General features: G+C 41.7%; 5 protein-coding genes and 1 non-coding gene across 16 annotated transcripts in view; 2 read left to right on the forward strand and 4 right to left on the reverse strand.

Annotated features, from left to right (window-relative positions):
- Nucleotides 1-1,295: 1,295 nt before the first annotated feature.
- Nucleotides 1,296-12,539, reverse strand: oga (O-GlcNAcase). Of its 5 annotated transcripts, none has more exons than XM_026189805.1 (19): nucleotides 12,014-12,539; nucleotides 11,532-11,583; nucleotides 11,342-11,439; nucleotides 11,086-11,216; nucleotides 10,817-10,988; nucleotides 10,621-10,719; nucleotides 10,235-10,519; nucleotides 9,425-9,583; nucleotides 9,137-9,319; nucleotides 8,621-8,898; nucleotides 8,329-8,532; nucleotides 7,683-7,857; nucleotides 6,187-6,240; nucleotides 4,697-4,782; nucleotides 3,480-3,584; nucleotides 2,589-2,680; nucleotides 2,316-2,508; nucleotides 2,060-2,219; nucleotides 1,296-1,773 (listed from the first exon to the last, which is right to left on the reverse strand). In XM_026189805.1, exons 1-19 carry the CDS (start codon nucleotides 12,177-12,179, stop codon nucleotides 1,637-1,639), a joined length of 2,829 nt encoding a protein of 942 aa, XP_026045590.1. In that variant the 5' UTR covers nucleotides 12,180-12,539; the 3' UTR covers nucleotides 1,296-1,636. The 5 variants fall into 5 exon arrangements, with proteins under 5 accessions (XP_026045590.1, XP_026045591.1, XP_026045589.1 ...); XM_026189806.1 differs by having other exon boundaries at nucleotides 8,636-8,896; nucleotides 9,129-9,319; XM_026189804.1 differs by having other exon boundaries at nucleotides 8,621-8,896; nucleotides 9,129-9,319.
- Nucleotides 12,540-15,030: 2,491 nt separating this feature from the next.
- pprc1 (PPARG related coactivator 1) lies at nucleotides 15,031-24,636 on the reverse strand. Of its 2 annotated transcripts, none has more exons than XM_026189545.1 (14): nucleotides 24,476-24,636; nucleotides 22,466-22,552; nucleotides 22,180-22,329; nucleotides 21,927-22,001; nucleotides 19,766-21,839; nucleotides 18,764-18,817; nucleotides 17,915-17,975; nucleotides 17,592-17,659; nucleotides 16,760-17,477; nucleotides 16,481-16,669; nucleotides 16,299-16,377; nucleotides 16,099-16,220; nucleotides 15,630-15,781; nucleotides 15,031-15,521 (listed from the first exon to the last, which is right to left on the reverse strand). In XM_026189545.1, exons 1-14 carry the CDS (start codon nucleotides 24,554-24,556, stop codon nucleotides 15,421-15,423), a joined length of 4,011 nt encoding a protein of 1,336 aa, XP_026045330.1. In that variant the 5' UTR covers nucleotides 24,557-24,636; the 3' UTR covers nucleotides 15,031-15,420. The 2 variants fall into 2 exon arrangements, with proteins under 2 accessions (XP_026045330.1, XP_026045329.1); XM_026189544.1 differs by having other exon boundaries at nucleotides 17,592-17,662.
- Nucleotides 15,866-16,005, reverse strand: LOC113035580 (small nucleolar RNA SNORA50). Its single transcript, XR_003274365.1, has one exon. It is a non-coding gene; the product is annotated as a small nucleolar RNA SNORA50 (small nucleolar RNA).
- A 4,885-nt stretch (nucleotides 24,637-29,521) lies between the features above and the next one.
- Nucleotides 29,522-46,772, forward strand: ldb1a (LIM domain binding 1a). Of its 6 annotated transcripts, none has more exons than XM_026189546.1 (12): nucleotides 29,522-29,768; nucleotides 32,530-32,630; nucleotides 41,361-41,463; nucleotides 41,765-41,809; nucleotides 42,018-42,093; nucleotides 42,876-42,978; nucleotides 43,598-43,770; nucleotides 43,857-43,979; nucleotides 44,080-44,157; nucleotides 44,293-44,416; nucleotides 44,591-44,739; nucleotides 45,768-46,646. In XM_026189546.1, exons 2-12 carry the CDS (start codon nucleotides 32,603-32,605, stop codon nucleotides 45,990-45,992), a joined length of 1,227 nt encoding a protein of 408 aa, XP_026045331.1. In that variant the 5' UTR covers nucleotides 29,522-29,768; nucleotides 32,530-32,602; the 3' UTR covers nucleotides 45,993-46,646. The 6 variants fall into 6 exon arrangements, with proteins under 6 accessions (XP_026045331.1, XP_026045332.1, XP_026045335.1 ...); XM_026189547.1 differs by having other exon boundaries at nucleotides 44,591-44,733; XM_026189550.1 differs by lacking the exon at nucleotides 45,768-46,646 and adding an exon at nucleotides 46,653-46,772 and having other exon boundaries at nucleotides 29,525-29,768.
- Nucleotides 46,773-51,996: 5,224 nt separating this feature from the next.
- prom2 (prominin 2) lies at nucleotides 51,997-63,709 on the forward strand. The gene is made up of 24 exons (XM_026190781.1): nucleotides 51,997-52,165; nucleotides 53,010-53,321; nucleotides 54,400-54,464; nucleotides 54,830-55,035; nucleotides 55,207-55,327; nucleotides 55,756-55,819; nucleotides 55,943-56,032; nucleotides 57,755-57,951; nucleotides 58,397-58,471; nucleotides 58,997-59,060; nucleotides 59,170-59,326; nucleotides 59,413-59,565; nucleotides 59,645-59,768; nucleotides 59,853-59,941; nucleotides 60,522-60,606; nucleotides 60,741-60,884; nucleotides 60,973-61,041; nucleotides 61,127-61,219; nucleotides 61,333-61,386; nucleotides 61,517-61,597; nucleotides 62,211-62,279; nucleotides 62,394-62,483; nucleotides 62,622-62,734; nucleotides 62,840-63,709. Exons 2-24 carry the CDS (start codon nucleotides 53,087-53,089, stop codon nucleotides 62,886-62,888), a joined length of 2,487 nt encoding a protein of 828 aa, XP_026046566.1. The 5' UTR covers nucleotides 51,997-52,165; nucleotides 53,010-53,086; the 3' UTR covers nucleotides 62,889-63,709.
- Nucleotides 63,710-67,630: 3,921 nt separating this feature from the next.
- hps6 (HPS6 biogenesis of lysosomal organelles complex 2 subunit 3) overlaps nucleotides 67,631-69,616 on the reverse strand; it is a 5,694-nt gene continuing 3,708 nt past the window's right edge. The window contains exon 1 of the mRNA XM_026190708.1: nucleotides 67,631-69,616. This exon is cut by the window's right edge and continues 3,708 nt beyond it. The gene's annotated coding sequence lies outside the window, so the exon portion shown is untranslated.

Consider the following 69,616-nt stretch of genomic DNA (forward strand, 5'->3'; position numbering starts at 1 on the left):
AATTCATAAAAGCAAATTATAGCTTTGACTTAAAAACACATTCAATGAAGAGCTTGTGAGGGAGGAAGGGTATGAATTTCGGCTCCAAACCACGTCAACTGAACTAAACAGTGTTGAAACCATTGCCATTTTCACATTTGGTGACAGGATTCAACAACCTCAGTGATCCCAAGAGCGCCTCGCTGAAACGCAGCTGAAAATACATGTACTGGTATGCAACGCTGAAACAAAGCATTAAGGGATGACATGAGTGAATTTGCCCGTCAGGTCTGGTGAAATGAGCAGTTTCATATTAGTGGAGGAACAGAAGATTTCGGATTCTTCATCATTTCAACCAAAAAGAAAAAAAACAAAACAAAAAAAACAAAGCAACGCAAAAAGCCTAACACATTTTGGTCCCGTGGTGTACTACTCTCAGGAAGTGTCGATTTAAACATTCGTGCTTTCAAACAGGAACGAAACAAACTGTGGTAAATTTGACATTTTAACTACGCAAAGTTAGAAAGACAAATATTTCAACAATATTAGATAAACATAGAATTTAACTTAACTAAAAATGGTACAATATCAGCTTAGTTTATTGAAGGGTTTCTGTGCTTGCGTTATGGATCTGGTAGAGCAAAAACCAAGACGCTTTACTGTGAGTGTGAGGCTACATCTCTGGAATTTGAAAAACAACAAGGTCAACGTGCCATCTCTAGCTGTGTTTGAAATTATAAGCTAAAATGATAAGGCAAGGAACAAAAAGGCAATGGCTGAAAAACATGTTAATGAACACATGAAAGCTTTTATTGCTTTCCAAATGTCTACTACTAGAACAGAAATTCAAAAGGACCTCTTTGACATTTGCTTTGTTGGCCTGTGGCAACAATTTAATTCAGGGCTTGGCAAAACCTTAAAAAGCTACAACTGTTCACCCTTCATGTGTACACACACACACGGTGCTTCAGATCAATTTTGTCAGAAACACACTACCTAAAAAGGCATCCATCTCCAAGTATGTGGTGGAGCGACCGAAAATACCACGATGTGAAAACGAAAGGCAAACTCTCAAACAGCACTTCACATCCTGCATAAAGATGTTTCACCTAAGCCAACGACTATACCATTTCTCCATGTCACATCTGGGAAAGCAGGATGTAGCGGTAGTTACGACACTAGATGCGGGCTACCCTCATTTCACAGCTCAGCCTTCAGATACAGACGCCGATTTCAGGCATGCGGGTAAAATTCATGTAATGGCCACTGGATTTATTTAAAAAAAAAAAAAAAAAAAAAAAAAAAAAAAAGGGAGGGGGGGGGGGGGGGGGGGGTTAAGAAGGTCTCAAGGAGTCATCTCTTCCTTCCTCCTAGGAAGGAATAGTGGGATCAGAGAAGGGGTTCCACTTATGTGTTACTGAGTGAAAGAGATTACAGATCACTCCTTGGCCTTCGACGTGCTGAATCCAGTAGAGCCAAAACATCTAAGGGGGGGGGGGGGGGGCACAGGCATCCGCTGTGCTTCCACACAAATCCTAAAAAGAGCCCAGATTGGTAACGTGATATAAAAATCACCATGAAAGTTTTCTCATGAAGGTAGCAAACACGTTTAAACTATGTCAACTCGCTCTGTCCGTCATTGTTGCAGGATGTTTCTTCAAAGGCTACGGCCCATAATGATGACGTCTTTAGGAAAGCCCTCCATTTTGGCCACTTCAAAGCATCCCAGCTTACTATAGAAGTCCAACATTCGCTTATCAGTCTGTCGAACCTTACAGAACGAGCCGTGGGATCCTGAGAGAGAAAGGACACAGAAAAGAGAACCAAAGTTCACTACCCTTGGTTTATTTACAGTAAATCTAAAAGGGGTAAAGAAGCCTTTATGATAAAAAAAAAAAAACAGTCATCTAGGCTTCTAATCTTGTCGTTTTGGACTTTGGCCTCATGCACACATTACATGTAGATAAGTGAACCTTTGTTTTCCACTTTACTAAAACTTGAAAAATAAACTTAATGAATCAATACTTCTATGGAGTGGTTATGAGGCAGGGGGCTAAAGACACGATTGGCTGCTACCTACCGTTGGCCTTAAGAGAAGATAACAGACAGCCCATCATGCTTTTGGCCACACTGGGGTCAGTGACTTTGGCATGAACGTCAACCTTGATGAGAGAGGGAAAGTTGGAGAGGAAAGAGTCCGGCAGACCCTCCTCCTCTTCATGGAAACTCAGTATCATCTTCTACAATAATGAAAGAGTGCTTTAGTAATCTTAATAAAAGGACGCACAATCATAACGCTCAATATTACGATAGAAAGAAATGGATTATAAGCATACCTCAGCCTCTGTGAGGTCCTTATCACAGTCAGGTTTGTGGTATTTCTCTTGCATGAAGGGAATCCAGCTCAATTTGCATTTCTTGATAAAGGGTTTAACATCTACGGTGCCGAGAGCATAACCACAGATCCCTTCATCATCCTCCAACACAAACCCATAGTCCGAACTGAGTGTCAGGAGACCTCCTACTAACCTGTGAACACAGATTAAAGCCTTAATAAGGGGAATGGGGAAATGTGTGGACTGCAAACAAATGCATGTGCCTTTTCTTACCTGTCTCCTATGAGGTCAGGATCGTCATCAGAGAATGGTACATCCTCCGTGCCTTCACAGTACATCTCTTTACATATTTTATAGACTGCAGTCTGCATAATGAGACCGATAACAGCTGTTAATGAAACCGTTGCGTTCACACCAAGTTTAGCAACTTTAACTCTACTTGAATAAGTGACTCATAAGTTATATGGATTCTGCGAATTACTCAGCTTGCAGTTTACATTAATATTGGTCCAGACTTTTGTAGCTTTTCACTACAATCAATATAAAGACAAAAATCCATTATTTATAATAAATCCCACATTTTTTTATTTTATTTTTAAATTTAAACATCCCCTGTGAATGCAATGTTACAGTCTCATTTTTTGTTTCATTTGTTTTAATGTGTTCAACGCATGTCGGCAATACGCAGCTTCATGGTCATCAAAATTTGAAAAAGTGCTGAAGGCCTGGCAAAAACTGCTTATAGGGTGGGGGTTTTTTTTTGCTAGATAATGTAATAAAGACTCAGAGGAACTAAATAAGTGACGAAATACAAAATATGGTCACATATTAGTTAGAAGGGATTTTCCAGAAGTAAATCAGTTTCATACAAAACATGTGGATGTCCAAGACAGACATGTTGCAGCTTCATCATTTTGTCACTTATGTGAAATGAGGGGAAGACGACAGGATACTTATACAAATATCTGAGGTCTGGTGACAAACTGTTTTGTGACATTTAATGAGCAAACCTAATCAATTAACAAGTAAACGTGCCAAAGCTAAAGAAATTCCTTCAAGACAAGACAATTTTGCCGTGCTTGACAACTGTTATAAAAAGGACTACAGGAGTGTGGCTTAACTAAAAAAAAAAAAAAAAACAAACAAAAACAACAAGTATCTCACCTCATCTTTGGGAAAGTACGGCCTTATGGTATAGATTTTTGAGGATGGCAATGAAGGTGGAGGTTGGTAGAAAAGATCGTTTGCCCCATCTATTGGCAACAATCGCTGTGGATATCAAAATAAGGAGGGTCAGTTTCACAGGGAAAAGGTGTCGTGCTAGTCTGGCTGACTGCCTCACTGTGTGTTTGCCAAGTTGAACCACTATCAACCCAAAAGGAACTAAAGACAGAAAAGTGCTTTGGAGTCTGAAGACAACTTGAGTATATAAACTGTTGTTCCTTGTTGACCTGACAGTGGACAACAAGAGCAAACCTCACTTCTTTCTCATTTTCGCTAAAGAAACAGCACCAACTACAAACAGACATTTGCAAACATAACAAAAAGAAAAAAAGGCTCGCGTTTTGGTCTGACTAAGGTTTTACTGGCTGAAGGAGATGCTCCTTTCCCTTTTGTAAGGCATCGCAATACTTCGCTGCGCAGGACCCTCCTGTTGAGAAAAATAATGATGCTAGCGCAGAAAGACCGAGAGAACTCCAAGCAACAAAAAACCAAAACGGGGAATTAAATGATTGCCAACTGAGTCACTCAACAGCATTTTGGTTGCCATTGGGAGTCTGGGCTGGAAACACCACTTTAGACTGGACTGATGTGTTTAATCATGGAATTCTCTCATCGCGTACATGCTTGCGTTCTCGCTGGCGCTGCGATGCTTGCGCGTGCGCTCGCAAAGGGCTGGCTTTGAGCGCTGTGCTTTCCTGCAAAGAAATGATATGTCATGAAAATAAAACCTAACCATACTCGCTTGCGCTGCATGCGCCAGGGAAAAGCAGCATCTCCTTCAGCAGTTGCTGAAAGAAACCAAAATTGATCAGAAGCAGCAACACAATCAGAAGATGCCACGCCAAACACTGGCTTTAAGTTTGTTTGTCTTTTTCCCCTCCCAGCATGGAATTCAGGTCACCCACTCCCCTCACAGATATTGCCAATATCCCAAAGTAATGCCAGGGCACAAACATATTTGGAGATCAAGTGGAGGGGATGGAGCCTGGATGTCGTGAGCATAGCTCACTGCAATCAGCTCACCTTTGACAGACCAAACCCCTTCATACCTATGCACATAATACCATCGTCGCCTTTGCTCACAGCACTCTTTTTTTCTCTCTCTCTCTCTTTTTTTTTTTTCCATTTGATTGCTGTAAATTCGGTGCATTAGATACCTGGAACTCTCCTGCTAGACCTCCCCTAAAGGCCCATGGCTCTTGGTCTCCTCTAAGGAACTGTGCTGAGGACTGACTACGACACCCTGTTAGGAGCAGAGCCAAGCGGACATTGTTACCACAGGATGGGGCTCTCTGATACAGATGAAGGGAGTGGGGAGATGAGAATGAAGGGGGTCATATATCTAATAGCAAAATATTTATGAATTTTTATTTTTTTTTTAATCATTAAAACATAAAAAAAGGACCCAATTTGGAATTATATGTAGAGAATATATTTTACAATCAAATGGGGCTCAAGCATCTAAAGCTTATATATGCTAGAAGGAATCTGGTGCAAGATGCACATTACTTTTACAAAAAACTGCTCTGCACCTTTGTAAATGCAAAACGTTACCCAAAAGCTCCATGTGACATGGTGTCCACGTGGCAAGTTATTTGATGCAGGTCTTTCATTTTCAGTGTTTCAGGAGGGTAATTCTCATTTGAGAAGCTGACAGACTTCATGACCAATACAGAGGGCGGGGGGGGGGGGGGGGGGGGGGGGGGGGGGGATAAAAATAAAATAAAATCCGTCTATGGGCTACCAAAGTAAGCTTTAGCTGCCGTCACCCCACTGATATTAGCACCTTGTGTGAAGTCACATTCTCATTTTATCTGCCTTGTCACATGACGGGGGGGGGGGGGGGGGGGGTAGCACAAGTCATTAAAAACCAGGAAGACGAGAGGCAGCATGATCAGCATTTCCAGACTTAAAGGACCTCTCAGCTTATTATTAAAACCCAATCAATATAAAGACAAATGAGCAAGCTTCTGATTCAAGTTGCTAATAAAAACCAACCCCTGGTTGACAAGAAGCCCTGTCATGTGACCAGACAAATGCAGCACGCGTGCAGGACACCTAACAGTGCTTTACATGTAAATCTCTCCCTGATACCTAAAACATTTCCTTTGATGAACTGACAACACAGCATACAGATGCAGCCACAGGAAGGAACTGGGAACCTGGATATCCAGATTAAAAACCACAAAGGGTACCGCAAAAGACTAGCCGATTATGTAGTGCAACGGCACCGATCCAGCACTGTGACATTTATGCAGAATAACATGGAACATTTGTTCTTTTGTCTTTCTGCCACCCCCCCCCCCTTTTTTTTTTAGGGTGAGTCCACTCAAATATTACATATTAAATATAAATAAAACCAAGTGTAAGGTCCCTTGAGTGAGTGCATCTGGCTGGTCTGAGCCAATTCTACAGGCCTACTGACAGAAACAAAAAAACAAGTTAGAGAGATGCTGCCAAAGAGAAATTTGGGAGTTAACACTTAGTATTCAGACTTTAAAATCGCTGCGCAAAATGTGACTTCATCCAGAGGGCAGCTTGCTTTCCTCCAAATCTTTCCTTTACTTTTAAATTTTTAGCTTTAAAATAAAACTACAAAGATCAATTTGATACATGAACATAAGAGACAACGCCTGCATATGCATACATCGGCCACTGTCGATCCAATAGCAGTAGAAACTTGTACTGTGGATTCTTCCATCTGTACATAGTGAAGGGAGAAAACAGTAGAAAATAGTTATTAGTAAGTGTTCTCAGTGCAATAACCAGGGAGGTTGTGACTAAGTGCCGGCTGCACAGCTTCCACTAGGGGGGAAAATATGGGGACTGATGAAATGAATGCTGATAGCAAAAGCAGAAGTCAATATTTGGGAACTTCATGCAGGTAACTATATTTATGGGGCTTTAACTTCTTTGGTGAGGCTTGAGCGTTTAAGACCATTTACTGAAGCATCAAGCCGGCAGTGTGGACTTTTAATGTGGATTTGCCAGTGTGGGTATGCTGCCTGCTGTGTACTGTGGGCCAGAGACCTCAGCTTTACCATATAGCCAGACAGGACAGAAACCTGTGAATGAAACTGGGTTACAGGGAGTAACCTACAGGCCATGCTGGTGCTTCAGACTAACAAACAAACACTCCATGAAAAGATGGAGATGTCATGAGAAGACTCCATGTCACTCATGCTGTATCACAGGACATCACCTGAAAGACTAATTTAAGAGAGAGATGAAAGTGGGAGGGAAAGAAAGAATATCCTCTTTTACAATGTGATGCATTCTCCTCTGATACAGAGTGAGCACATGATTCAGTAGCTTAAAAATCCAACAACCTTCTTGTAATATATGCATGCGATTCATATTAAGGACAATTTAGATATTTCTGATTCCTTGTTTATGCACCAGAATGGCCTTCCACAGTGAGTCAGTCAACTTGCTCTCCAAGCTCGCGTGCGCGCTAGGGCATGGAGGAAGGGAGGGGGGTTGGGATTTCCCCTGTGCCCATCCCCACAGACGGAGAAATGGAAGCAAGTGTCTGTGTGGGAACGCAGCAGTGATGTTACTGGATACACAGCAAGCAGCAGTAACCCTGCTGGGACATTTTCTCCACAGATACTCAGTTTAGACAAACATGGAGCAAATTGTTGTGGAATAAAAAGGGAGCACAGCAGCAGTGCAAGCAGCATTCAGTCAGATTAGAAAAAAAGAAGAAAAAAATCAACAAATTAAAGCGCAATTAATAGATTTATATCCATTTAAATGTGATGCATTTGACCTAACCCATTTCTAAACTAATCAAATAACCTGCTACCAATTTCAGCTGGGGATATTTGCCAAAAACTAATCCTACATTAACTGATGCAGAAGATTAGAAATATTACTGTTATTCAGATTGTTGTCTCATATCATTCTTAAAAATAACATAGTCCAGGTCTAGAATGGAAACCATGCAGCTAAATGAGCCATCATTACACTGTTTGTTCTTTCATTTTTTTTTTTTTTTTTTTTTTTTTAAAATGATGTGCTTTAGTAATTTGTATGCAACTGTGTTCCTGAGAATGGTAAAGGATTACAACACTTGAATGGACTCTACGCTAAACTACTGCTCTCTAAGAATAAGGACCCTGTGGTTCCCTTTATACATACCGAGCCACTGGACAAAAGACTTGACCATAGAAATGATGCTCTTGATGTCCCAGAGGTAAGAGTAGAGGTCATACAGGATGGTGCGGTTAGCTGTATTAGATAGCCGTGTGAACATCTGGATGACTGAGCAGCACATCTCCTCAAACTTTTCTGCCCGTGACTGCCATTCGGTCACCTGTGTTCAACACAATGTTTGAAAAAGATAAATACTGGTGGAAAACGCAAGCATTAAACCACTTAAGAGTTGTGGTAGCAGGAAGAAACCCCCCCCCCCAAAAAACAAAAAAAACCCCCCACTCATGTCACTTATGACATATCATATACAAGTGTCCCAATAGGCCATGAGTGTTGAAATTATTTACAACTGTACTTTTCCACTGTGACGTGTGAATATGTAACTAAAAGCAAAACAAGCTGCATAGAAAGGGAAGCCATAGTTTACACAAAAAGCACAGCACTAAACTGTAGTCCAAGCACACCATTTGCCGTCATAACCACACCACCCAATGGGCAGTATGGGTACTACACAGCCACCATTTTGTTTTCTGCACCATGAACAGCGTGGTTAGTTGATAACAGACTAGCCATCTAATGGACCTCCTTCTCTGAACACACTCCATGTGCGTGTTTCAGTAAAATCACCCACCTTTTCAGATTCTCTCCTCTTGCAGTTGACACTAACGACGCTGCTGTTGGCTCTTAGCCAGTTGAACTCCTTTAACATTTGCATGGCCTTGGGTCCATGTTCGTAAGGCAGATAAAAGAGCTCTGCCAGCAAGCACAGGTCCTCCAGGGTAAGAGGCTCTGCTGTGAACAGTGCCTTTTCGTTGGGCCCTGGTACAAACACTTCCTGTGGACCCAAATCAGCAATGAGACTTTGCAAGCATTTTAATTTGGTTTTTGCCTTCAAATGCAGATATAAAGGAGAAATGACTCACTAATGTTTGCAGCACCTGTTTGAGCTGATCATCTGTCTGCATAGGGGCGATATCATTACCAGAGTCCTCTTGAATTGACTCCTCAGGAGATTTGGACTCTGCCAGACTCTCTTTGTCTGTATCCATAGGTTTGAGGTCCTCGGCCATCTTGTCAGCTAAAATAGGACCTGCATGCTTCTCTTCTGGGTCGACTTCGGCTTCTGGCTCTGCCTCATCTTGCTTCTCAACCACCATCTCCATGGGCTCCTCATCTGAATCCTTCTTTTCCACCTCCACCTGCACATGCCCAGTAAAAAGTTAAAGTACCTGTAGATAGTCTGGTACAATCCTCTGTCTGGATTGTACCAGACTATAAAGAGAGGACAATTACTTTCATTATTAGCCCTTTAATCAATGACCCAATGGTTATTTTACTGGGTGATGAGCTGCATGAACAGAAAACAAGTACTTTTAGCAACTGAGTTAAGGTCACACAAGTGCTACAACTGTGTCATAATGCAAACTCCACCTCCTCTTCCTCCTGAGGTCTTTTTGCCAAAGGAAGTGAGATTGGATCCAGGCACAGAGCAGGCATTGCTGGAGACATGATGGGCTGCTGGAACACAGTTGTGACCGTTGTTGAGGAGCAAAGAGAGGGAGCAGTCATGGATGACACATCTATGCCCGTGCCTTTGGCACCACTCTGAGGCACCTGCCGGCCTGTGAGAACAGAGTGTCAGTGCATACGGTATGGTTTTTAGGCATTTCAGGTGATGCTGCTAAAAACTCTATTAACAAAAAAAAATTAATGGAGATTAAACTTACTGTTGTATTGGTGAGGCACACCAAACTCCCCAAGCCATTCTGTGAGAGCCAGTTTTAGAGCAAGTTGTGGGCTATAGAGCATGTCTGTCTCAAGTTCTTCATCACTGCCTTCATTCTCCAACTTAATCTGGATAGAAACGGTGCTGTCCTCACCATCAGCTGGTAAAGGGGCAAGGTGGGGAGAGAAAAAACAGAGAAGTACATCCATTAATAATCTGGATTTCAGTGCAAGATGACAGTAACTTCATACTGAGAGTATACTGCATCAACACAAAATAAGCATTATACTGATAATGACACTTTTGGAAACTTTAAAATCCTTGTAACTAAAGATTGTGTACCTACCCATGACTTCAGACTTTGATATGAGGAGCTGAGGCCTAAACTTAATGAAAGGCGTTTAAGAAATCCAATGCTCAGGATTCTTTTCACTCCATGTGCGCTTGTATAAGCATTACTTAGCTTAAATAGATGTATAGTATATTAAAACCAGACTGCGGAAATGTTTTCCTAGTTTCGATAAACCTTACATCGGGTGTTACATTTCCCCAGCTAACTATAAGTACACCCCCACCCAAATTTTCAAAACCCTGTGTGTTTTATTTTTGTTAAATTACCCCTTTGCCTCAAAGGCATAAAGGGTTTTGATAAAATTATTTGATACTGATCTTCATTTTTCCCCTCCTTCCTTATTGCTTAATGAAGTACATTTTACCCACTCATTTCAAGCTGGATCTTTTCTGTCTGTGGTATGCTTTGAAATTTGCAGAATAACTAAACAAACAAAAGAAAGAAGTCTCTGTTGCTTACTCATGACCACATCCTTGCGCACACCGTTCATATTAGACTTGTACCAGGTGGCCAAAGTGTGGATTGCTACAAAGTTGGATTCAAACTCGCAGTTTGGATTGGTGAGGACTCCCTTCAGTCTGGGGATGAGCTCTGTGGAGCGGCCCTTGTAGGGACCCAAGAAAAGTCTCTTCTGGTCATAATCATTGGCATGAATATTGTCCCAGATTACTGGGGCTCTTCTCAGGATTTTTGACACCTCTTCAATAGACTCCACTGTGATGTCTTTGGAAACCACTTTGGGGCCTACAGAAAAGTCAACATATCCAAATAATTATTCTTTTTAAGTCTTCAACATAGACATGTATGAATAGGTTTGCAATTTCAAGGAAAACTGTTAGACTTGCCTGTCCATAGCACATCAATGTCAGGCAGGAGCTTCTCCCCTACTGTGTGGAGGTAAGGGGACTGAGGGACACTTGGGTAGCAAAATGTTCCACAGTACTCTGAATTTGACGGTGAGAAAAATAAGTGAGCAAGTAGCGCAAACACACACAAAATGAGCAAATAAGGCAGGTACAAAAAACAAGGAAAACAAGTTACCTGTGGGACAGAAGAGGAAGGTTTCAGGCTCGCCAAGATATTGGTAGATTTCATTGGTGATAGAAACCTGAGCGTGTGCAAAAGAACTGAACACTTCTTTATCAGCAGGGCACATGTTGTGGTCAATATCATCAAAAAGTAAGGCAAAGGACTTGCAGCCAAAGTGTGAAACCTGAAAGGGAAGAAATGACATAGTAAAATACAGAAAACTGCTGTAGATATCCATCAAGAAAGATTTCAATGTGTTCTTCATAAAAATGCTGCAATACCTGATCAAGTTTCCTCTTGAGTGCAGAAACCTCTTTTTGGTTGGAGAAGGTAATATCTAATCCAGGGGAAATGGCATAGATGAACTCTATCCCATGCTCATTAGCAGCACCGATTAAAGTCATGAGTTGCTCTAGGAGACAGGAGAAAGACAAAAGTGTAAATTATTGTGCATTTATAATTAATATGCAATTGGCTCACTTTAAAAGTATCATACAATCATTCCCCCGTCTCCCCAACGACATTCTTGGTAATCACCTGCTTCCTCCACTGAATACAGCTCCCTCCAGAACATTCTGTGTTTGCAGTCATCTTTGGGTGCGTAAAGGTATGTATTCAGTCCCCATTTCTGCTGCCTGTGAAAATCATTTTTTTCAGACTCATTAAAACAATCCGAGTTACCCTGCTATAATGCTGTCAACATGCAGTCTTAAATGATCCACAGTACCTCCTGAACAGCTCTTTCCTCTGTTCCATTGTCCATGGCCGCCCATAAAAGCCTGCGTTAGAAAACACGACATTCAGTTTCCACGCACCCTGCAGTCCTAATGTGCGTTTCCTGCATGCACAGCGAGCTGCTTAGTCGCTTCGACAGTTTGCCCCTTGGTGCCGACGTGCTTGAATCTGCTTAATACTGATCTTCTGAATTACTCAGGAATGTGCCCAAATAAAGACGTCCCTTTTAAATTCATGAAGTGTAGCACTGTGTTCATCATGTACAGACAGCGGAATTACTGCAGCATTTCGACGCCTAGCTTCTGATTGTATGCGATTAACTAGATCGTGTTGTATATACACGTAAGCCTATGAAATTTTAAAGGGTAATTTTTTTTTATTAACCAGCATATTTGCATTTTAAGATACAAATTTATTATTTATTTATATATGTGACGATACCAAACTACATACATAATCTTTCTCCAACATTACCTTCCACGACTCCGCTTATAAATTTTCTGAGGCCCGTCGTTTCGACTCCGATCACAGTCTCTTCCACCGGGCCAGGGACCTCTGCACAAGGCTCTCCGGAGACTGGGCTGGGGCTCGGCTCACCATCCACTTGAGGAGTCTCTAACGTATTTTCTTTTTGAACCATTTTTCGACGTTTCGCTCGATACAAAAGTCACGAAATTTGCGACGAACCCAGGGAATATTTTCAAATGTAGGTCAGCAGGCGAATGCTGCCAGGCAAACCTGGTGGAAATAAACCGCGTCACTCTGAGCCTAATGTTAGCTAACGCAAGGAATCTATCGAGTTTTCGAAACAAAGACCCTGACTGGTTTTACAAGCTGTGATATAAATTACTATCAGGTGATACAAATCATCATTTAGTTTGGCTAATATGTAAACAAAAACCAAACACTCGCTCGTGGCTGTCCGTGCATTTTCTCTTCTTTATGGGTGGATTTGACCTACTTTACGTCGTTTCTTCCTGTTTACACCAAGTGCGCATGCTCACGAAACCAGTTCAAACCAGTCACAACTAGATGTACGTGACAAAACACCGCAAAGATTTTACACAGTTAAAGATATAGCCTACACCTCAGTTCACGGCATGATAGGATTAGCCTCCTTTGTAACCAGTTGTGGGCAAAATGTACATCAAAATTATAACGACATCCGTTTTTTTTACTCAATACACTTAATAGTAGTCAGATATGTAGCAATAATGAAGCTAAATAACAGATTGGTTTATGCGTGATTACCCACAACATCATCAATCTCTCTCATTTATCAATGAGCGGGGATACAAAGTGTGCACGTATTTATCAAATACACAAGAGGGTGGCAATTATTCGCTCTGTTGGTCGACTGCGTTGAACATCTCGCCGGCTGTGTAATATCTTTAAATTCCAGCCCATATTAGGAATGCAGCTAAGCTCCAACACCACTTTCAAACAGGGGAGGTGCTGCTCATCTGTTTATGATCTGTGTCAGCAAAATGCGCATGCTTTGTTCCAAATCGTCAAGATAATCCAGTTATACTTTTCCACAGTACACAGCGCGCTTTACTACAATGACTACAAAACAGGGTTGCGAGTTTTCACAATATCCAGGGGGTGAGTCCAAAGATTAGGTCAACTAGTCAGGACAAAAAAATAAATTCAATGGCCCTGAATAGATTTGTACATGTTTTTTACACAGTCATTGATGCTAGCCAAGAAAAGTTAATGAAAGAATTGCATAAAGAGTAAAAAAAAAAAAAAAAAAAAAAAAAAAAAAAAAGAGTATCAAAAGGAATATAACAAATGATTAAAATAGTGGGTAGCTGTTATATCAAGATCCCTCTCCTATCAGCATTTATAATAAATAGCAATAAAACAAACAAGTAGCTAACAATAAACAAATCTAAAAATGCCAACTATACACATATTAAAGCTTTATACAGATGTGCAAGGTTGCTTTGAGGTATTGCACTTGTGTTGTGTGGTGGTGGTGTTTATGTGTGAGAGGTGCTGATGTGCGTGTTCAGTACAGCTGATGGCTTGTGGAAAAAAACTGGAACAGTGTGTTAGTGTGTGTTAGTCCTGGTTTGGCTGGACCTGTAGCATCTCCCTGAGGGCAGTGGTCAAACAGGTGGATGTAGGATGGGTGGAGTCTCTGCAGTAGTTAAATGCATATCTTGAAGACCTTAGTGCCATATTATCCTAATAAAGCACTTTGCTCTCAGGCTGCAGGCCTACATGTGGTTCCTGGAGTTTCTAAAAGTAGAACAGGAGGCACAGCTTTCAGCTATGGAAGCTCATTTCCACCACTGAAGAAAAATTTCCATCCGTAGTCAAGATTTCAGGTTATCGCAGTAGTTCGACTTACTCCGTTCTCTGAGAAAATAACTTGATATTTGAAGTAAGTTAGTTGAAATTTGGAATTATGGATGGGGTTCAAAGTATTACGTTTTGGTTCAGTGGTGGAAACAAACTTTCATATTTAGCTATCAGGCCCCTCTCCAGTGGAATCAGCTCCCAGTTCAGATTTAGGAGGCAGACACCCTCTGTACCCTTTAAATGTGGCTAAAACCTTTGTTTTTGATAAAGCTTACAGTTTGGGCTGGATCAGGTTAGGGTGCCATAGGCTTAGTATGCTGTAGCCCTTGCTATGATGCGCTGTCACAGCACTTCGTGACAGTGCAGACTCATTAAATTGTTTGGGTTCTCTCCCCAATACAGTAAGATCTTTAACTTATGGTATAAAGTGACCTAAAAATGTAACTGAATAGAAAACTTTGCAGCACACATTAAAAATATGACAAAATCCATGCAACAGGCTTGTGGCAGTGTGACACCTAATATTAAACATGGCTCTTTTTCATTGGGGTAGTGCAGAAAGCTATGACAGGGAGAGAATTTCACCTTTTTAGAAAACACAATGATTACCACAGCAGGAAATGCTGGTTAAATCTCAAGTTTAACCAATGACATTAATAAGCACATTTAGCTGAACAGTTCTGGGGTTCTTTCATTTAGATCGTAGCTCAAAGAGTTGGCAGTTCGTCTTGTAACCGGCTCGAACCGTCTCGGTCATTGTGTCCTTGGGCAAGACACTTCACGTACCGCCTACTGGTGATGGCCAGAGGGGCCGATGGCGCGATATGGCAGCCTCGCCCCAGGGCAGCTGTGGCTACAACCGTAGCTTGCCTCCACCAGTGTGTGAATGTGAGAGTGAATGAATAGTGGAATTGTACAGCGCTTTGAGGGCCCCAAAAAGCGCTATATTAATACAATCCATTATTATTTATACCAGCCCACTGGGACGCTTAGCAGAAATGAGCCACTGCTATTGTACTCAACTCTTTTCTTCTTCAGAATTACAAAACTTGAATTGATGAATTCACTCGGACCCTGAAACCAAAGCACCAAGTCTGAACCATCACATATTCCATGAAATTAACAATTACATCACAGAAAAATTATAAATTCAAATTTAATTAAAAACAGTGAGAGAAAAAAAAAGAAAACTATTTTTCTTTTTTATTGAGGTCTGTAATACATTACAATGTAATACATCCTCCTCCCAATAATTAGGGAGCGCCATTCTACTTATTCCACCCTTTTAAAAACATTTCCCTCTCCATTCAATTCAAGTTCAATTGTACATTTAAATAAACTTTAAAAATTATTGTTGTATTTATTCCATTATTCAATTTTTTTGCCTCCTTTTGCTTTTTTCATTATAAATCTTCACTTCAATAGAAGGTGTTAGCTTGCAGAAACAACATTACAAAAAGAACAAAAAACAAATCCCTAATGCAACAGCTAAACTGTAAACAGTGTTGCAGGTGAGGAGCCATCGTCAGCTCTGAGGTAAATATCTGCTGCGTCCTGCTGCAGGCCTCTCGTTACCTCTTCTGATTCTGCTGGGCCTGCCTCAGTAAAGTGTCGAAGTCTAGTGCATGATACTTGCCTTTTGCAGGCGTTGGCTCGTACTCTCTACTCGAATCTGAAATGATTATAGAGACGGAATTGCATTAAAAATAAGAAGAGGAAAAAAAAAAAATCAAAGAGTTATGCAGAAACTGTTTTTGCATCTGGAAATTTAAAAGCATACCTAAGTCAGCATAGTTGCTCTGGCAGAACTGTCTCCTTCCACCGAAACAGAGATCAAACGGCAACTCGTCAGGCTTGCGCAGTTTACTTCCATTCTCAATCGCTGTGAAAGCATCCCTGGTGTTGTAATAAGTCACAAAGCCGTAGTTGTCCCTGTGGCAGATGACCAAAAGTTTAATTCCTCCTCATTTTTAGTTTGAGCAGAGAGGGCAGCAACAGGACTCGCACATAGCTTCAAGGTGTAACTTGCTTTTAAAAGAGCCACCTGGTGGTGATGCCAGGAAGCTCCAGTTATGAACAAGCCTGAATTTGCTTTAGCACTGTAGCTTGGCCTAAGAGGTCATAGACAAGACCAAGAAGGTTCAAAGACAGTGCAACTTTCTCATTTACAAAACCTTCCCAAAAGCTCTATGCTAAGAAAAAGTGGTGATGTAAGATGTTTGCATGTATAATACGAGGAGCTTACTTACCCATGGTCTCTAAAGTGCAGGGTACATTCTTCGATCTCGCCAAAATAGGAGAAGCGCTCTTTTAGTTCTTTTTGGGTCATCGTTCCCCGGATTTTACCAACGTAAACAACGCGGCGCTCCTCCTGGAAGAGAGTCCATCAGTTTTACATCATAACTACTGGAATCATTTCACTTAATTATACCTAGAATAATTAACTTACAATGGCTTTCTCCTTGCGTCTCTTCACCTCTTCCGCATTTGGCTTTGGAGCATGACCATAGCTGGGCCGATATGAGGGACTGAAGAAGAAAAGATGAAGCCTTTACTCGTCATTTCAAGGTTTCTCAAAGTATATGTAGGGCACAAATGAAACAGCTACCAAGAGAAGTCACAGTACTGTACCTGTACAATTGTCTGCCTTTACTCCACTGATCCCGTCTTTGAGGGGACCGAGATCGTGACCTGGAGCGACTCCAAGAGCCAGAACGAGAAGAAGAATAGGAATACCTTCTCCTTCTGGGAGGAGAGCGGGACACAGAAGGCTGATAGGAGGAACGGGACGAGGAGCTGGAACTGCTCTGGTGACGATACCTAAAAATCAAAAAGAAGGAAAAGGGAAATCATTACACATCAGTGAAGAGGTTTAATGCATCTGAATCAAACACATGTTTTGGGACAAACCTTTTCTTTGTTGGAGAGTGTGATCTAGACCGAGATCTAGAAGAATCGGAGTCTGACTCTGAACAGCTGGACATTGGACTGGGAGAATGATGTGATCTTTTTCTAGACCGACCTCTGGGCCTCTCTTCAGAACAACATCTGGGGCTGGGTGTGCGAGAAGCAGCATGGCGACGGTATGACCTTCCCAACGGACCTCTCCTCGGGCTCCTTTCCTTCAATTCAGTCTCTGGCCGAGTAGGAGAAGCATCTGGAGTCTCCATAACAGAGCTTTCGTCCAACCTATTTGCCTTGGGCTCCAGGGGCTTCACTGGACAAACTTGTGTTTTGGTTAAAACCGCCTGATTTATGGTAGATTGGAGAGATGATGCCAGGGCAGCTGGGGTTGTTTGTGTAGTGGTTGGAGTATGTTGCCTGATGGGTTTAATGGTGATAAAGGACTGCTGTTTAATATTCCAACGCTTGCCTGGCTCTGCAGTGGGAGTGCCTTTGTTGGGAAGGCAATAGTCATGATCCATGCACGCCAAATCGGGGGCTACAGTGGCAGCAGCGAGCGTGGGTTTGCTACGTGGCCTGACTGAGGGCAGAGGCCGAGCTTCTATCTGGATAACTTTGGAGGGGCTCGACTTGGAGGCTTCGGAGGCTTTGCTCTTCCCAAGCAGTGCCACAGCTGCCAGGGGTTTCCACATTTGATGAGGAGGAGTGGCTGGAGGTGTCAGAGCTGAAGCAGAGGGAAATATCATGAGTACTTCAGACTTCTGTATACACTGACATAAATGAAGCATTTGAGCAGACAAAACATCTCTAAATTAATCAAGTCAAAATGCTCATTTACCTGCAGTGCTTGAGATGTCACTAGCTTTTACACGTTCCACAACAGACTTCTCTGGAACCAGTTCGACACTGCTGAGCAAGCACAGGCGTATGTTAGTATATCAGCGGTAAACAGCGTAGGTCAAACCTCGGTGGTCTTCAGCCCAACCCGAGATGGCCCTTAGTGCTGCCAGGCACTGGCAGGATTTGCGGTAGGTCTTGGCATGAGGTGGGCTTGGACCACCTCCTCACATACACAATCTGTCACACAAATCAAACGGTTTTCACTCTCACAGACAGTTACTCACTCACACAGAGCAGCGTCAGGGCTGTAGGGTAACTCACCTCGAGTTTCCTACAGCTGCTGCTCTACCAGAGACCTCCGACACACATTGCTCCTCTTTGGCTGAAGGGGGAAGGAATAGAAAAGTTAGTGCATCGGTGCACAAAGTGAGGTTAAAAACTCTCAGTGGAAATGTTTTTAGTACAGGGCTTATTTTCCATAGGACTGAAAATAGTCAGCAGCTACATAAAGCGCATTTAAAAAAAACAAAACAAAACAAAAACAAACCCAAACACTTGACATAAGTCAGGCCTTGTACATCCGCCCAAACAAAGACAGAAGGGCTCGAGTTAAATGGATTTGCAGACGGGGCAGAATTCCAGTAGCTGAGCAGACAAGTGCACAGAGCAGCTTCTCTGGCCCCTGCAGCATCCATCTCTCTTAAAGGGGAATGTTACAGTTAAAAACAGAGATGCCCCACTATCTTTGAATTTAAACAAACGGCTTGATTAGAAACACAAGCTTGGAATTCACCCATTTACCATAGTAACAGACCAACTACAAGGCGGTTCTTGTATGTGATTTGCAAACTAAAGGAAAGTTCATGCATGAACCCCTGTTAAGCACACATCTCCTGAAGTCAATCACAACTCCTACCCACTAATCCACTACTGCTAACCAAAGATGGGGCTGCAAGCTTGCATACTACATTGCACCATTACAAAACCAGGAAAACTGATCCTCTGACCACATTTAGCTTGGTACTTCACTATGTGACACACAGAGCTACTGGCCTAAACACCCATCTAATTATAATTCAAGGAAGTAAAATAAATCCGAGTGTGCAAAACGTTCAAACGAAACCTCTGAGATGGAGTGGATACAGAGAAAACTGAAGCATTATTAATTACCTTGGGTTTCCTCAAACTGCTCCAGTAAACTGGTCAGATCAGCAGCTTCAATACCTGTAAATAAAGGTCATTATGTGATTATAACAGAATGATGCTCATTTAAAGGCAAACTGCAGAGCTTTTTATTTTCTCTCATAGATATACTGCCAGCAATAGTGGATGCTCAAACAGTTTAATAACGTCAACATGTGTAAGTAAACCCAAATGATCAGGCTTCAGACACTTTGTTCTACTCGTGGCTCTGAATGAATTCACTGATAGTGGACATCATTAATATGGCCATCTCCACCTGGGGTGTGAGCACAGAAGCTCCACCCACCTGCTGTTCAAAGCTGTTGTTTACAAGAAGCAGCCAATCAGAAGAAAGCTGGCTTAAAGGGAGAGTGACCTTGACGATTCAGGAGTTAAAACTGCTCATTTTAAAAATCAGAGTGTGAAAGATTAAATAATGCTTAAAGTAGGCTTCAGTTCAGAGCTGTAGTTAAGCAGAGGCCAAAAACATGGCACTTTAAATGGGCAAAAAAGCCCCCCTTAAACTATTACATGTACTATAATGCAGTACACAAAAGCTCTTTTCACAGTAACACTCAAACTGAGCAGAACTACAGCGGTACAGAGAATAGACTGGACACAGGACAAAGGCTCAGCTGAAAACGTGACAGCCAGGAAACAGATTATTGTACGTAACAGTCCTGAAGAGCACAAATGGGTCGATTTTTAAAGTGACACTGTGCATTTTCCTGCTTTCTAACAGTAGACAATTTATAATTTCTAATATTGGATTCTTGCACATCAGCCTGCCACTGGAGCAGATTAAGCACAGTGAGTTCAAGTCAGCAAAGCTGTGGCACTGACAACAGTTTATAGCATATCAGTGAATTACTCTTGTCAAAGAAAGATAATACTTAAAAACAAAAAAGGAAAGAAGAGAAGGTATGAGAATGTTTCTACTCCTAAAAACAAACTAAAGCTTTTAAAACACAAGTTTAACTTTAAGCTCACCTATTTCACTTGTGAATGCTTCAATCAGCTCCTGTGTGGAACTCTTTGCTCTTTGGGCTTCCACTGGTGTTGTGGGTGTTTCTTTAGTTTCAGCAACAACTGGTTTTGTTTTTAGACTCTGGGAGTTCGAGAGACTAGCAGCTGGAGTGGAACACAGCTGGGTACCATCAGCTGTGGATTTGGAGGACTTGCTATCAGACGCAATGGTGATATTTAAGGAAGTGAGAGCAGTGACCTCAGGCACTTTCTGGGAAACCACAGTGGTCTTCTGGGGGACACTGGGAAGAGATCCAGTAGCAGCAGTGGGTTTTATTTCATCTGTAGTGGTTTTAAGAGTGGTCTTGGTGAGCTCTTCACACTTAGATACAGGCTGAGAGATGGGGACTCCATCTACTCCATCCATCCCTCCTGAAAGAGCAGGAGAACATTTCCCATCTACTGAAGATGCGAGCTGAGTGTTAGGAGCCCCAAAGTTTTTAGGCACATTAGGTGCTGCAAGCTGAGTAGTGATGTTTTGGGGCATGGCTGAATCTTTAACTACATTAGGGACCAGAACAGGATTTTTCTGAGGCAGACTGGGCGGTTCGGGTGTTTGTTGGGGTTTAGGAATTGAAGTAGCAGGTGAAACCTTGCTGGAAGGGGCAACCATGTAGGCAGGTGGAGCCAGCAGTGCCTCGGGGGTCGGTGGTGCACATGGTCCTCTTGGTTGCCACGCAGGTTTGACCTCCTCCACCTCCTTTTTTGCCGGCTGGGTGATGGGACGTCGAGGATCCTTGGGGCTTGGGTCAGGCAGGCAGGGAATAGGGGGAAGCTCTTTGGGAAGCTCTGGGAGGCTAGGCCACTTGGTGCTATTGTTGCGTTGCTTTTCCACTGGAGCAGGCCTTTTCTGTTGTCTAAGCCGTCTATACTCCTCTAAACTAAGTGCTTTGGGTTTGGGCTCTGGGACTGCCGGAGCCACGGGAGGGACAGCCTCACTAGCACTCAGCATCACCTCGCGAGTCACAGAGATGGGAGCAGCTGTCGGGATCTCTGAAGACACCGGAGAGAGGGAAACAGGGGGAGCTGCTAATACATTCACGAGCTCAGTGGGGGCTTGGACTGGCTGTTGTGAAGCTTCACTGGGATCCTGAGAACTCATTGTTGTGGGTGTATACCTGTCTTCACTCTTCCCAGGTTTAGCACTTAACAGCACTGTGTCCTGTCTAGAGGACAGAGATTTAACTTTAGTTTGTTGCACAGTCACTTCACTGATTACTGCTGTAGTGGAGGTCTGAGGTTGAGTTTCAGTTTGGCATAGCTCTTTTTCTTTAGGTTTTACCAGCGATGGAACTTGGGTTGAGGCAGCAGGAACTTTTGGGAGTTTTTGTTTCTTTTCTTCTTTGACAGATTTTCTTTTGGGCTCTTTGGGCAGTTCCTGTGCTGCATTTCTTATGGTGCCACTCCGAAGGACTCTTCCTTCCACAAGATAAGGATGAGACTGTTGCTTGCATTTCTTTTTCTTTTTCCTCCTGGATGGACTTTTCTCTTTAATTTCTTCCATTTGGCTCTTAACGGTCTTCTCATCTTTTACATCTAAACACACTCCTGTTATTTCTGGGGATGTGATTTTCATGGGTGCCTCGTTGACCGTTACATCGTCTTCGTCATCAACAACTATATGCTCTGAACTGTCTTCTGCTTCATCTGAAACTTTCTGCTCTTTTTCTGAAAGCTGCTCTTTAACTGGTAGATTTATGTCTGTCATGGCCAGGATGGGTTCTCCATTTTCCCCCCGGTCCACAACCTCAAGCACTATGCCTCCTTCCGGCATAATCTGTTCCCCTGCCTCATTCTCCACACATACCGACAAGCAGTAGGGTTGGATATGCCTGACCAGGTCGCCCAGGCTAATCGAGACACCGTCTTCATTTGTCTGTTCCAAGGTAAGAGGATGTAGGAAGGACAGAGCCTCCCAGTCTAACAGGTCAGCGTCAGGACATGAGTCAAGCCCAACTGGGCTCAGCGTGAGGGAGCTGTCTTCCTCTTCCTCCCCATCACTCCTCTGCATAGAGTTTTTCTGTATCCTAGGGAGGCTCTGAGTATAAATGGGAACATAACTATCTGGTTAAAATCTGCCTACAGTACAAGATTATTTACATTACTATAAATAGGAAGACGCTACCTTTCCAGTTGATAAAGGCCTAGATGGTGCGTCTTTCTCTGTAGGGGAACGTGATAAACCCAGTAATTTCCTGAGCTAGAGAGTGAACAAGAAAAAAAATACTGATGTTAACTTTAACAAACTAGCAAACAGGTATGTTCAGAATAACAGAGATTAGCAGAGCGTTCCACTCTGTCCTGTGCTCAAAGATCAGATTGGGGAATGTTGAGAGCAGAGATAATTTCAGACACATGTACAACTGCTGGGCACTAACCGGAGACTGTTCCCTGCCCCTTTGACCTGACAGCAGGTCTGAGTCAGGCAGTATGTCAAACGGAGACAGGTTCTCATCTTCTACATTGTCAAGAATCTCCGTCAAGGCTGTTAGCAGCGTGGCTTCGTTGTCATCATCTAGGACTTTGGACTATATAAAGGATCAAAACAAACAATTAGGTCAGAGTCTGGGACATTAGGTAGTGTAATATACAGAGCTTACAATACTGTATAACTCCTTGAAGTTGATGAAAACGTAATACTACACAATGTGAAGTTAGTCTTGCCTCTATTGTCGGTGTGTCCTCAAAGAAGGACAGGTTTAAGCAGCTTTGAAGGGCCTCCAGAGTTTCTCCGGAGCTCAGCTCATCAGTCTAAAGAGGGGGAGAGCAAACAAATGTCAAATCTGAAATAAGCAGTCAAATCAATAACTAACTGTTGCTTTAAAAAGAAAGAAAGAAAGAAACCCATAAATGCACAAGTGAAAAAAAGAACTTCCACATTCCTCCAAACCTTTCAAGGCGAGGCACCATTGCAGTGTCACTAATGGACCACTGGGCTGCCTCACCATCACGAGTGGACTTGTGTCATTTCAAAAAACCACATAAAGAACAGTGTGCACAAAAGGTAAACAGAGAAACAGGTCAAGAAATCTCATTCATTCATTTTCATGGCCGTGGCTCAAGTGAGGCATTTATAAACAAGAGCCTGAAAAGGAAACCTCAGCGGGCAAAGGAGGGCACATGTTTTTAATTCCAACTTGCAGGAGGAGGAAAAACAAAATAGCAGAGGCTATTCTGTACATAAACACAACTGGATCTGCTTTACAATTAATATAAATGTATGTATCCATCCATCCATGGATGGATGGATGAATTAAAAAAAAGAAAAAGAAAAGAAAAGAAAAAATCCTGAATCATTACTTAAATTATGCACATACTAGTAGCATGTTCTGTGAATACCAAGACCAGTTTGACCAGTGTAAAACGTATTAGCATGCGCTTTGATATAATGTTGGCTGACTTGGCGTAAAACTAATCTTCGGGTAATCTTCCAGAACCATAAACATGGCAATAACTTCTACAAACGGGCCCTCCTATCACTGGAAACATAACCGACAAAATTAACTTAATGTCGCCATGCAGTGGTCTAACAGAGCCCCACGTGTTTCTATCTACACATGCACACAGCGTGCAGACATGTTTGATCTTCGCCTCACCCCGTCCAACGACAGGCCACCCAAACCCACGTGTTGCACTACAACAAACCAGAAGCAGGGCCTTCAGCTCTTCTTCCACTGCTGGCTTAAATTCATGCGACTAAAAAGCAAAAATCTTCACTTTAATGCACAAATTAACACGTCAACGTGTTAACAAAACCACAGTTCGCGGACTCCGAGGGAACGGCTTGTGAGCTTTAATTTGACTGTCTCTCGTGCGCATGTGTGGGGGAATCCAACATGTGATCCCCCACTGAACCACATGTGTACACAGAGTTAAGTTTGAATGAAAACTTGCATATAACAGCAGTGCCAGTGTGAGTATGAGTACGTACAATGTTAGATATAAAACAGCATCATCATCATCCCTGAGCTGTTGACACTTTACTGCAGAATGATAGGGCAAAGCATGTAAACTACACAGCTAAATTAATAAAGCATCAGATCAACTGTCGAGCAAATAACTCTGTTTACAAAACACTTATTTCAGTGGTTATTATATACACACTATATTGTATTAAGTTGAAGGACTGTAAAATAATCGGGCAGGGTTAATGCGATTTTTATTGCCACGTGTGTATCTGTGGATGAAGAGCAAGACTATCGGGTAAAAAGTGCAGCAAATGAGATTAAAAGCGTAATATTGATATCATCTACACAACTGGAGGCAATATCAGGCCAACTACTGATAACACTGCACAACTGTCACGATGATATTTAACCGCTTGTTGGCTTTATGTCAGAGAAAACCTGCCTCGTTCACTTAGCCAGCCGGCCAGCCAAGCTACACTGACTCACCAGCTAGCGTTACCAAACGTCCATGAATACAAGAAAATTTAACCAGCGAGCATTATTTATCAAAACATGAGACCACGGAGTCATAAAGCTGCAACAATCACTAAATAAGATGCGCCTTTTCAGTGAGTTATAGTTGTTATGCTACAGTTGCATCCACGTGTCACTTTCTCGTGCACAGTACATCCCGTACAGATGAGCACTCTGCCCCCCAAAAGTCACCCAAACACTACTAACAGTGGACCCAGATGCTAGGAAATAAAGAATAAAACATTTTCGTTACCTCGTCTAGTGTATCCAAAGGGAAAAAGTCCATATTGCACGCTGTTAAAGTCTCCTCGCCTGTTCCCCACCGCGCCGCCATCTTGGAGGTCTACTCCCTGCCCAGACTCGTTTCAGAATGAAAAGTAATGAATCAGAGGTGCACGCAGACCGGCTGGAGACACGTGGTGCAGCATTCCCGGCAAAATGACGCAGAGGGGGTCAGGGGTTGAGCGGCCACGTTTCTTTGTAGTTCCTGTAGTTCCAAACTAGCTCGCTACCCACGTTTTCAGCCTCATGAATGAATAGTCAATAGTCAGTTGCTGATGTAGTCCAAAGTGCTACAATGTCTCTATTTGCTACAAGAGAGATTTGGTACTTATGCGTCAAAGACAACGACGAAATAACAATGCCAAACTGTTTTTCTTTTTTCAGGCAGGTTTTAATCGGCCTTGTTTTTGCCAGTGAAGAATATCAGGTTATTATCAGGTTATTATCTCAAAATTTCAGCTTACTTACTGTGTATTTTTACATTTTTTGAAATATTTAATTGAAATTTTGAGATACTAACCTAAAATGCTGACTTACTGATGCACCGTTGATTCTCTATGTGCAGTTTTTAATTACAGCCTAAACAATATGAGTTTTGAGACCGATACCAATGCCAATATCTAGTATAATTTAAATATCATATATTGGCCTATATTTTTTTCTTTCTGACAGAAGAAACATAAACAGATTTCCCTAAACATTTGTTATGTATGGTTATTTACAAGCCTGTACTAAGATGTGGTGGTAATGTATTTGTGAATTACTTTGGATGACCTGGTTGTTGTTTGTGCCCTCTGGTGGACACACTGTGAAACAACATTGATAATATAGTTGAAGGGCAATTTTCCTGTCTCTCCTTTACTTTTAAAATTTTGATTTATAGGCCAAAGACGGTAGTATATTGGCAGAAAACTATTATTGGCCAATATATCAGTCGTGCTCTAGAATTTATGTTCCAATGGCCATAAGAATGAAGTTAATACAGATTATCCTTCAAAATAACTGCCCAAAATGACTAACCCAATCTGGGTTGGTCATATTGAGTAGCGGAAAACATTGCAGTTCAACCTGGCCTTTTGTTGAAATAATAGCTTATTATTCTTTCATTGCCTGTTTTTAATGATCTTTTTTGCTATGTTTTTTTTTAAAATCAGGTTTTTAACATGGTTTACATTGCTATTAACCATGTTTTCATATTCTATTTTATTTTATTGTGACTATTCCTAGTTCTGACTTTGCTTGTCTGTCGTGTTTACACAGTATGGAGCATTAGAAAAATGAGAAACACCTGATTGAGAAATGACCCGAGGAGGAAGACAGAGGCATTGACCTAACCTGCAAATTCCTAAGATCTCGATTCAACTGAGCAACGACGGGATGCACCAGGGCAAGCTTGATTAAGCGAGGCCCCATCCTTCACCCCACGTGTCCCAAACTATTTGTGTGATGTCTTTTAGCGTGCTGTTGGTAAGAATGCTTTCTCAAAGTAACCACATTAGTTTTGGACTGAACAGGTCAGCCACAATAAGGACGCCTCTCAAAATGGAAGACTTAAACATTTTACCAATGAGAGTTTGAAGATGTAGCAGTTTTATTTATCACAGAAGAGAATGCATCTGAAATACAGACAAACAGAGTAGCAAACCACAATGGAAGACCACAGAGTGTGCACATGTGTGCTTGTGGTTGGGCTCACCTTTAATCCATTTCTACCTTTGAGACACAGGGAATTGCCTATGGCTTTTCCTTGCCAATACAATAGGAATCCTAATGAGAAACACATCACCCCCACTTTTGTATTTGACCCAGTTTAATCTCTCCCTCTGTTTTGCCTATCTTCTTGTGCCTTTCATTTATTACTTCGCATGACAAAAGATTTCCACCATCGTCTTTTACTCACGTCACCAAAGCTCTGAGGGGAAGCACTATGTCTCTGCAGTGTGGTGTTTGGTTAGTCTGAGCGAGGTTGTCGCAGTGGTAATCTTTTGCGCAAACTTGATTTTGTACGTGGATTATTCTAAAGAGTGCGTTACAAAAACCATAACTCAAAATCAGAAAACAGAGTCTGACAAGAGCCCGTGACTTTACTGTAAAATCTTCATCAGTTGTGTGATTTGAGTGATTGTCCCCATCACTTGACCCAATATGTTACGTGCTATGTCGATAAAACATAGATGTAAATTACCTGCCGCTTTATTAGGTTATTTAGTCAATGACGTGTCAGCAGTGCAATGCATTTAGCCACGTAGACATGACTAAGATGACCTGCTGAAGTTCAAATCGAGCATCAGAATGGGAAGTAAGGTGATTTAAGCAGAAACAAGGTGCTGCTTAAAGATCAGGAGACTGACGCAAGAGTTTTCAGGAGCTTACCAAAGCTGGACAATAGAAGACTGGAAAATGTTGTCTGGTCTGATGAGTCTCAGTTTCTACTGCAGCATTTGGATGGTAGGGTCAGAATTTGGCATAAACAGCATGAAAGCATGGATCCATCCTGGTCACCTTACTACCACTTGACCATCCTTAAAAAGCTGCGGAGTACCTTAGCATTGACGCTGACCATGTTCAACTGTTTATATGTACCCAATTATCTTATGGCTACCCCCAGGAGGATAATGTGCCAAATTAAAGCTCAAATTACTTTCTTTAACATCCAACTGTGTGATGCTATCAGCAGCACCTTGTAAATCTATGCTGTGAAAAATGAGTAAAGGTGATCCAACCTGGCAAGATGTACCTAACAAAGTGGTAGATGAGTCTATTTAGGGAAAGATTGTTGTTCTTTTGCAGTGGCTGTGGTTAGCATATTTGATATTTGTGTCCATGTAAAAAAAAATGTTCACATTAAAACAGCAACATAAGTGCCCTCAAGTCCTGGAAAGCTCTCCCTACTTCCTTGTTTCCACGGTCACTGAAAGTAATTATAGGCTAAAACTGTGGGCGCCAGATGGGAAAGAAGCAAGAAACTGCATTTTAGCCACTGCCAACTGAACTGTTTGAAAAAACCCATATATATTAAGATCTTTTTATATTTGCTTGGAAACTCAACTGGAAATAATGTTCATTTTAGAAATGTTTGAGAGTCATTTAGGTTACCGTGTTGACTTCATGCCATGGGTTCTGTTTTTCAGTGTTAAACCAAACTTGAATTCACATATACTGAATCATGATTTGTTTCCCCTTGTAAGAGACCACTCAGCTAAAGGACATACAGACAGAGATACAACCTCAAAAACCCAAAACAAGAAAAATTATTTTACCGTGCTAACAAACTCAACCTATATACTAGCAGATTAAACCATTTTAAATGCAAAGGGGGAAAATACAGACCAAATGACTAAAATTAATTAAAATAAATCCTGTCAGCCCCAGACTGTGACAGCAGATGGTTCAGTCCATAATGATTTGCCTTTACATTACAACTAGCTCCACCCTCAATCTTGTTCTGCTAAAACTAGGAGGGACTGGAGCAGGAGGCTGGACACTCACACAGGTAATTAAAAAAAGTGCCTTCTATAAATCAAATGTGTGCGCACATCAGTTAGAATACATTGTAGTGTGTTAAATTGTAATGAAACCAGTTACCCTAACTAACTTAGCTCTGTAATGGCAGTGGCTGCAAATGAACTCAATATATGAATGATGCTGGAGTGTGAAACCTTAAACCTGTATGTCCGATGTCATGCAACTGTAAAGATTGGACAAATATTACTAAAGTTGTATTTTATTTGTGTTTCAGATGGCATGTTAATGAAACACTGATCCCTCTAAAACAAAAAAAAAAAAAAAGCTGACAACCACCAGTGCTCCCCCTCTGTCTTTGCTACATTCACAAGATTTTCAGAAAACTTGACCTCTTACCCTGACCAGGTATCAGTTTGAAACTCCTACACCGTCTCCTTTTTTGAGTTTCGCATCCGCAAACCTTGGTGTCAATATTGTCTGCTGGCCTGCCCGGCAGGGTGACGACGATACTCCATCAGCCTTTTACAGCTGAGGGGAAAACCTGGATATCAATTTGAAATTGGGTTTTGATGTTCCTGAGAAAACACACCGAACAAATATGTTTGTGCATGATGTGGAGGGAATTTTCAGCCTTGGTTAAGGTATGCAGTCTCTGATAGTTCTAGTAGTAGTTTGAAGTAGGCCTACTGCTTTTTTTTAGTGTTTGAAAAGGTTGCAGTTCATCCTCTTGCTTTTCTTGTCCACATATGTCTGGGTGATGGATATTAAAATTTAGACTGTTTTTTTTTCTACATAAAATTATATGCTAAATAGATGTAGGTATAGACAGAAAAAACAATGTCTGGAAAGAAGTGTTGCATATTTGTTCCTACAGTAATGTCTCTGCTTGCCACATGTTTGTCTTTCAACTTGAACGCCAGGGAATCTGTTTATTTTGCTGATTGTCATCAGCTTCACTTGTTGGCATCACTGCAAAGCACTGGCCTCATTGCACTTGCAGTGTTTCATATTATCCATGTCTTGACACAAAAGACAACAATTTCATTACTTGATGCTGACAGTTGTCCCCGCCCCCCTGCATTTAGAGTATAATAAACCTTCTCTGGCCCCAGTTTTCCAAGTTTCCTGAGACACAACAGACCCAAACAGTCTGCTTCTCATTATCTGTCATGTCCAAATGAGTCAGTGCTGCCCACGTTTCCTCTGTGTTTTCCTTCAGCGTATCAGCGGCTGTATACTGTACATCTGTGGGAGCTGTAGGACTTATGAGCTTGTCTGTGTGTTGGAGAGACAGGGAAAGAAAGGAACACCACTGTGCCCCAGCACACTCCCTAACTGCTACCTACCGCTGCTCTGCCGTTGCCATGGATACAGTGCCCTCTCTCTCCCCTCTCTCCTGTCTGTCGGTGGGTATGGAGGGATGGGGCTCGAAAGGAGAGGAGAGAAGTGGCTCTGGCTGCTGCCTCTGCGTCATATTCATACCAGTGCAGCTGAGAGCCCCCCACCACCACCACCACCATCACCCCCTCCCTCCTCTCATTTCCCCTCTTCCACCGCCTCCCGCCTCCTTCCTTCCTTCCTTCCCTCCCTCCTTCCTTCCTTCTCATCATCCAATTTGCACACTACTAGACCCCCCCCCCCCCACCCCCCAACCCATTTGTGTCTCCTATCTGCATCTGCTCATCACATTCTTCCTCCCTCACTCTCTCTCTGCTGGCCCAGCTTGGTTTCCTCTGCGTGGCTGGCCTGAGCGGACTTTTTCGCGCGAGTGTGGTAAGAGGAGAAAGAGGAAGACAAAGGTAAGCACAGATATGGAGGACATTTAAGAGTGTTTGTCTGTAAATGAGAGAGTGAGAGAGATAGTGGAGAAAAGAAAAGCGGGGGGGTAGAACACCTGGAAGACAAAAGAGTGAGAGGAAGGCGATGGTGGCACCAAGAGCCTTTCAAACATTTTAATAGATATTTATGAAGAATCAAGGTGCTCTGTGGAGTGTTTTTACACTGTGTAAAGACAACACACTAGGATGAGACGCATGCCTCAGTAAGCCAAGCTGGCAGCATGTCTGTGTGCAGGCACTTTGCTGTCTGTCACATAGTGTTATGGAACTGCTGCTGCTGCGTGCTCCCACAGTGGAGAGAAGGAGGCGAACAGAGGGGGGAACTTCATTATTCTCAGAGAGCTTTTTTGTGCAATGTGTTGACAGAGCGGGAATCTCTGCATCTGCACAAGCAGGGAGAGTGAGAGGCAGAGAGGAGAGTGAGAAAGAGGATGAACAACAGTGCAGTTAGTGCTGAAGCGCTCGGCTTCAAAGCATTATCACTCCTGGAAACAGGAGCCATTTCCAAAAATCCCATTCGCACACCCTCCCTGCTCTTTCTTCCCTCACGCTCTTTATTTCTGTTTGTTTTTCTTGCATTATTGGGGATGTCTCTGTTGTTCTCTCATATCTTGTGTTGCTCAGAGTTCACAAGTAGCAGGATGTTGTCTTGATGTCAAACCCACTGATCGCGACCATCGAGGTGCACAAAAACACTGAACTGTGACGAAACGGCAGATTGAGATGAGATGACTCCGAAAGACAAACACCGTTGAAACAAAAGACGCCAAAAAAAGTCTGTGTGTGAGAAGGGCAAATGAAAAGAGGAGGGGAGAAGACAAGTAAAGGGAAACGAGGACGCCCGCAGGGTTGTTCATTGTGTCTTGGTCCTAAGAGCAGTGTCTGTCTGACACTGTGTATGACATTTAACTGTGATGCGTCTGCCAGTGAGCTGCTGTGTTGGGAATGTGCCCGTCAGCTTTCATTTCTGTGGAGACAGTTGTTTGTCTTGTGTTGGCATATTGGTTGTGAGTGACAGAAAATGGAAAACAGAGGTTTGTTAAACGAGGCTTCAACTCACTTGGGAGTCCTTTGTTAATGCAGGGACAACACGGATATCATAGACCAGTGGTTATGTAGCCCACTATCAACAACCCCCCCCCCCCCCCCCCCCAAGTTTTTCACATAGTCCACACATATGTCATATTTTTAAACTAAATTTCAACCCAAACTAGGCAGCACTGTTTAAAAAAAAGAAAATGCTGTAAAATTGCCAGCTAACCTGTAACCTGGACTGCATGACATACACTGTTCTACTGGCTTCTATTTTAGCCATTTATCTTCTACTTTAGCTGTTTACTAAACTTTTTACTTGTGCCTTTTGTAGCAATCAACCACTGATCCATTACTTTTGAGCTAACTGCTATCTATTTTTTGACTCTTCTGCGTTACTTTGTGTGCACCCTAACTCATTATGCTGCATTAAAAAAAAAAACAGTGCAAACTTTTTCCATGGTTTTCCAAATTCTGACTGGTAATGCAGAAATGGCCTCTGGGACACATGCATCTTTGTTTAAAAAAAAAAAAAAAGTATTCTGCCCGATATTTACTGACGCAGTTATGACCCAGGCTCATTTCCTATCATCTTTAAACCTTTTCACCGTTTCCCGTTTAGTCTCAATAATTTGGTGATAATTCACCGCATAGACTTTCACCCATTTGACAGGATGAAGTAGATGAGCAACAAAGACATCTAAATTATGAGAGTCGGTTATGTGCTTGTGTGTTTGTGTAGTGATGTGTGAGATTATGAGATTATTGGCTCAGAGAGCAGGCACGCTTGGGCCAAGAGAAGTTGTGGGATGAAAGGAAAAGGAAACCAGTGAAATGGAGGAGGGAGAGGAAATGAATCACAATCACATCAAGCTGCAGAAAGGTCAAAGTAATATCAACAGAGTGAGGAGATTAAACTGACAGTTCAGTAAGATTAAAAAGCCAAAAAAAAGGAAAAAGAAGTAGGGTTTGCTGAACAGACGTTTGCAATGGAGTCAGACTGTTTACACTCAGCTCTTGGTTGTGGGCTTGTGCGCATTTGCGCACGCACGCGCCTCCTGCCTCCCATGGGTCTCCGGTGTCCCTGCGCTCCAGGTGGGCTTTGCATTTTTAATCGATACTGTCTGTAGTGATTAACACCCGCGTTTTCTCTGCAGCAGAAAAACAAAAGGAAGGAGAGGGAGACGGAAAGAGAGATGAAAATCTGTCATACATGAGGCACGGTGTGTGTGTGAGAGTGTGTTTGTGCATGCATGTTTGTTTGGCGGTAATGACCCTCTGCCTCTGGGCTCCTACTGAGTATGTTTATCTCCCACAGCAGCACCGGGCAAAAATAGACGATGCATCACTGACACGCACGCGCACACACACACACCTTGTGCAGTTTCTCTTTTTCCTCTCCTTTGCTCTAATTGCCTCCCTCCTGCATTCTCCATTTCACACACGCTCCCTTGCTCCAGTCCATATTACTTACTCCAGTCTCACACACTCTTTTCTTCCTATTTCACTCCTTTCTCTATTTTCCCTCCCACTTGTGTTGCAATATGCCTATTAATGATGCAGCTAGAGCACCAGTGCCAACTTCCTGCCTCTGACGGAGAGAGAGAGGAGTGTAGTTGTGGTGTACATGCCCTGCTTTGTACCACTCCCTCTTATCTCTCCACCCCTCTGTCTGTGTTGTTTTCCTCAGAGTTGGCCCATGCGAGCAGCGTGTGGACTGAGTGCAGCTGTTTCGTTTAGAGAAGAACCCAACATGTGAGAAGATGTCTGTTGGAGGTTGTGCATGTCCCGGTGAGTGCCTACTCTCTCTTCTTTATCTCTTCCTGTCTCTGATCTCCCTCTTTCCTCCTCCGTCTCTGTGCTCAGTGGTGCTGTCAAAAAGATGACTTATGTAAAAGTGCTGCAAACCCCCCTACGGCCAACGTCAAGCTATGCGAGTGTGAGTTTGTGTGGGCATGCAGTGTGGCGGTGAATCCATGCTTCACTCGCAGCACATGTCCTAAAACAAGGTTATAGACTGAGGCTACCACACTTTAGGATTGAGTTGTTCAGCAGAGCCTCTCAGTCACGCTAGCCTGCTGTGCGGTTGATCAATGGCTCTTTGAGTTTTACCACATACAGAGACTGAGATATCAATAAGTACTCCATTTCTCAGCTTCATTTGGCCACTGTAGTTTTGCTTAACGGATATTAGGGCTCTTGTACATCTAGAAGAGTTGTTGGAACTCACTGCTTAGTGTCACATACATTTTAGATTTGTCCCGGGGGTCAGAACTGAATGAGGCAAAAGTACTTTAATTTACTTGCTTCAAAATGGTTTAAAGCTCCCTTGATGGATTTAAACTATTAATGAGGGTACTTAAGACTTAACCAACTTGCCTAGAGTTAAGCTACATTTGGGCTATTGCACAGCTCTTTGTCATTGTGACTTTGCATTTTGCATTCCTGCATGTCTTTCAGAAAATAAGACTTGCACTCTTAAGCTTTAACGGTTAGCTAAAGTATGGATTATAACCACAGAATTGAGTGTTATTGATATTCAGGATCTACAGTTGGCTCTTGTGCTACTCTATCAGAGCAAGAGGAAGAGCATCTAGTACAGTCGGAGTCTGTCTGCACATGTCAGTCTCTGGCAAGCAAAATGTTTTGGCAGTTTTTATCAAGTACATCTTCTAATCTGTTCTCTTCATGGTGTGTTTGATCCCCCTTTTTTTTGACTTTGGAGCAATTTCTCTTTAAAAGTATCCCACTGAGAGCAGGCAGGCTACAGAGATGGTTGCCTTGCACACAGTGAAAAGCCTCACGGTGCCAGGGGACGGGCTCTGTGCATCACATTGGAAAAGATATCAGATAGAAATTGAATCGTAGCATCTGCTCGGGGGATTTTGGAGAGGGCAGATTGAATTAGGGTGTCAGTATCATTTTAATGGGGCTGCTCTGATTCATGGGCAATCAGCTATCAAATGGAGTAATATTAGGGCCTCTGCTTGATGTCCTTCTCTCAGATGTTTTTGTTTCTGTACTATCTAGGTTCTTTTCTCCCTCCTGTAGCATTTCAGTGACTCTGCCTCCTTCGTTCCCCCTGTTAACAGACCGTACTGTGGAGCAGAAACTTTTAATGACATCCACATGTTTTTGAAGGATGTACGGAGAACACGGTACACCAGAGTGATCTGCCATGTGCATGCCGTGTACCACCGCTTAAACAGTCACAGACTTACATAGGCTTACACATGCGTGCTTGGAAAAATTTGCAGTGCAGGATGCAAGTACACTCGCTCGTTTGTGCACCATCACGAGGAGCCTGCTAGGACAAGTTTAGGCTGGTAGGTCTCACAAATAACCAGAGTCATGTTGATCCAAGCTGGTTTGCTGTTTCTCTCTCTCTCTCTCTCTCTCTCTCTGTCTCCCTCCCTGTGTCTGCATGCTGTAAATCATTATATTTGAAGGCTGGTTTGTTTACATTCTTGTATGTTCCTGAATGGGAGATCTTCCCCATCATTCCTGCATGAATCTACATTGTAAAAACAAGTTGTCTATAGTTCTAACATCATTTTCACATTTATTCGGTCAGAATTGCACAGATGTGTTTTGTTTTTTCACTAGGCATACTTGCTGTTTATAAGCCAGAATAAAGAACGGCATTCTCATGGCTGTCTAGCTCGGTGACAACCCTGTGACATCCTGCTGTTGTTGTGACTTTGCTGTGAATTAACCTTTTTAAGGCTTTGTTCCTTGCGTGAAGGAGATTCGTCCTAACACAGTGGAGCCAATCACATCCTTTGTTCAGGCTAAATGGTAAAAATAGATTGCTTGTGAGCTGAAGATACCCCCCCCATTCTCGCATGCACCCACTCAAGCATGCGCTCCCCTTTGCTCACCACTCTCTCCGTCTCTCACCCATCCCACTCTAACCCCTCCCTCCCATTTCTGCCTTCCTCATCTCACTCTCTCGCCCCTCTTCCTTTCCCTCTTTCACCCTCTCTTCCTCTCCCTTTCAGTCACTCCTTCATCCCTCGCCTACTGCCTTTTGCAGTAAAAGTGGCGTTACCTCATGCAGAAAGTCACGTGGTTCCTGATTAAAGAAAAGTGACTTAAAGCAGAGCCAAGATGGCAGCCAAACAGCTAGGATTTTTTTTTTGTGTGATTACTGTTACACAACAACGTGACTCCTTCAGCTTTATCTCACTGAACTGAAAAGCCTGCCTCGCTTTCTTTTTCTCCTCAATTCTCTTGCTTCTTCTCCTTTCCCCGCCTCTCTCTATTCTACTGAGACTCTCAGATCTTGTTTGCTAGATCAAAATGGCTGTGTGTGCAGAGGCAGAGAGAAAGAAGGAATGCGTGGGAGACAGACAGAGATGCTGGGGGAGTCGGAGAATTTTTTTTTTTTTGTTGGGGGGGGGCAGGCAGAGTGGAGATGAGCTGTAGTGATGTCACATCTGCTGCAGGCTGACAGGATGGCAAGAGAAAGCTGGCATGTGCCACCCAGCTGAAAACAGGGGGAGGATAGGGAGACATCGAAATGGGGAGGAAGTTATTTTTCTATTGAAGCACACCTGTAATTGTAAAACATGTACAAGCTAGTGAAGACGACAGCAGACTGCTGTAAAAACAAAGTATAAGGAGAGCTGAAAACTATATCTTTGTGCCGCCTATGTGGACTCAACACCAGGAATGGTTTATTAATCCAACCAGATTTGTTTTTTCTCCCCCTTTTTATTAAATGTATCATGAATTATTCAACCTGTGCAAAGTAAAGTTGGTGTCAAGATGGGTTAGAGTGCTGAATGGCAAGCCTTATATTTGATCAGTTTTATGCAAATCAAGACTAATATTGAAACACTGACATTATTGAAGGGAGTTTTGCTGTAAGTTGTTTCTTCTGCTTCTAATTTTGGGTAAGAGAGTAAGTGATGTTGTGCATCGCTTTAAGTTTACATATTTCATTACAATTAAATGCTGTGTCTTTATACCCTTTTGGGGATTTCCATGCTTAGTCTCTAAATAATATTGTAGTCTGTCTTAGTTCTTAAGTTTAAACAGCTAAAATTTTATCTGGAGAACTTACCACCCCCACGAATTTCATTTCAGCAGGGAGACTGTGAAATTCATTTTAAAACCTAAAATTTTAACTCTTTCCAAGGAATTTGTTAATTCAGTCTGGCTGCAGGTCCGAGATCTGTGTTGTTGCTACTGTTCACGACACAGACCTTCACACAGACATGAGGTTTTTCTCTCTGTCGTTATCCTTTGCCATGTCTTGAACACACACTGTTAACTTCCTCTCGGTAAACCACAGCAGCATCCTCTGGGTGACGCCTGTGTTAGGACAGTCTCCTGCCTTGTTGCTATCACTTCCAGTCAGGTGTCACAACAGTTTCCCAGACAGGCTTATACTTCCACTGCGGTGTCTAAAAAAGCAGCAACAGGAATTGGAACATCCTCTTCTTCACCAGCTTTCTTCAGATTTCCTCAGTGCTGCTAAAAGCTCTTTTGTCACACGCTTGGTCAAAGTCGTAATGCATTTGAAGGGCCTGGAAAATGTTTTCGAGGCATAATTACATGTGGCTAGTGTGTGATGACCTACTTTGTTTATCAATATCAGTTTTTCCTAGTATATTATTTGCCTAAGCAAGCCAGAGTTTAAATAACCAATGAATAAATAAAAATGGAAAAACCTTTTTTTGCAACAATGAAACAAAGCACAGAAGTCGAGCAAGACAAAGCAGACTGAATGCAAGTCGGCCCAACTCTCTCTCTGTGTGTGCGTGTGCGTGTGTATAGATAGATAGATAGATATAAAAAAAAGACGATATATCGGTGTTTGTACACGAATACCTGTGCCGTTCAAAACCTCCTTTTCTGAGACCAAAATAGGACTTAGTTCCTGCGCTATGGTGCCTTTAATGTTATCACTGCCTGCCAGGTGACTATGTGCTAAATGTGACTCTTACCGAATACAGATTAAAGAGGATTCAGTTCAGAGTAATGCATGTGGTAATGCATATTGCCATGAAATCCACACTAATGGATTTTGTGCATATGTATATTGTTGATAATAGAATTTAATATACAACTACAGCGGAGCATGTACAAATTTGTTGTTATGGCCAAAATCAAATATTACTGTAAACTCCAGGACAGTAAATTCATTCTACTTTGAAGCATGAGATAAAAATTTTTTTCTTTTATCAGCATTTGCCAGCAGAGGGAGATGCTGTCCTTTCACACCTCTGTGCAAGTCCATCAAAACTGACTTGCACAAGGAGTTGATACACCAGCCAGCTTTGGTTTTGTTCAACAAGCGATCTCAAAGTTGGGCTTGTGTTATCACTAACAGATTAGACCACAGGTGGTGCATCCTTCTCTGAAAACTGCGTACAGCAGTGCCTGCTTTTTTTTTTTTTTTTTTTTTGCATACAGTTTTACATATCTCTGCTCTATATATAACATAGGGTTTGTGCGCTGAGAGACGCTGGTGTGGGTCAGATGTGTTTACTGTACATCTCAAAAAGCATAGCTTCACTTCCCTAGGCTGCACTCCCGGCTTATAGAAATTCTAACTGACTGGCAGCTCAAGTGAAAGCCTCAACAAATGAGCTTAAAATGCACTTTGAGACCACAAATGGTTCTCTAGGCCTCAAATATATTGCTTGTAAACATTAGAGTGGTTATTGATTAAAAGTGAGGCTGCAGATTAGCCTACGCGAACTGAGGCTATGACGGGCACAGAGCTGTGGTTGAAAAGATTTGAGTCATCAGCTGCGTCAATCACTTTTAATAGGCCTTTACAAAGCTACAATTAAAAGCGCTATGTCGGTAGCAAGTCATAACTGATTTAATGGTATAAATAGGATGTTTGATTCACACTCCATGAAAAGAATAAAGGTTAAGGGGTTTTAAGATTGTGCAGGACTTGGATGACCACTAGTTTAAATGGGTCCAGCACTGCTAACACAGTGTTACTTTTACAGCATATTCTAAAAGGACTACTCATTCTTCATGAGTGATCATTATGACTGATTGACTGTTTCAGTGCCCTCACACAGAGCTTTCATAAATGGTCGGACACTCTGCGTGGGAAGTTGAGAAGAAATCATCTCAGACACTGCAGTTTCACGGGACATAATCCTGTCACTTTGATCCACAGTTAAAGTAGGAAAAAGACATATTTTATTGCAGCCATATCTGATCATGAAATCTGAGATTCAGCTTTTACTGAGCAGTAATGAAGTCTATGTAACTTTTTAGATTAAAAATGCTTGAATGAGGGGAAAAAAGAAAGTGCAGACATAATGATGCATTTTTTTTTCTTTTTGCAACACGTGGTTACTTGGTCAAGTATTAAGATATTTAATTATCTAGCACTGCAGTTAGGGAGCAATGTGGTGTGTTTTAAAAATCAGCCTGTTCACACACAATTTTAACAAAGTGAAGTGCAAGATAGTTAAATATCTGAGATATGTCACATGTAATACTTGGACAAAAAGATAGACTTGCAAGTGAGCTACATGTTTCAGTGTATTTCACTTGTGTGGCATCTTATTACAATGCTATTATAGACTATGACACTTTATGACTTGTAATAAATACAGTAGGCAAAGTGCAGATGGATATTTGATTGCATCAATGAAAGAAGAAAAAAGAGCTACCTTACCCTCCTAAACTCTGCTGACCCAAATATTATTCATACCCACTATACTTCAGCGCAGGGCTGGCACAGAAACGGCATGGCCCACAATGCTGTCAGACTGTGGAATAAGATTAAGTGAGACGGTTGTTCCTCGCAATGGGGACCCACCTTGTACTACACTGGGGGCCACTGGTCTACTGATGGGACAAATTGGGGGCCCCAATTTGTCTTGACTGGGGCCTGAGATTTTTGTCCCGGTCTGTGTGTAGGGATGGGCGGAGGAGCCTGGAGGAAGGCGGGGCCTTTGTTTGTTCGTGTCTCGGCTGGCAGGAACAAAGGGTCCGGTAGTAGTAGAACACAGTCCTCCAGACAAATGACATTTAAAACATATAAGCAGGAATTGCAAATTCACCAGAAGCGGGGAAGTAGCGGGAGTGTTTCAGTTCCCGTCGTCAGCTGTTTGGTTTAGGACCACAAGAGTACATTATCAGCGGCGGAGAATTCACCATCCAGCCGCTCCGGCTAGCAGCAAGGCTAGCTGGCTAGAAACACCGACCCGAGGTGTTGAGCAGCACCGCGTTTAGGTGGACGTTTCTCTGCAGGTAACTCAATCGAACTGCTATACCAGGTTAGCAGCATCACAGGTTCACAATATCCGCTGAAATTGATCGTAAACAGACACGGGGGGATAGGGAGCGGAGGGCGGTGATATTTAGCAAGTGGGTTAATAGCTTAGCAATGGCATCCGTTTTCTGCAAACGGTTAATGTTAATGAACGCGGCCCTGTGGTTCAGTTTACGCCTGGCCCGTGCTGTTAAAGTGGATGCTCGCGCATTTTTACAGGTATACTGCTCATGCATGTGAATACACGGAGCAATGAGGTGACACCAGAGAGCTGTGCAAATACGTTAGGAGTCTTGCACATAGCTTTGGATGTTTTATTGGCTGATGGCCATCCTCTGGATGCAGCTCTATTGTTTGCATTAAGCAGTTTGGGCGGACTGAACTGCATCAAAGTCCAGTTAAGTTAACCTTTTGTTAGCGTAGTGAAATATGCATCGTGATCTCTCACCTTGTTAAAGTTTACTCTGTTCAAGGATGCTTAAGGACTGTAGTCATTTGTCAGTACGTGACATCCTTTAACCTCAGGTGCCTCTGAGGCTGTCTTTTCGTGTTAGTAGTTGTTTACATGCATAAGGATCTAATGATCTGCAGGATTTTTTTTTTTTTTAGATGGGTTAGTACTGCTGATTGAACCTCATATTTGTGTGTGTATTTATGTTAGAGGTGAGAATCCCCCATGTGTCAACATTTTTTTTTCCTCAGGGCCTTTGTTTTAAAATATCTTTGCATAATTTGATTGTAGCTTCATTGTAGCTGTTTCTGTTTTCACATTAAGGGTTGTGATTGAAGAAAGGTTGTTTTTTTTGTTTTTTCACAATAGAGATGTGATTTGTTACACTGGACATTATGTTTTGCACAAAGCTGTGGGATCAGCATCAAAATGAACAAAGGCTTATCATATGGGCCTGAATGCAGTCTGGGACTAATGGCTAGACTTGCTGGGGGTGGGTGTATAGGTCAGAGGTAATGTGTAGGGAACCATTGTTGGGTGGCCTTGAGCAAGATCAGCCTCATACTAATAGGGAGGAGAAGATGACCTACCATGACTCTTGAGAGTATACAGAAAGAAGGAAGAAAAGGGTGAAAGTAAATGGAGGAGGAGTTGTAGTAGTGTGTGGTGAAGGAGGACAATTAATGTTTTTCTCTCTCTGTTTGAACCTAACAATCACCATTTGAGAATTGGTGCACATGTAGATAACTCGATCAGTTCACAGAAAGTGGCAAAAATCTTACATTTACACCCCTCTATGGTTTTGGTTTGCATTAGCATGCATGGCGCTGGGAGTCGACGTTTCTCCCCCTGCTGGTTTTAATTAAGTACAGCCCCCTCTTTCCTATGCCAAGCAGACAGTGACCAACCGTTGTGCATAAATTGTAGGTCAAATTAACATTATGCAGGTGCCTGTTGGGAATACCACATTTACAGGCAGTGTAGGCATTGTTAAACAACTGGATACAAATGGGTTTTGCTGTTATTTAAATGTTGCTAATACCTGCCTATCAAAACATACTTTAAATTCCTCATGTTGGTGCCCCACTTCTGTGTCTGCTTCAAAGGGTAGGGGAACTGGAGGGTTGCTGTGACTGGCCGGTCTGACTCAGATTTCTAGGGGTTGTTTTCCTACAACCTGGGTATAAAATATCTTTTGAGACCCTAAAACTTGAAGCAGCTGTTTGTGTGGAGCCTTCTTGAGTAGATGTTTTCTCAGCACTGCCAGATTGTTTGAGCATGACTGTGTTATCTGGGCAGACAGGGGTTAACAACAGCCAGTGTAGGGATGGGGGGGGGGATGGGTATAGAAGAGGCAGCAAGAGGGGGGAGTCCAGCACACAGTGTAGAGAGGCATGGTTTTAGGTTCACATAGGGCTGTATGTTGAGAGGAGGGTCACCAGTAATGGTACAGGTGCCACAAAAATACAAAAAATATGCCAGTGGATCTGGTTTCCACTCATTTTGCAGTTTGTGTTTTCAGATGTCAACAGGTTAATAAATATACCCCCCCTCCCCAAAACAATCATTTGTTTTCTTGTCCATTTAGCAGATTGAAGGTGCATTAGATGATGAGAGCAGCAGGAAATTGTTATGGCAGTGGGCTTTTATTTGAACAAGTCTGAACAAAATCATCCAACATTAGATTACTGAGATGTTGCTGCGATTTGAATGAGCTAAATCCAAAGTAATCTAAATCTCCTTTAATTCTCTGCCCCCCCCCCCCCCCCCCCCTCCTCCTCCTCCTCCTCCTCTGCTCCGGGGTTGTGTGCAGGCTGTTCGTCAAAGTCATTCAAGCTGTACTCTCCTAAGGAGCCCCCCAACGGCGGCAGCTTTCCCCCCTTCCACCCAGGCGCTATGCTGGACAGAGATGTGGGGTAGGTCTGAGCTGAGCTCTCAAGGGAAATTTGTGAATTCATTCAGCCAGTAAATTATGCCATTTGTTACCCTCTTGATGTCTTATCTTTTGACTTCTTGCAGGCTTCTTGTTTTTATTATAAAATCAGTTTTTTTGATGTTTACTTAAGAATATAAGATGTCTGTTTTTACATTTATTTATTTAATTTTAATAATATGGAGAGGTTATGAAATGCAATCTATTTGCAGAATGTTATTAAAGGCATACATGCTTGGTGGAGATTATCAATATCTTTTTTTTTTTTTTTTTTTTTGTCCTAGGCCTACACCCATGTATCCCCCCTCATACATGGAGCCTGGAATGGGGTGAGCACATTGATGCTTAAATAATTAACGCCATTTGATCCTGTTTTAGGTCAGAAGTCCTTTATATAGCATATACTGTTCAAAAATTTATGCTGCATTTAGTTTGAAGCTGCTCTTGGATTATTGCTTTTGTTTGCACTACGGGTGTAAGTGCACTGAAGCAGCCCCCACTGCAGGGTGTGTTGAATATCCCCATTTTCTGTTTCAGGAGACCCACACCGTATGGGAACCAGACAGACTACCGGATATATGAGCTGAACAAAAGATTACAGAACTGGACAGAGGTGAGAATCGTTTTGTATTTCACACAGTGTAGTAGCAACCCAACACAAACTGTTTCACAAAAACACAGAGCCTGTCTTTTATTTCCAAGCAGGAAATGTAATAAAGTCCTCGTAGAACTACATTTTGCAGATCCTGTAAACCACTTACCGGTACTGTTGCCCTATTTTTAGATTTCCCTCCCAACAGCTGTTGATGTGTAGGTAACCATGTTAGGGATTATGTGAGAAAATTAAGTCAGAACTCAGACTTGAGTTACATCCAGACTCTAATAGGATTATCTGATAAACCTGGCTAAAACATAATTGGAGTACCAACTGTTTCTATGCCTAAACGGGCAAAAGAGTAGCCATTATGTGTTGTTACGTTGTGAGGCTGTTTGCACACTACAGGAAATGCTACAGCTGGAAGAACTACTGGAATTGAGTTTTACTTTCAGGAAAGTGAATTGTTGGGTTTGGTTGCTTATCCAGGAAAACACACTTTAATATTTATCTTTAAGAAAATGCTTAAAGCTGCTGAATGACTATCATCTGAGGTGTCACAGGGTGAGATTCAGGTACACCATGGACAGGTCGCCAATCGCAGGGCTTTTTGCGTGCGTTTCATTCTGTTGTCCTGAGGAGTAGAAAGGTTATAGGAGAGGTGCAGGTATATGAATTTCTAGTTCTTGTTTTTTTCAAATGGCATCTGTTCTTCCTTTTGAACATGACCTATTTTAACATAACTCACTGCACATTTTGAGGAATCAAAAACTGAAAAATGTTTCTTCTTCTGCTCATAGGACTGTGACAATCTCTGGTGGGATGCCTTCACCACAGAGTTTTTTGAAGATGATGCTATGCTCACGATCACTTTCTGTCTGGAAGATGGTCCAAAACGATACAGTAAGAAATATGTTTTCAAAGAAATGATAGCTGCTTGTCATTGAATATGTTTTATTTTAACACCCTACAATAATAAAGAGAAAACCCCAACAATCAGGTGACCTGCTTATGAGCAAGCACTTGGCAACAGTGGGAATGAGAGACAGGACAAAAGACACACTGTAGAAAAGAACCAGAGATTAATAATAACTAATGATTAAATGCAGAGTGGTTTATAATCAGAGTGAAAAGAAGTAAGTGAAGAGGAAACACTTGCTGCATTATGGCAAGGCCCCAGCAGCCCAGAGCTATTGGAGCATAACTAAATAGGATTGAGGATCACCTGATCCAGCCCCAAATATAAGCTTTATCAAAAAGTAAGGTTTTAAGCCTAATCTTAAAAGTAGAGGGTGTCTCCTGAATCCAAACTGGGAGCTGGTTCCACAGGAGAGGGGCCTGAAAGCTGAAGGCTCTGCCTCCCATGCTACTTTTAAATGTCCTGCTGTCTAAGAGAAGAGTGGTCTGTTGGGGTTGTACCGTATTATAAGGTTTTTATAAATCAGATGACGGCTTTTTTTTTTTTTTTTTTTTAATGTCCTGTCAGCTTTAAGCTTTTAACTTTGGCACATTTTGTCTGCAGCCATCGGCAGAACGTTGATTCCCCGGTACTTCAGAAGTATCTTTGAGGGGGGCGCCACTGAGCTCTTCTATGTTTTGAAGCATCCAAAGGAGTCGTTCCATAGTAACTTTGTGTCTCTCGATTGTGACCAGTGCACCATGGTGACCCAGAACGGCAAACCTATGTTTACACAGGTAATGCCAGTGTGGATAATAGACGCACAATTGTCTCTGAACCTTTTGTTGAGATGGTAACCCATGATCTCTGCTGTTTGATTTAGATTTGTGTTGAGGGCCGCCTGTACCTAGAGTTTATGTTTGACGACATGATGAGGATCAAGACGTGGCACTTCAGCATCAGACAACACAGAGAGGTCCTACCGAGGAGCATTTTGGCTATGCATGTGAGTTGCCGTGTAAACAAGCCCCTCTTTAATACTCAGATTCACGTACCGTGCGTGCAATTGGTCATTACTTGTTTGTTTTTTTCCCCCTATCCTCCAGGATCCCCAGATGCTTGATCAGCTGGCTAAAAATATCACCAGATGTGGGCTGTCCAACTCCACGCTCAACTACCTCCGTGTAAGCAAATTTCCTTCTTGATCTTGTTCTTTTTTTTTTTTCTTCTTTTTTTTGGTAACATATTGGTGAATTATCTGTGTTTGGAACAATCTAACATCTATCATTCAACTTTGGCCTCTCTCGTCTTCCCTTAAGCTATGTGTGATATTGGAACCCATGCAAGAATTGATGTCTAGGCATAAAACCTATAGTTTGAGCCCCAGAGACTGCCTGAAGACCTGCCTCTTCCAAAAGTGGCAAAGAATGGTAGCGCCTCCAGGTAACGCGTTTGAAATAGCCAGTGGCATTTATGATAGTTACCCTTTCAATTTAAGCTTTGAAACACCCATACTAAAATCCAGCAGCTGCTGCGTGATAGTTTCTTATCTGTAAATGACCTAGAAACTAGTGATTTATAGAGATTTATGTGAAACATGTCTTTCTGTGCTTGTAGCTGAGCCTGCCAGACAAGCTCCAAACAAGCGGCGGAAAAGGAAGGTGTCCGGCGGGAGCACCGTGAGCTCTGGCGGAGGCAGCAATAACAACAGCAACAGTAAAAAGAAGAGTCCAGCCAACAGCTTTTCACTCTCCAGCCAGGTACCTGTAAGCATTACATCTACTTGACTTCTGTCTGCACCTCCAAACTTCAGCTGAGCAAGGCATGGGGGGGAAAAAAAGGGTGTAAGGGTTGGAAAGAAGGGCAGAGGGGTCAGAAAATTCTTTGTATGCGTATATTGGGTGGGAGCTGGGGTTGCTAGCATGTTTAGTTGTAGTACCAGGTTTGGGTGGAGGTAGGTCAGGGAGGCATTTGGACTCGGAGTTTGGTGGGATTAGGTTTTTGTGTGTGTGTGTGTGTGGGTGTGTGTGTGTGTGTGCGTGTGTGTGTGGTTTTGTTTTTTGTAATTCTACAGAGGATAGATTTAGGTTTTAGACCCCCTCATGTGATCCAGTGATGGGCAGTCCCTGGTCCTCTAGGGCCACAGGTTAAACGGTCTATCATATAGAGGAGGTACTACTGACCTCCGTCTCTGCTTAATATATTTTGGGTCTGTGGGGTAGGGTTAACCTTGCTCTGATTTCCAGTGGGATAGTTAGGCTTTCACTCTAAATCTGCCGTGTTATCCCGGTCTTAGAGTTACCACTGAGTCTATCAGAGCACGTGATTTCACACAGCACTGCTTGTTTGACTGAGCGAACGAGACCCGAGGTGGAATGAAAACCCCCGTGATGCAGCACTCAAGGATCAGGGATGCCCACTTCTGGCCAGTAGGAAAGGCTTCTCGACCCTGGTTCTCGGGACAGGGAGTCAGGGCCACATGGACTACTTAAATGTCTGAGTAGATGACCTGAACACACATTGTCCAGTTGTGATTTGGTTCAGAATAAGAGGACACTAAAATGGAAAGCTTTTAATACTTGGGTTCCCTTGATTTCCAGTATAATGACGTTCATAAAACAAATAAATGTAATGCTGGAATTGAGCCCAGTCAGATTGCACCTAAAGCAAAAACCAAAACGAAATGAACAACTACAGAGTTGAGTTCAGGGTTAGTGACCCATGCGTGCAGTCATTCCGCGCACCCCCCTGTATTATGGGGATAATTTGTACCGGCCCTTGCTGTCCCCTTTAGGATGTGATGATGGTGGGCGAGCCCACTCTGATGGGAGGGGAGTTTGGTGACGAGGACGAGCGTCTGATCACGCGGCTGGAGAACACGCAGTACGATGGGGCGAATGGCCTGGAGGATGAGGACAGTTTCAACAGCTCACCTGCACTGGGGGCACACTCGCCCTGGAACAACAAGGCACCCTCCAGTCAGGAGAGCAAGAATGACAACTCCCAGTCGTCCCAGTAGACGAGGGGGGTCCCAACTCGTTTTGTTTTTGTATTTTTTTTTTCTCCCCCCCCCAAAAAACTTACTGGGATCCACCTGAGCCAACATGCTAGCAAGAGGGGTCAGGGAGGGCGGCTTCGAGCGCTTATGTTGAGTTAATTTTTATTTGTGTTCTTTCATTATAAAAGGAGAGTGGGTGGTGAAATAGATTGACCAATCGAGCTTATTGCCGTCACACAAAGGCCAGTTCAGCCACTCTACCTCCCTCACATGATCATTGGTGCTCAGCCTTGGCCCTAGTCTGCCCGGCTACAACCAGTCCTCTTAGTGGTGTGGTGAGTCTGGCGGGCTGGCAGTGTGCGTGTATGTGTGTTTACCCCCCCCACCTCCCTCGTCCCGCAATCATCGCTCACCACAATGTTTGAGCCAGAGTTGGCGTGTCCGGTTGTCCGAGTGCTCGCAGCGGCGCCCATGTCAGCGGGTTCTTGTTCCAACCTCGGGTCTCTCAGGCGTGCGTTCCCGTCAGCCTCGCACGTCACTGTTTCTGTTGTGCTCATGTCACAGGGAAGGAATGCTTAGCTTTTATTTGACATGTTTTTGCAGGCTGCAGAAAACTGTGTGCACTCTTAGTATCAAAATTCAACGTTCGGTTTTTAAAAACTCAATTATTTGTTTTTGTAGGACCTGGTTGGAACAAAAACCTGTACAGTGCCGGAGCTTGAGGACCGGAGTTGAGAACCACTACGCTAAATCTTAAACACACACAAACACTGACAGACACACACCCATACACATACACACACATGCAAACACGCACACACTCACAGCAGTGCGCACACACTAACACGGTTACCTTACACCTTCAGCATAAAACGTTGAGGTACTGGAGAAAGGTGGTATGCAGCGTGTCTGGACCAGAGCACCAGGCGCTAACAGAAGTGTGTTTTTATTTTCTATGTTTTAGACTTGTTTTGATTTTGTTTTGTTTTTCAATTTTTTTGTAAACAATTTCTAAAAATAAACAGACAAGCAAGCCAACAAAAAACACCCCAGAATATTCTTTGCACTGTTTTCCACTATTAACGGCAATCTATTTTTCTTATGAATTGACGGTGTATTTTTTTTCCTTTTCTATTATTGCTAATGTAAGAACTGTAAACATCTGAAACCTGCAGTATATTAATGTAGAAATATTGCTGTTAGATCATTCTTATTGTGATGGTAAATAACTTTCATGTAAGTCTATCCTTGATATGTCATCCATGTGTCTCAGACATCCAGCTGTCATCTGGCCCATTGGCTTCAGTGCTAAACAGGCTGGAGACAACAGGGCCAGTGCTTAACTATCTGATGCGAGTTCAGAGTAGCACACTGGAAACCAGTTTCCCCAGGTAAATTTCCATCGAGCACCTGGTTCACATCTGTTGTCTTATCATCGCAGAACTGTTTGCTTTGTCTTCAGATCTCTATATTGGGGTGAGGGTCCTCTATTCAAAGAATATAATGATAGAAATCAAATTTGCTACTCAAATATTTTAAAAACAACTTTTGATGGGGTTGTAAAATAAAAAATAAGACTTTTGTATTAACTTAAGCTTCCCAGAAATGTTTTTAAGTACAATTAAGAAAGCTGCAGACCAAGGAGCTACATGTAAAGATTCTTATACTGTTTAAACGGCGCTGTTTTATGTTATATAATGAATCATTTGTTGGCTTTACTCCTCATGTTTGTGTCTGTGCTTGTATATTTTTAGGTAGTAATTTCTGTAAAAGTTATTCTATGTATTCCTCCCTAGAACTATGAGATACTCAATCTAATGTAAAGAGATGAAAAACCTCTTAAGTTTTTTGTTTTTTTTGTTTTTTTTTTTAAAAACGTGATTTTTAATGGTACAATCACTGACTTAAAAAACAATTTTTGCCCGCATTTTAGGAAACTGTATTTATTTTTCTATGTACTGATGTTCTGTTTAGGTTGAACCCACCTGTACAATATTCATGATGATATATGGAGGAATTTGTGGGGCTGCTGAGTCAGTTAATGCCAACGGAGGTCATTCTGTTGTGTTTCTTACGGAGATGCAGTTTGCACATTGTTCTGTTGGCTCAGTATTATCGAGGAGGAATTTAAATGCCATCGAGGGTGTGGAAGCGTCAGGTGTATTTGAAAACCAGTAAATGGCAACGGTGACAGAAAGTGTTGACCTCAAAGTCATCCAGTTGTATGCCTCAAGTTCCTTAGATGCTGGAAATGTGCCACAATGGTGCGACCTTTATTGAAATTTAATAGGATTGACCAAAACCTTTTAATTATAATACTTATGGTCTTGTTTTTAGGCTATTTGATGTCTGTTTTTCAGATAAATGTTAATATCTGAGAGATGAGTTTAACAAAAAAGGAAGGTTGACCACTGACATTGGATCTTACCCTTGGGGAAGTTGGTCTTAAAGCTGTGGTGTCAGGGTTTGCAGAGAAATAGGGAAAAAGTTGCCTGACAGCATCACCCAGATGCCGGCTAACAGCTGTTGCATGGTAATTTGTAGACTGTCCAGCAGGGGTCTCACAGAGCACATGAGTGCGCAGCCTGCCAGAAATTCCTCCATCGTTTTTGGCTGAAAAGCCATCTGTAAATCTACACTAGGCTGCAGGCTATTGTGTTGAAATCCTTATTCATCGTCTCCAGCACCCCTAGTCTACTTTTGTGGTGTTTCAGTTCAGCAGGCAGACACAGAATTGAATCTAGGAGCAACTTATCAACACCCTGTGTTTTCTGTTTGGGAAATATAAGGGTGTATGAGACAGAGATGAAATGGCAATGCACCCATAGCTGGCTCCTGTAGCACCTCATCATGGGGGTGGTTTTATATCTATATTTTTTTGCCAGGTTTCTGTCATTGATAATTCATGTATGGTATCAATAAAGATGAATTTTCACGGAAAAATGTGGTTGTCTTTATTGCTGGTGATAGAGGAAGCTCTTTGGCGTTTTGTCACACATAGGTGACCGCACCCACAGCAAATCATCTGCAGCCATCTCATCTCACCGTGTCCCTTAAACCCGTCTGTCACACCAGCTCTGCATATCCGCCATAAATGTTCTCTGTGGTCTTCCCCTTTTTTCCCTCAGTTGCAGCTCTCGTGTCACCATACTTTTTTCCAATATCCACCATCCCTCTGTCTCAGCCTTGCCTCTCTGTTTGTCTCTAAACCACTTGACCTGATCTTATTTTCTTCAACTTTTCCATCTCCAGCTCATCCTCCTGTCTTGTTAGTGTCACTTTTGCTGCTATCCTCCTTTCACAAGTCAACACAAACCCTCCATGGCTTTGGATGGGTGACCCCAGGTATTTAAACTCATCTGCTTTCACTACCTGTGCTCCTCGTTTCTTCGTCGTTACACCTTTCTCCTTCTAATTCACACCCATGTGTTCAATCTTGCTTCTTAGTCATTCCTCTTCTCTCAGGAACTACTACTCTCACTACATACCCTCTGGAGACTCCTGCCTGACCTCATCTGTCAGCCTGTCCATCACCATCGCAAACAAGAAGGGGCTCAGAGCTGATTCCAGATGTAATCCTTGCCCCACCTCGAGCCCGTCTGTCACTCCTACCATACACCTCACCACTAACTCCCTGCCCTCGTACATGTTGTGCACCACATACTTCTCTTCCACTCTTGACTTCCTCATGCAGTACCACAGTTCCTGTGTTGGCACCCTTTTACATGCTCTTTCTCTACATCCACTAATGCACTAATACTCCCTCTGACGTTTCTCTATACTTCCCCATTAAAGATTTTTCAAGCAAACATCACGTCTGTAGAGCTGTTTCTTGGCATAAAGCCTTACTGCTGCTCACTGATCACCTCTTCATAACTTACCTTCAACAACTTTTTCTCACAACTTCCTGTTTTGTTTTGTTTTTTTATTGGCTGTATACCTGCTGCATTGCATGTTAGAGAATCACCCACAACAAATAATAACTTCCTCAAAGCAGGATTTATTTTCCTCATTTACAGTTTTTGTTGTTGTGCTTTGGAAGAGTTCCTTTGCATGATGTACAGTTCAATATAATCCTTATTCATCTTACATAGCTGCCCTTTAGTTAATCCACTGTCTGAAATTTAAAAAAAAAAAGAAGAAGAAGAATTAAAATCGTTGTTTCCTTCAAACCTACCATCTTGCCTACTTTCTCCTGACTGTCTGCCCTTGGTAAACATGAGATTTGAACAGCAGGTGGGTGCGGTCCACTATTGTTTATTCACAGGTTATGGATATGTAAAATCTCTGTGGTAATACATACTCTTTAAAATCACTTGCCTCTGGAAAGAAAATTAACGTACAGACAAGCAGAATGGGTGCACAAGAGTTTTCTTGCTGAGACAGTGTGAAGACTAATATGAACAAGACACAGCAGCACTTGTTTTGAGTTTATAAATGCCAGATTATCCAAGCTGCATTTCCTGAGGTGAGTCATCTCTCTTTGTTTTTTTCCCCCCCCATTTTAAAAGAACTTCTTCACTATTTCTTGATTTCTGATGGCAGAAATTGTCAAAGTCTGTGTGGCTTTTATGTATATGTAGCCATAGTTACCCATAGGTTACCAATTAAGTAAAGATCGGCGCATGTCTTTGTTATTGATAACTGGCAGAAAATAAACTTAAGATACTGTAAAACAGGTTAAACAGAGAGTGTTGATTACATATTTAATTTTTTAAAGTACATTCAGTTTTGTTGCAATTTATCCTGAACTAACAAAAACTTCTTTAGTCACCAAATCACCCCTATGTTCACAAGCTGAAAGGAGAAGAAGGATCATGAGCGCTGACATAATAAACAGGATGAGTCACTGGTGTTGCCTTATCATTCACTGAATTCTTGCTGGTAAATGGAACATGCTGCCCTTATTGATGAAAAGTACTGTTATGTTGTTAATCTGCCCTCTTAGTTCTTGTTTAACTGAGAATTACATGACCTGTGATGTTATTTCAAGAGCACACAATTATTAAAGACAATCAGCAAGTCAAAGCACTGCAAGGTGTTGATGTCATCCTTGTATTAAAGCTACCTGACAGGGTTATAAACCGGAAAACCTAAAATTTTAGGTTATAGTAAAACACCTATAAGCAATCAGCAAATGATTGTTGACGTTGGACAGAAACTCTTTGAATTCTGTTTGCATTATGGAAATTAAATGCATTCCTATTTTACAATCCTTTCTTCGTTCCATGAATGCACCTTCTAAACAAGAAATACCCACCTCAGAAAGGTTATGCTTTGTTACACAGAGAGGGAAATGTTTTTCCTGCAAAATGTTTTAGAAAACGCTGTTGATTCTTTCCATGCAAAAATGTTAACAGTATGATCACAGTGGGGAATTCTACCCATGCAGGTGTGTAGTGGGACTTCCTTCTTGTGCAACTGTAAATAGTTTGTTGTCAAGTGTTGCTCAGTCTGTGTAAAAATTGTCCTGTCTTGACTTGTTGCCAACTCCAGACACAGTATCTTTTGACCAAAGTGAAAGTAATTTGTCAGCTGCTGTCAGTAATTTGCTCGATGTTGAAATATTTTAGAGAATTTTTTGGCAGGCTTTAGTCATTTTTCTTTCTTATCCCAAGCATGTCCTTTCCATCTTCCCCTACATGTTTGGGCTTTGCCCTTGCTTCCATTAAAGCCACACCTTGCGTTTCATATTGCAGATGTGAACTGATTCACTTGGGAGTGAACTTGGGTCGACGATGACTTTCTGTGATAAATAATTTCCTAATTTTAACTCATTTTCTTGAAAACAATTTTGTTTTGTTGGTGTCTTTAGTTTTTCGCCTGTCTAGGCGCCACAAATTTAACTACAACTATACATGTTAAGAAAACATTTCCAAAACAAACAAGTCTGACATCCCTTACATGCATTTGAGAATACAGGAAACAAAATTAGTAAAATCTATTTTGTTTACCCCTATTATGACTCCTCCTTCCCCCTGACACACCACGCGTCGACCCTCCCTTTATCCCTCCTTCAGTCTATAATTTTACCTCCCTCTCTTCTCAGTGGCAGTTCTCTGCAAGTCAGCACACAGTCCACTTGATAACAAGACTGAGCATATTACATTTCTTTTGTGGGATTGGAGAGTCTCCTACTAATTCACCAGAGACTAGAGCAGCTCCTCGGTCCTTCAACGCTCAAGCCAAGAAAGGTATGTTTTCCAAATGACAAGATCCAAATGATCTCTCTTTGTCTTCTGCTTTCACACTCGGCTTCACTTTACGCTTCTGTTACTTCATGATTTTTACTCTCTTCACTTTGACCGCACTTTGTTCACATTCTTACCTCAGCTGCTGTTTAGACGTGGAGGACATGCTCAAACTCTTCCCAGCTGAGTGTCAGTATGTAAGGCAAATATCAGCAGACTGATAAAAGTGACGCATTTTAGAACGGGAAAAGAGAACTTTGTATTATCACGATAATATAATTTGCTTAAAAGAGCTCCACCTTCACAAACATTACAGTCATATTCAAGTGTTGCATGTGAGTTTCATGCATTGAAAATTGTTTTTATTCCGCTTATTCCTTTTTACTGTCTCCTGCTATGAATGACAAACATGGTTTAGGGTTAAACAGCAAGGATACAGGTACATGAGTCACATACCTATTTGTGTGTTTACACTATAAACATAGCAGGGACCGATTCCATGAAAGTATTCAGGCTTCATCTAATTTTTACCAACTTTTCCTGTGATTATGAAGGTCACTCCTTTGGGTCACAATTGAGGGTCTCTCGATAAGTATAGAATAACACAGAATCCTAAAGGGCACTGTTCTTATCAGAGACCTACATGCGCTGTATTCAGATTTCCCATTTTACAAAATGCCAGCAGTGTTTTTTTGCTTTCCCATTTCCTGGCTGTAACAAACTGTTCTGTTGTCTCTTTGTCTGTGTGACTCAGTCTGTGGCTTTATGCGTCTCTTCTTCAGTCTCTAATTTTTCTGCCTTGTGCGGATGCACCATAGTTTTATCAGTTTCATTGTGTTGTTTTCAGATGCTTCAAGGAAGAGCTTGCGCCATGAGTTGAGCTCTCTGTGGACCTGCCTTCTCCGACTGCTTTCACCTGCAAACATGGGGTTATACGGGAACATGAGGAACTTGTGCGGAGTAGTAGGAGTGGTGCTGCTCGGGCTCAGCCTGACCCAGCCTGTCCTTTCTCAAACTAGCTGTAAAGCAGATGTGGCCCCACAGAATTTTACCCAGCCTCACTACCACAATACAGCCAAAAATAATTCAAAAACAGGCTTTATGTCAGCAATAGTCCAATCCTTTCTCCACACAGTTGAGCCAAACGCCTTTTCTTCAGGTCAGTATCACCACCGACCTTTACTGCCTTACTTCTTCATGTAGCAACATGTCGAGCTACACACGCACAGAGCAGACAGGAAATATTCAAATCACAATAAAATCCTTTGGCTTTCATGTTCTGCATGTCGCAAAATTTCCCTGTTTGGTTAAAGGTGACACACTATTACCCTGCACTCCTGCTCCGTGCTACAAAGAAACTAGACAAAAACATGATGGAATTGGTTAATCAGTAAGAAGTTAATGGGCATTCTTGCATTTTGCAGAGTGAATATTTAACCTTTAGGTGCTCTGTTGTTTGTAAGGTCCCGTATCCTGGCTCAGACGTGTGTGTGTCACATCTATTGTCTGTCCAATTGCTCCATAAACCTGTGTAATAATTTCTATGTAGTATTGATTTATGAAAAGAAGGCACGTTTACACGAAAGCCTGCCTTTCACCAGTTCAGACTGAATTTAAAAGCGACGATTATCAGTATTAGTATTAGATATGTTTATTGAGTAGATTTCGCACAATGACCACTTTAATCATTTATAAAGAGTCCGCTGATTTTTCCATCCTCATGAGGTCACCAGGGCTTAAACAAACAGCGTTTCATAAAAAAATAATAACTTAATGTTACGATAAGGATAAAATGCTGAACAGGGTTCTTACTTAGGAAAAAGCGATTAAGCCAGTGGTTATCAATTGGCAAATGTTTTATAAAATGCAAATTCATTTCAACATACTAAAGGACATTTAACATTTATCTGGTCTCCTGATCGACATGTCTTCTCAGTCACCTGTGCCTGCTGTTGTCCCTGTCAGACATTAAATGATAGGTTTTGTATTGTTGTTTTTGGTATCTAATGTTTTCTGAAAGCTAGACTGGTTTCCTGGTCACGGCAAGATGCAAGGTGTCAGGTTTCCACTTTTACAATGAGAAAGAATAAACGCGTGTGCAGAGCGAAAGACATATTGTCCTTCTAGCCTTTGTACAAATTGTGTGGATGACTAGGACAGAAACCAGCAGCATAGATTTGTATCGGCCACTCATGTACTAAAAAAAAAAAAAATGTTTCTCTTTAATTTCTTTCCAGATTTGGTGGTCACGGTAGTCAAAGAGTTCCAACGTGGGCTGCCAGATCAAGCAACCATCAAAGAAGTAAGGCAGTGTACATGATTTCCACATATTTTACTGTAAACAGGAACTTTGTGCTAATAATAATAGAAAAGGCCACTCCGTCATTAGAGCTCTGACGGCTGTTATATGAGACTGTCTCAAAAAAAATCCCTTTGTGTTTTGTTCCAGTCCATTAAATGTACTAAAGCTCTTTGATCCACTTGATTGTGGACTGTCACCACAGTAAAGTAAATCCACAGTGTACTGATGTCTCACAGGTATTTGACGTCACAGCTGGCCACAAAGAACTGCTGCAGTTCTGCCGTCTTGGCTTTGAAACTGATATTTGTGACACCTTAACGCTAATACATATCGTTTGTATGTGTGTGGGCATGTTACGTGTTCAGATCCTGGTGCACAAAGTGGGTTTCTTGGTGTGTATTGCCATCGGGATCCTGTACATCGTCCTCATGCCCATAGTTGGATTCTTCCTGGCCTGCTGCCGCTGCTGTGGCAACTGCGGTGGGAAGATGTACCAGGAGCAGTCATCCTCCATTCACCGCTGCAGGAAAACACTCTACTGGTGTGCATTCGCCACCACCATCATTATCTTGTGAGTGTGTGTAGGCTGCTCTTGGGAGGTTTTGACCAGCGTAATGATGATGTGTTATCTGAAATTAGCAGTGAAGACAGCTTGAATGCACACGGCTCACTGCATCGCTCAGATCAACAATACGTTGGTGACATAAATTTAATTGTGTTTGTGTCTGTATGTGTTTTGCAGAGCTGGGAATGTCTGCATGTTCAGAAGTAACGAAGCCTTCAAAGTGAGCGTGGACAAGGGTCCAGGGGAGCTGATAAACACTATTGAAAATATTAACACCTTCTTCACCAATGTGCCTGAGGCAAGAGAACATTTCTGAAATGTGGAAATGCATTGTGACAGCATTTATTGGTACCGGCTGACTAACTGCTCTTGAACTTTATTCTTAACCGTAAACTGTTTTGTTAGTTCCTGTTACGGATTATTCACAGTAAGTGCTGCTCTCCTGCAATCCCTCTGCAGCTTTTGTGTGAGATGCAAACAGACCTCAGTTTTGAAGTCAGACCACTGATTAAATACCGACTCCGTTTTCCACATTGTCAATATACTTATCTGAAGTTACAAGAGACTGGGAAAAGGTTGGATGGAAAATGGGGCTGTTTGTTGTTCGTCACTTGCAAAAGCTGCTATGTATGATCAGCCAATGTAATCAGTCATCTCTGTTTGTTGTGTTGTGAACCATATCTTAAGTACACAGTCTGAAATAGTTCGTTTTTACTCCATTTCCAGCAAATTAACAGTGTTGTGGACAAGAGCAACAAAACTGTGGATGAGGTTAAAAAAAACCTGAAAGGTAGGAAAAAGGAACTAACAATGAAGGAGCAGAGGAACAACTATTGTACAACCAAACTGCTGCAATACATTTCCCACCCTTGTCACATGTTTAACCATTTCAAAACATGTTTTTCTGTCTTAGACATCGGAATCCAGTTGGGATCAGCGATCCAGAGTAAATTCAACGGTACCCTGCACAGAGCGTTGCGCTCCGTTAAACTTCTGGATCAAGGTATGAGCCATATCTGCATGCTGAGTCCTGCATCAGCGTGTTAATGAAAGTTCAAATGTAGATACCTGTCATGAGATTGGCAATAACAAAGCCACCCCCACCAAAAAACACAGTGTACAGTTTACTGTAAATGCTTTTCACCTTGGCATCCCTTTTATCTAGTTTTCCCTTAAACCTTTGCATTTGCTTTATTTACTTAGTTAGCTTTTTTAGTTTCTTTTTTTTAGCTAAGAAAAAAACAGACACAGAAGTACAGAAATAACAGTGCAAGTGCAATGCTTTGACTAGCTAAAAGAATTATGTTACATATAAGGTTGTTATAGTGAAACAAAACTAAACTAAAAACTAAAACTAGCTGTGAAACTAGCTTTTAAAAGGTTTTTATTGTAATACTTGTACTGATTTTCCTAAAGCTTAACCCTGACACATGCCCCTCATAGAGAAATAATTCAAAAGATTAAAGCTAACACCGAAACTAATAAAAAAGGAGAAAGATGCCCTGGAAACTAACTGACACCAAAGAAAGTGAAAAACAAAAATTCAAAAGGAAATCAAAATAAAAACTAATTAGATAACACAAAAATATAATAATTCTGGTTACATACTGATTTACAGGCTGACATTTTGAAACTTGGACAGTCGCGAGGGAGCCACACCCAAAAGCGTACCCTGCATACAATTAAAAAAAAATCTGGCCTATTAACTCTAAATTGGTTGAACAAAAAAATATCAAATATTATGTAAGACTTCTCACATTTTTGCAAGGAATTAGGAATCTGGAAAGTTTTCTCATAAGATTTCACACAATCTCACTTCTTTTTGAAACGAGAAACATCGCCCCCTGCTGGTCATTAGAATTCTGGCTCAAGGCACTTCCTTACTAACTTCACTTTTTAGACTCAGAGATTATAGGTTAAAAGCTGTGGATTTCCCAATCATACTGCTTTCTAACCCTTATATGAACTCTAATGATGTGCGTCTGCTGACAGTTTGGGTTAAAAAAGCTTCAAAACTAGTAAATAATCATATTTGGGACACAGTATACAGTATATAATAGTGTCTGGAGTGTTCCTCAGTCAGCTCATTCTTTGTTAGAAACCTTTATAGTTTATCTAAAGCATCTACATCAAAATCTCCTGTGGCTTTCAACAAGCAGCAGTGGTGAAGGGTTATCCTATAAAGCTGAAACCTAAGCTGTGGACATTCCGGTTCTCAGCAGCTCATTTGATCAGACTCTTTGTATTAAAAACATTTCCAGGATGTCAGCTCAGAGACACGGAGGCTCTGAATAGTATAAGGAACCTAGATATGTTTGTTTATTAATTTACAATCGTTTAATTTTAGTATATTAGTCTAGACACCGGAATATTCTCTTTTAAGGATCCACCTTTTCACTATGGGAATTTCAGCATTTCTTTTTAGCAAAAGCAGCTGAATCATTTGTTGACACACTTCTTTACAGAGCACATCCACTCTTAAAGTAACAGAGAGCAGGCTTAGTGCAGGATTGTAAAAAGAGGGTGGGTAAACAAATGTTCCTGTTGTTCATTGACTTGGCTTATGTGAGAATTTCCCATGAATTTTAGCTTCTTATATAGCTTTTACATTCAAAGGAAGGTAGCAGGGACACCCCCCCATATAAACAGCCTTAGATGAATATTTATGTAGTGTATAAACACACACATAGAGACTAATATTTGTGTATTTGATTCATACGAGCAGAGATTCAAAACACCAGCCGTCAACTGAAGACGTTGAACTCGTCTTTGGTCCAGCTGCAGTCCAGCGCAGACCGCGTCCAGGCCAATATCACTGCTGTGAAAAACAGCATCAATCAGACTTTATCCGATTCAAGATGCCAGAACTGTACCACACTAAGCCAAGTACTACAGTCACTAACAGTGGATACCACCATTGATGTAAGTACAGAGTTTGTGTTAACAAGATGACTCATTCCTGCTTTGTTGTTTCTTTCTGAATGGATGAATTGGTTCTGATTGACAAAGGCAAAAAAAAGAAACAGCTTCTGAATGTCATTCAAGGAAAACATGAGTCAGGTTCGACTTATCTACAGACAAAGAATCAGCCCTGTTAGTGGGTTTTATAATATATTATAATGAAGAACCAGGAAGAATCATTTTATGCAATCAAACACTGTCTGATGTCAGCCTGAGACAATGTGGCACATGATCATTTATGACTTTGTCTGAACAGCTGATCTGTCCTCTGTCCATCTGCTCCATGACACAAATGTTGGTTTTGCTGCAGTTTGCTGCCACCTTGTGTTAGTTTGAGGTCTGACATGTTGTTGCTGATAAAAAAAAAAAAAGGTTTGTTGTTTGTGTCTGTCATTGTTCTCTCTAGACTCGCGGCTTGAGCAAGTTTCAGTCCGCAGTGGATAAAGCCAACCAAGCTGATCTCACATCCCAAATCAACAAGGTGAGTGACATCTGCAGACAGAACAGCCTCAGAGAACACATCTGTTTTTCTCATGAGAAATGTCAGTGTTCCCAGCACACAGGCACACTGGTATTGTCTGGTCTTTGAAGGCTCACAAGGGAGTCTTGAAACAGTGAAATAGGATAAAGGGGCCTTCAGATACATTGTTATGCCTATTATTTCCTATGGTTTGCGCCATGCGATGAAAGACTTGCTGTTGCATTGAGCAAAGGGCGGTGCTGGGGTGCTGTGATGTACATTTGCGTGACCAATAGAAACAAGAATTTGGGGCATTTGCTCAGCTGAGTGTTTCATATATTGCGCACAAAAGGAAAAGAAGCCAGAGGGTGCCTTACAGACACTATACAGACACTAGATCTTCACATGCAAGCACATGCAAAGGCTGTAGTTTTGAGGATTTTGAAGATTGACTTTTTCACTGAAAGAAAGGCAAATTCAATATTCACATCATTTTTAATGGAGGCATGTTAACAATATATTTAAACTATTTACATGATAACTCAGGTGGAGGAGTATTTCCAAAACATCCCCCAGACGGTGAACAATGAAACCAACAATATAGTTCAAAGTGAGTAAATGCTGCGGCTGTTGTAACAAACTTTCTGAACTAACTTCATTTTTTAAATATGTGTACTGCATGTGTTTGTGTGCATTACTGAGCTTGTGTGTTTTATTAGGCAGCACCAAACAGCTGGACAGCATACAAGCACAAATCAGTCAGTTTAAAAATTACTTCCCTGTATCTGCGCTGACGGATGTGTCTAGGACACTGAACACGACACAAACTGAAATCAAGAATATCTTGCCACAAATCAACAACGCCGAGTTTATCAGGCAAGAACCCCTGAAGTGCAAACTTGCTGTGTAATCAGTGGCAGAAATACCCACGACTCAGTCATCATGTGTGCATACTTCTTCAGATGGAGCGTGTGTGTGACCCTATGCTGTGTGGTCCTCCTGGTTGTGGTGTGCAACGTCCTGGGTTTGGTCCTGGGCCCTCTGGGTCTGAAACCAAAAGAAGACCCTATGAAGCGCTCCTGCACAGCGAACTGTGGAGGCATCTTCCTCATGATGTGAGTACTGGCTTTGAATGTTGGTTTCATGCCGAGGGGCCTGGTTCTTCTCTGACCTCTGACCTGGATGTATTTGCAGGAGTGCAGGTTTCAGCTTCCTCTTCTCCTGGCTGTTCATGATTGTAGTGATAATACTTTTCTTGGTGGGTGAAAATGTTTACACACTGGTCTGCCGACCCTGGAACAATGGACAACTGCTAAAGGTAGCGATATACACTCACACATGTACCTGCAGATACATGTACAGTGTATGTATATATATGTATGCTCTTCTCTTCTGTTCACAGTTAGTTGATAGTTCTGGCTTGATTCCATTGCCGCAAATAACTTTGTCTTCAGGAATGAAAATGAACATCAGTATCTCTGATATCTACAGGTATGTAATGCCAGATATACATGTTCCATGTAGTTTTTTAAAAAATGCTTAAGCAATAGAGCTAAAAAAAAAAAAAAACATTATGAAATGATTGGAGTCAGTAAAAACTGCAAACTGTGGATCTTGAGAAAAACTTTGGGATATATGAATAATGCACAATAAGCAAAATTTTGAAATACAGTAAATTTCCTTCTAATGTCATAATATCAGAGTTACAGTAGAGTCTGTGCACTTAAAACAATGAGTTAGTGACACTAATGTTATTGATGCTGTTCTAAAAATACTCAGCTCCTACTCCAGAAAATCTGAGGTATTACCAGTCGTAATAGCACCGTGACTCAAAATGGGAAACTTTAAATGGGCGTAATTCATGAAAATCATTTTTAAAACCCTGTGGCGCTTCAATCACATATTGACTGTTTTATTTAAACACAGTAGTTGTGTACAGAGTCAAAATAACGTGTCGTTGGCAGTACTACACATTTAGCCCGGTCCCCCAAACATATCTCTCTGTTTAGGAAAATGAATTCAAATGTGCTTCTTTAAAACTTTCATTCTGATTAGCAATTTTTTTTTTCAGAAACTGTGAGGAAAACCAGGCTCTGTGGACAGCACTCAATTTGTCCCAAATCATAGACCTTGGCAACCTGCTAAACGTGTCAAAAGTGAGCTTCCTTGCCACCCTTTCAAACAAATGAAGACAACCCTATGTGAATTAAGCATACCAGATTGTTTTGTTATGCTGACTGGATCAAAATGATGAAATACATTTTTTCTCTCTCTCCCTGGTCACCCGCAGTACACAGGAAGTGTCCAACAGGACTTTGAGAACACAAATATCTCTCTGCCCTCGGTCGCTTTTCTGAGTGATGACATTAAAAACCAATTACAAGATATCTCCACTGAAGCTAAAAAATTTGATTTCACTGCTATCATGCAGCAGGTATGCCTTATTTTGTGTGGATCACTAACTGTCATTAGATGATTGTGTGTGTACATGTTAAAGTAATCTTATTACTTATCTCCCTCAGATGAACGCCATTTCCAGCATCAATCTGAATACAACAGCAAATAACCTCAATAGTTTAGCTGATGCTCAAGTGAGTGGAATCTTTTACACTTTATTACAAACTAATGTGACTTTGATTTATGTCCTAACCAAACCAACCTCTGGCCTGTTTGTAGCCTGATCCTGATATTAAACAACAATTCAAAAATGAGGCTAATATTGTCAGGATGATCCAGGCTGACATAGACACAAATATCAAGCCACAGCTGGTAAGTTCTGTTCTTCCTTTCTTTCTCTCCTTATCTCCTTATTCTGGGAGTTGTTTTATTCTTTTGTTGGTTATCGGAATTTAAAAAGAGAAATCGACTGCTTTTGCCCATAGACAAATGTGAATTCAAGCCTCAAGGGCCTTCAAACCACTACAGACAAAGTCAATGTGAGTATGCCCTGAGCAGTCAAACGCAGAACTCATTCTCTCTATTTTTTCATTCTCATCCTCTTATTTGTTTTAAATGTATTTTTCATGTATTTATTTTTTCTCATGCTTGCCTTTTTGGCTCTTTCAGGGAACGGTGGAGGAGGTGCTGAGCAATGTGCAAGCAGCACAAGACTTTCTCAAAACAAATGCAACTCGGATTGTAAAGAATGTGAGTAGAGGCACGAGTCACATGAGCTGGAAGAAAAGTGCTCCATGTGGTCGGTCAGTTATTTAGCCACTGGCAACAGGGGGGGAGGAGGTGCAGTGAGTATTGATGTGCTGCTTGTAGTGGAAGCAATGTTCTTACTAGTTCCACAACCACATGGGTTAGGGTGGACATAGCAACTCGTTGCCTTGAAGATTATTTCTAAGCGCCGTCTTTTGTCATGTGAAAGTTGTCTTAGGAGCCTTAAAAACAAAAACGGTTGCTTTCACTGTGTCATAGAAGAAGGTTTAAAAAAATAGCCCAAACTAGCCCTGCAGAAACCACATTTGCTTCCTACCTGAGTAAATAAGCGACACTGGCCTTCAGTTTAAGAGATAAGGCTGACACTGTTATAATTATCATCTATTATCTGTAAATATCAGCTGTCTTCCCTAAACTACCTGTCGCAGTCAGTTTAAATTCTGCCCTTCTACACTGAGGACAAATTCTGAAGAAAAAAACCCGTTCAGGGCTATTTCCATCACAGTATGATGGACCCACTGATCCCTCATGACCTGTCAGTGTAAAGAAGGGAGAAAACACAAGGAACTGACCCCATTTTTTTGTGCCCACCTAGGAAAGCAAAACATTTCTGGACTGTCAGCTGCATTACTTCATTGCTTACACTGACTGGGCCAAACTCATGGTAAAGTCTAACCCAATCTTTGCCTGTACTTGTTGAAATAAATGCCCTGTGCTTGTACAGGTGCCGGAGCTTACCTTTTCTAGTGTTAGTAATCTGTATGCAATCTTCCCTCAGATCACACAGCAGGTGGGCCGCTGTGGGCCGGTGGCAGGAGCTTTAGACTCTGTTGATGTCATTGTCTGTGCATACATGGTGGAATCTCTGGTGAGGATCACATCTTCCACCTAGCAAAATACACCCTGAAGAGGAATATAAATTTAACATAACTAAACTTTCATTTGCTGTTTTTGTTTGTATTTGTATGAAGCCTGCATGGTCTTAAGCTGCCTGTTCTCTCTTCAGAATGCCTTCTGGTTCAGTTTGGGATGGTGCATAATGTTCTTCATCCCCAGCATCATCTTTTCTATCAAGCTGGCCAAGTACTACAGGAGAATGAAGGAATCGGATTTCTTTGAGTAAGAAAAAAAAAGCAAAGAAAATGCACGGGTCAAAATGACGTGACAGATTAATTTGACGGTGGTTGTATGTGTCTGACTTTGACTCTTCATGTCTCTTTTCAGAAACCACATTACCGTGAACCAGATCCCGCGGGCGCAGATGAAACAATGAGAAAGATGGCATTCTCGCAGAGCTGCTTTAAAAGACTGCAGGCGCAAATGTTGCTTTGCCTTACAAACTAAAAACATATGGTGCACTCAGGCACAGATGTGGCATATTGTCACTCTGATGAAAAGTCTGAAAAATCCAGTTTTCACCACGAGGTGGAAACTCAAAAGCAACTTATGAAATGTCCTACACTGCACATACAATAATGTTTCACACGGCATCTTTAAAATAACTCAGGGGTACACAGGGCATAAGGGAAACTGCAGGGATTGGTTTTATCATAGCAAATTTAAAGTCCTGTATTACAATTAGAGTTTTTATAAGTTTTTCAAGTTTTTATACAGGTTTCATATGCATTTCATATGTGAACAGAGCTGCTTTATACATTTGCATGAATGCTGGTGTGCAGCTCCATGAATGTGACTCTAACGTGTGCCTAATCATTTCTAACTCAGTTATAAATTGTAACTGAACTAATGCTGAAAATTAAAACCACAACACTTGTGTTTTTGCTAACTACACAGAACCACTACATTTTTTGTTTTGTTAACATTATGTTGCTGTGAACTGATTTTGAGAGATGTTTTGAATTTATGCTGATTTATAGATAGATGTAGATTTATGGATTTGTAATCGATACTGTTGCTACACAGCACTTTATATCATCTGTTCTGCTCGAACATGATTCAACCATAGCTAATGTTTCTATAAACTGCTAGTTTAACAAGTTCTCTTTTCTTTTTCCTTTTTCTTTTTACTGGTCTTTATGTTCATGCTGACTTATTTGACTCTCTTCACAAACAATTAAAAAACAAAACAACAGATGATATGATCTGATCATATTTACACAGACCCACTGATTATATAGCATTGTGGATTGTTTAGGTTGATGACTGGTGTGTCTTGTGACCATTCGCAGACATCTACTCACTCGTGTGACACAGGATGGATTACCATCAATGAAACTGGTTTTAATTGGCTGAAAACTAAAATGCCATGGTTTAACTTTCATTTGAAGATGTTAGAAACTGCTTTATTGAGGCTTTTTTTAAGAACAGGAAGTTTTTTGGGCACCTGGACTGAGGTTTAGGGGAGTGAAACAGTGTGACTGCAATGAAGTAACACCAAGCAACAGGAAATATTAATGATAATAATGGATACTTTATTGATCCCCATGGGGAAATTACTTGTTTTTCTCTGCATTTGACCCATTCACTCAGTGAAGCAGTGGGCAGCCCACTAAGCAGGCGCCCGGGGAGCAGTGTGTAGGGACGGTACCTTGCTCAGGGGTACCTCAGGGTAGCCGTTAAGTGGATTCGAACCGCCGACCTTCCGATCATGGGGCGACCACTTTACCTACTGAGCTATCCCTGCCCCCATACAGCAACACTGTATGGGTGTCAAACTTAGTTCATCTAAAGGCCATGTGGAAAATGAGAATATTGGCCACTTCCTGTTTTCTTTCTTCTTTTTTCTTTGCATATTTGCCACACTTGTATGTTTCAGATCAAACAAAATCTAATATTAACAAAAAATAACTGGAGTAAATAGAAAATGCAGTTATAAACGAGGATTTCATTCATTACGGGAAAGAAATTATTCAAACCTACCTGGTGTTGTGTAAAAAATTAAATGCCTCTCACGTGAAATCACAGATTAACTGTGATTAACCACATTTTTTTGGAAGCTAAGTGCAATGTCACTAACTATAATCACAAAGTAAAAAGGCTAAACGATCAACAAAAATGTAACACATCATGCTGAGAAAAAAACAGTTGAGAAACAAAGTCACTGACGTATCGATCTTGAAAGAATTACAAACCTGTTTCCGAGACTTTGGGAATCCAGGAAATCGCAGTGTGTCCCCAAATGGAGGAAACTTGGAATAGTGGTGAACCTTGCCAGGAGTGTCCGGCTTACCAAAATTACTTCAAAAGCTTATCAGCAAATCATCCAGGAGATCACAAAAGAACTAAGAGCAGCATCTACACAACTGGAGGCCTCAGTTTAACATGAAGGTACATCTCACATTTGCAGAAAACATCCTGATTATCCTCAAGACATCTGTAACAAAATATCCTGTGGACTGATGAGAAAAGGTGAATTTTGGAAGGCTTCAGTTCTGTTCCATGAGAAGTAAGGACTCATCTGCAGATACTGCAAATGCTCGATTGTAGTTATTCGTGCCCAGATGTTACGTTTAGGGGACAATGACTTTTTCACACAGGGAGAGTTAGGTTTGGATAACCATTTCCCTTAATTATGTAAAATGTTTGATGCTAAAAATTCATGATTATGCACCCCCCCCAAAAAAAGAACAAAAACAAACAAACAAACAAACAAACAAAAAAGCAAAGAGGGAAAATACTTTTTTCACAGCACTGGTAAATCAATTTCAAACTTTTAAGCTTGAATTAAAAGAAACGAACGCTTGTGCAGCTGCATACCTCTTTTTGTATAGATATTTTCTGACGCATTCCCATCTTGGCGCCTTATGTCTGCTATACATAAATTCAAATATGAAAATGATGATGCAAATCATGTTCTCTGATAACCAGGAATTGGTTAATGGCAGATACACACCCTTCTGTCTCCTTCTACCAAGGGTTTCATCCACAAACTTGTTAGCTTGCAGGTGCTGTTGAGGCCTTACACGGAAGCCTAATTTGAAATGTTAAAGGGATGGGTTTTGAATTTGCAAGTCTTATACTCAACACCATGCATCCTCTTCTGCTTATCAAATTCATGGTCGCAGGTGGTGTGGTATCCCAGCTACCACACCCTAGACAGGTCAGCAGTCTCTCAAAGGGCTAACACAGACATTTCATTACACAAAAACTTAGGACATAAAAAAATGTAGGTTTACAATACCTAAAGGCAGTGAAAACAAAACAACACCCATGACCTGTAGGCCTGTGAGAACCAAAAGGTTTTAAGTCTGGTTTTGAACGTATGCACAGATGTAATTGATCTCAGATCAGCAGACAGACAGCTCCACAGTAACTGAAAGCAGGCTCAGCAGACTGAGATGCGAGGCGAGAACAGTTACAAGATCTGAACCTGATGACCCGATAGGTCTTAAAGGTGATTCTATATTGCACTGAGAGCCACTGAAATGCCTTCAATACTGAGGTAATGTGGTCAGGTTTCCATGTACCTGTAAGGATTCTGGCTGCTGCATTTTGAATAAGCTGAAGACGTCCTACTGATGATTTGAGTCCTGCAAATAGAGCGTTGCTATAATTTCCCCTACTTGATATGAACAAATGGACCAATATCTCTAAATTGGTTTATGAAAAGTGGCATCCCTGTGCAGAATGATGGACGCTAAGATTCACTGCTCAAACTTTCAAATAATGAGATCAGTGTACAGCTTATAATTAAAAGCTAAGAGCTCAGCATTTACACTCACTCCAGTTTCTAGGTTTCTGCGTAATGTCAAAGCGGATAGCTACCTTTATCACCTGCTAAAAGGTTTGAAAATGATCAAAAACATTTTACCCCCTGCATACTTCTGATCGTGAAATGTTTTAAAAAGTGCTCTAATGTGGCCATCCCTCTACTGATGCATTCACTTTAGTTGCTCTGCAGGATGCAGTCAGCTGCTCAAAGGCAAGCAAAGGACAGAACAGCAGGGAGAGCCTGCCAGCATCTGTTTAGACGAATTACAGTTTACAGGATGCCATCTATAATTAGAACAAGTGAATCGATGGCATTACAGCACTGGCACCTTGTAATAAGAGACGGTGGAGTCAGCAAAAATCAATTAGATGAAAAAAAGTGACATAAAGTGAAGGAGAAAGACAGGAGGGGGGAAATAATTGGCCGAGGGATGGTAGGTATCATGTTATGCAGGCTCCTGCACCTCCCTCTCCACTGTTTTGACTCCTACTACCCTCTGCGTCTTTAGCACTTTTTTTTTTTACCTTCACATCCTCATGCGGAAACCACCTATTTGCTGTGAGGGACACACATGCACTGTGCGTCCTCGCTTTACTTTTTGCAAGCACTGTAAATGTTTTGTCTCTGTTCAGAATGCTTAAACGGGACAAACATTCCTCGTGCAGGCCTTGAATGTGGAAATATTTCAGCATATTTACACACCTAAATACTTCCTCTGTACCACACACACACACACAAGTGCAGCTGTAAGTGGATTTGCCATGGACGAAAAGGGATACGGTGAAACTCTAATGGGGCAGTGGATCAAATGAATCAAATAATTTTCAGGCTGGGTTAAACTGTAAATACAGGTAAAAACATGTAAGGACATACTGGTCTTGACATTTCAATTGTCTGTTGTGTAGCTAACTTGCAAAGCAGCGTCTCACAAGATCACAAGACCATCTGGCATGTTGAGTTCTCTCTGCACAAGGGTAAAAGGAATATGCCAACAGATCTAGACAAACCAGAACTACATTATTCTGTGGGAAGGAGGACTTGGCAGGCAGATACCAATGACATGTTTTGGAAAGTGCAATAAAATGACCTGACAGACACACAAATTGTTAACCGCCTGCTGTCTATCACTTCCCTATTCATCACGGAGCTCTGTAGCAGTATGGCTTAATCTAAAACAAAACAACAAATCAAAACTTTTACAAGATACCAAAGTGCAATCAAAACTCCAACGTCAACAACACTGCATGTTACAAGCAGCACGTCTCGCGAGGCTGTTAAAAGAAACCGTATTATTATAACCGCAAATGAGCAGGAAATTACACATAAAACTCTGGACGGCAAAGTCGTGTTTTATCTTCAGTTTAATAGCATACAGCATCTTTTCATAAATACTTACGCGTTCTTCAACAAATACTGCCTAAAAATTAGCATCACCGAAAGTACAAAGTTGTCACGTGGATGTGAAATTTTGTTAGGCCGGTGCAGGAGGAGCCAACAGCAACTTGAAGCAAAGGTTAAGGCGAGTGAATATTAACATCAGAAACAGTCGTGACGTTAGGCTCAGTGGCCTCTGTGGGGAAGTCAGGGAGTTCCCAGTGAATCTGAGACGAGTCGAAACATATCTGTTAGATGAGCTGTGCACGCTGTCTGTTAGGTGTGCAGGGCCTGGAATGACTGCCGCTTGATTAAATGGACTTGAGAAAGATATCAGAAAGCTGTTAGGGGTTAGGGGCAGTAGCCCTTTCATACCAAGAGCTGATTAAAGTTTAGAAATGCGTACGTCTTCAAAATATGACTAAGAGTGAAAAGACAGCTGAGCTATGACACTACCCTGTAAATTCGAAGAAGCACCGTAAAAGGCACGCAGGTTTTTCTGCAGCATTTAGAGTCTGATTGTCACTGAATACCTAAGACATGTCTGACTTTCCCAAAACCTCACCCAAACAGGACCTTGGTTTATCATTTTAGTAGTCTTCCAAAGATTGGTACATAATAAATAGGCAGAAGAGTGAAATATTATGGACAGAGACTTAACTTTGACTATAACAAGCTTAACAGGCTGCTCCAACAGAAGGCACTAAGCACAACAGGAACACAAATACACACTTGTTTTTGGCACTTAATCAGAAAAACCCCCAAAGCAGAGGCACAACCAATACTGACTGTTGTCATATAAAAGTGCAGCTGGTGACAGAGCATAACCAGCAGTGGCGATAAGACCGAGGGGCTATCATCTCTAATAACATTACCCTCACCGGGTTCATAAAGGAGGACATGCATGACCTTATGCAAGCAGCAGGGTGCCTGTGTGAGTCACAATCTGTCCCACAAGCACTTGAATTTTAACAGAATTACTGCTAAAATTGAATTTAAAGTTGAACTGTGAGTTGCTTTTACTGGGTACTCTGTCTGGTATGTCCAAGGAGTCGGCTGAGAGGGAGCAGAGGAGACAAGATGGAGCCTAGCGTGACCCCCCCCCCCCCCCAAAAAAAGATGACAGGAATGGAAAAATGGAAGCAAAAGAAAGTCACGTAGATTGTTTTGGTTTACAGATTTGAGTCACTTAAAACCAAACAGAAGCCATCAGCATAAATGTGAAACCAAAAGCCAGTAAAAGAAATCCTGATCTCCTTCCTTCTTCCCTGCTCTGCCAAACCATACCAAGCTTAAAACAACCCACAAAGGTCAGCTTGTCTGAATTCAGACTATTAGATTACTCACTGCATAAACGCACTTGAGCAAGTAAAAGGAAGCTATACTCGGCTATAATTAGCCAACATCTATTTTTAAAAAAGGGAACACACCTTTGTATAAAACCCAGCAACAGGAGTTAGTGGCTTTTGTGTTTGCTGTTCTGATATAATACAAGAACATCCGCATTCAGGACTTAATCAGTGCGAAGCTGAGAGCGGGGTGGAGCATAAAGGCAGAGGCAGATGCCATTTTGGTTCAGGAATAACCGGCTCTGTTTCACTGAGCACTTACATACTATATTGTGTTAATACCGCTACCCTTTGATAGGATTCCTATACAGGTTAAAGTTACGCAATGCAAGAACATTCTCATCGACGTGCAGTTAAGGCTGAAAAGATAAATAACACTGTAGATACAGTTTATACACATAAAGAGTAGGGATGCACCGATCCGACTTTTCTTTGAGATATCTGCAGATACAGAGTATCGACAATAAATTATTAAGCTGCACTTGTCACGCAGAGGATTCATTTACTTATATGTAAAGTAACATGAAGCAAATAAACAACTCAGTTACTGAAATGAGACATAAAAACAGGGACTCCTGCCATCTAGGAAACTAAGCTGAATAAACA

This window comes from Astatotilapia calliptera, chromosome 13, assembly GCF_900246225.1.
Source record: "Astatotilapia calliptera chromosome 13, fAstCal1.2, whole genome shotgun sequence".
NCBI classification, from domain to species: Eukaryota; Metazoa; Chordata; class Actinopteri; order Cichliformes; family Cichlidae; genus Astatotilapia; species Astatotilapia calliptera.

Coding starts and splice junctions, on each gene's coding strand:
- pprc1 (XM_026189544.1), bottom strand. CDS start 24,556: ATGGCGGCGCGGTGGGGAACAGGCGAGGAGACTTTAACAGCGTGCAAT. Junction 22,002..22,179: donor GGGGCAGGGAACAGTCTCCG/GTTAGTGCCCAG, acceptor TTCACTCTCTAG/CTCAGGAAATTACTGGGTTT. Junction 16,378..16,480: donor AAAGGCAGACAATTGTACAG/GTACAGTACTGT, acceptor TTTCTTCTTCAG/TCCCTCATATCGGCCCAGCT.
- prom2 (XM_026190781.1), top strand. CDS start 53,087: ATGGGGTTATACGGGAACATGAGGAACTTGTGCGGAGTAGTAGGAGTG. Junction 57,952..58,396: donor CAGTGGATACCACCATTGAT/GTAAGTACAGAG, acceptor TGTTCTCTCTAG/ACTCGCGGCTTGAGCAAGTT. Junction 61,220..61,332: donor CAAATATCAAGCCACAGCTG/GTAAGTTCTGTT, acceptor TTTTGCCCATAG/ACAAATGTGAATTCAAGCCT.
- ldb1a (XM_026189546.1), top strand. CDS start 32,603: ATGTCTGTTGGAGGTTGTGCATGTCCCG. Junction 32,631..41,360: donor TGGAGGTTGTGCATGTCCCG/GTGAGTGCCTAC, acceptor GGTTGTGTGCAG/GCTGTTCGTCAAAGTCATTC. Junction 44,740..45,767: donor CACTCTCCAGCCAGGTACCT/GTAAGCATTACA, acceptor TGTCCCCTTTAG/GATGTGATGATGGTGGGCGA.
- oga (XM_026189804.1), bottom strand. CDS start 12,179: ATGGTTCAAAAAGAAAATACGTTAGAGACTCCTCAAGTGGATGGTGAG. Junction 9,584..10,234: donor GCGCAAGGATGTGGTCATGA/GTAAGCAACAGA, acceptor CCCCTTTACCAG/CTGATGGTGAGGACAGCACC. Junction 4,783..6,186: donor TTGGATCGACAGTGGCCGAT/GTATGCATATGC, acceptor TGCTCCTAACAG/GGTGTCGTAGTCAGTCCTCA.